General features: G+C 33.0%; 7 protein-coding genes across 9 annotated transcripts in view; 3 read left to right on the top strand and 4 right to left on the bottom strand.

Moving 5' to 3' along the window:
• LOC133308148 (pentatricopeptide repeat-containing protein At2g35130) overlaps nt 1-1,746 on the bottom strand; it is a 6,781-nt gene extending 5,035 nt beyond the window's left edge. For both annotated transcript variants that reach the window (XM_061508750.1, XM_061508751.1), the window contains exons 1-4: nt 1,733-1,746; nt 1,375-1,559; nt 1,036-1,268; nt 1-217 (exon numbers count right to left, since the gene is read on the bottom strand). The exon at nt 1-217 is cut by the window's left edge. In XM_061508750.1, coding sequence (XP_061364734.1) covers nt 1-217; nt 1,036-1,268; nt 1,375-1,559; nt 1,733-1,734 — 637 coding nt within the window. In that variant the 5' untranslated portion in view covers nt 1,735-1,746. The remainder of the gene's footprint in view (nt 218-1,035; nt 1,269-1,374; nt 1,560-1,732) is intronic.
• Nucleotides 1,747-3,873: 2,127 nt separating this feature from the next.
• LOC133308127 (proteasome subunit alpha type-5) lies at nt 3,874-8,573 on the top strand. Its single transcript, XM_061508728.1, has 10 exons — nt 3,874-3,954; nt 4,037-4,079; nt 4,216-4,297; nt 4,487-4,567; nt 5,149-5,262; nt 5,343-5,444; nt 5,859-5,917; nt 6,821-6,923; nt 7,964-8,029; nt 8,133-8,573. Exons 2-10 carry the CDS (start codon nt 4,066-4,068, stop codon nt 8,223-8,225), a joined length of 714 nt encoding a protein of 237 aa, XP_061364712.1. The 5' UTR covers nt 3,874-3,954; nt 4,037-4,065; the 3' UTR covers nt 8,226-8,573.
• A 247-nt stretch (nt 8,574-8,820) lies between these two features.
• Nucleotides 8,821-9,590, bottom strand: LOC133308155 (clavaminate synthase-like protein At3g21360). The gene is made up of 3 exons (XM_061508758.1): nt 9,549-9,590; nt 9,172-9,425; nt 8,821-9,040 (listed from the first exon to the last, which is right to left on the bottom strand). Exons 1-3 carry the CDS (start codon nt 9,588-9,590, stop codon nt 8,821-8,823), a joined length of 516 nt encoding a protein of 171 aa, XP_061364742.1.
• A 5,886-nt stretch (nt 9,591-15,476) lies between these two features.
• LOC133308137 (protein indeterminate-domain 5, chloroplastic-like) lies at nt 15,477-22,318 on the bottom strand. Its single transcript, XM_061508741.1, has 5 exons — nt 22,077-22,318; nt 21,663-21,896; nt 20,909-21,305; nt 17,262-18,497; nt 15,477-15,771 (listed from the first exon to the last, which is right to left on the bottom strand). The coding sequence occupies exons 2-4, from the start codon at nt 21,814-21,816 to the stop codon at nt 17,297-17,299; spliced, it is 1,752 nt and encodes a 583-aa protein (XP_061364725.1). The 5' UTR covers nt 21,817-21,896; nt 22,077-22,318; the 3' UTR covers nt 15,477-15,771; nt 17,262-17,296.
• Nucleotides 22,319-34,829: 12,511 nt separating this feature from the next.
• Nucleotides 34,830-46,722, top strand: LOC133308135 (protein ACCUMULATION AND REPLICATION OF CHLOROPLASTS 3, chloroplastic). 2 transcript variants are annotated; one of them, XM_061508739.1, is made up of 16 exons: nt 34,830-35,303; nt 37,263-37,321; nt 37,585-37,649; nt 38,034-38,168; nt 38,486-38,534; nt 39,581-39,693; nt 39,774-39,845; nt 40,040-40,150; nt 40,425-40,606; nt 42,768-43,043; nt 43,166-43,242; nt 43,349-43,743; nt 44,692-44,796; nt 44,907-45,044; nt 45,558-45,724; nt 46,451-46,722. In XM_061508739.1, exons 1-16 carry the CDS (start codon nt 34,984-34,986, stop codon nt 46,506-46,508), a joined length of 2,322 nt encoding a protein of 773 aa, XP_061364723.1. In that variant the 5' UTR covers nt 34,830-34,983; the 3' UTR covers nt 46,509-46,722. The 2 variants fall into 2 exon arrangements, with proteins under 2 accessions (XP_061364723.1, XP_061364722.1); XM_061508738.1 differs by having other exon boundaries at nt 42,765-43,043.
• A 2,758-nt stretch (nt 46,723-49,480) lies between these two features.
• Nucleotides 49,481-52,942, bottom strand: LOC133308157 (uncharacterized protein At4g15970-like). Its single transcript, XM_061508760.1, has 4 exons — nt 52,682-52,942; nt 50,781-51,146; nt 49,659-50,140; nt 49,481-49,532 (listed from the first exon to the last, which is right to left on the bottom strand). The coding sequence occupies exons 1-4, from the start codon at nt 52,874-52,876 to the stop codon at nt 49,481-49,483; spliced, it is 1,095 nt and encodes a 364-aa protein (XP_061364744.1). The 5' UTR covers nt 52,877-52,942.
• A 13,869-nt stretch (nt 52,943-66,811) lies between these two features.
• LOC133308147 (uncharacterized) lies at nt 66,812-69,038 on the top strand. The gene is made up of 3 exons (XM_061508749.1): nt 66,812-66,865; nt 66,992-67,189; nt 67,643-69,038. The coding sequence occupies exons 1-3, from the start codon at nt 66,812-66,814 to the stop codon at nt 67,766-67,768; spliced, it is 378 nt and encodes a 125-aa protein (XP_061364733.1). The 3' UTR covers nt 67,769-69,038.
• The last annotated feature ends 2,410 nt before the right edge of the window (nt 69,039-71,448 follow it).

Here is a 71,448-nt window from a genome sequence, read left to right as displayed (position 1 = left end):
AGACAGCTTCAGCTTTTTGGAACAGCCCGTACGTGCAATAGGCCTTTATAAGAAGGGCATAAGTATCTTCAGTAGGAATACATCGAGCCTCAAGAAGCTGAAGATATGTGGATTCTGCCTCCTTATACAGAAACTTTTGCCCAAAAGCATCTATGAGTAAATTATAGCATATCACATCTGGCTTGAAGGAGCTCCTTATCAGTATCCATCTACATATCTGAGTTGAAAATATTCAAATGTAAGTGACTTGATTTCTAAATAAATTAAGTGAGTATCATATAAATGCAAAAAGATCCGACCTATAACCTTAAATGTGACTATAGATTTTTTTTTTTATTTTGTTATGAATATCAATTATGTACCAAAAGGTCAATTGTTCGATTTTGGAGAAAAGTATCTGTTCATAGAGGGCATTCAGCAGTATGTGTTTTTCTAAAGAATCAATTCAACCTAAAAACTTAAGTTATTAGGTGATGTTACCTTTGTAAAGAACCTTGGGATACACCACCCCAAAAGCTAGCTCAAAGGGTGGGAGTGTCCAAGACCTTATAAACTCCACATTAGTTGCACATACAACAAATATGAGACTATATATCTCAACACGCCCCCTCACACGAAAGCCCATTGGACTTGAAGAGTGGAAGATGCAACAGGCCCAGCCTACCTGTGTTAAGAAAGTCCACAAGAAAAAGTGAAGGGCGGCGAGACTCTGATACCATGTAAAGAACCTTGAGATCACCACCCCAAGAGCTAGCTGTTGGGGTGGTGTATCCCAAGGTTCTTTACAACCTTAAAGGGTTTTTTATACTTCTCTAACACGCCTTGAAAGGATGGATAATGCACAGGGCCACAGGCTCACCTACGTGTATTAAGGAACCATATAAGACTTATTTATTAACTAAACGGGGGCGGTGAGTATCAAACCCGTAACACCAAGGTTATGATATTATGTAAATAACCAATTCAACCCAAAATCTTAAATTATTAAGTGAGGCTACCTTATGGTTTTTTATACTTCTCTGACAAGTTCCTTACCGAAATGATTGAATCCCACTGTTTCCTCATCCGAAGTTGAACAGCCACAGTGAAAAGATCATCCCATGTGTCAAGAGAGGCAGGAAGCATGTCCAGTAAACCCCAAATACTCTCAGTAGCCACACCCTTTTGAACGTAGTCCAGAATCTGCTGTGCATTGGGACTCAACACCGGGAATATCCCATCAACAAACCCAGAACCGTATTTCCATCCTCGTCCTCTCAAAGAACCACCTGGTCATAGAAAATAACACACTTTTCAAACATGACACACACACGCACATTCCAACTCGTGTTTCATCACACAAGTGAACAAACTTGTGTTACAGCACAGCATTACATCTTTTCCTGGACAATTTCTTGTGATTGAAGTTCCTTAAGTTGCCAGTTTTGTCAATATAAACGCTGTCTCTTTTGAACTTCTCCAAAGCCACTCCACCGGAATCATTTGTTTTTCGTTCAAGTTTATTCATGCAAGTTCTTGGTTCTATAAATATGTGGTTCACTGTGCATACAGAATTTAACCTGCAGATAACAGCATCAGTTTAAGTCTTAGTGTCACTTCAAAATAAAGTTGCAAAATGAACATTCCTAATATCCTATAGGATAAAAATGTAAACGCATTGGGCTATGTCCAAACATGGGTGAGAAAGAATGGAACACAAAATTGGAATGAAGAAAAATGGAATGGAGCTCACATGAAGGCACGTAGGAGAAGGTCCGAATTCTGGATAATGAATGAATGGATTTTATTTTATTATTTTTAGGATATGGTTCGAACAAATGCACTAAGTAGAAAATATCCATGAAAATATCTTTGGAAATGTTCAGAAAGGCCAAGGCCAACAATGTACCGTGATAACATGTTAAGCAAAAATGATTGGTAACTGAGTTTTTATATATATAGAGGTTCATAAACAAGTAATTAAATATGATTTATATTTAATTAATCATTTTCTTTTAAGTTTAATATATTTATGATATTTTCCTGAACTCTACTTTTAATATTAATACTATGTTTGATTGAGAGGAAAAGATACCAAAAGAAAAACAAAATTGATTCAAACCTTTCTTTGAAAGATTTTTAATGACGAAGAAAGGAGAAATAATTTATTTTAAATTAAATAAAGTGAAAGAAGTCTCATTTTTTTTTTCCTTTTCCTCATTTAAATAGTCAATCATGAAGGGGCATTTAAATATTTAATCATGAAAGAAAATAATTCTTCTTCCATCCTCTTGGTTCTTTTCCGTTTTCATTCCTTCTCTCTTAACTCTTTTTTCTCATTTTTTCATTTCTCGACATCTTATTATTGACAAGAACCAAATATTCTAATCATATAATTCAACTACATATATTAAGCACGGTTGTAAAACCTGGCTCATCCGGTCGGGTCAACCCGAAATGAGGCGAATCAGTTATTGGATCGGTTCGGGTTAAATATTGGACCAGTCATGCATCGATCTGGTTAAATTCGATCAAAACTCGGACAAAACCGACCAAACCTGGTCAAAATTGGTGACCCGGTCAGATCATGCATTTTTTTAAAAAAACAAAAAGCAAAAAATCAAAATTGTTTCATCTTTTCAAAAAAAATGTAGAACTCATTTTAAAAACTTTTTTTTAATTTTATTTGTCAGTATACTCTTCTAAATGACCTCAAATTTTAACTTCCAATACTGAAGCAATTTACGGAATAATAAATTAAGAGAATGTGACACATGTCATTTTAATGTAGTTGAATTTAAAAAATATGAGTTCAATGTTATTGAGAAGTATGTTTATAAGGATTCTAAGTTGCTATTTAAATTGAGTAATAACATTTATTTTTATTTATTTATGCTTTATGTTTTTTAGTTTATTTAGTGAACTTTGTTTAATTCATTTTAGATACGGAGAATATAATTGAATTTATATGTTCATATTTATATATATTTTTATATATCTATATATATTCAGATCAACCGATCCGACTAGTGATCCAATACCTCAATCAGATCAATGCCCGGGTCGAATTTAATAATAGTAATATTAAGAATGCTAAAGACCCAACTCGACCTCACAAGTCACAACTAAATGAGATGGGTTTATTTCACCCAAAAAAGGAGGATGAGGCTTGTGTGCAAAAATTAAATGTAGTGAAATTTTAATGTATGATATGTCCACACTTTAATGTTGACTATATCTACCTCGATATTATATAATATTATATTCTTTATAATTTTGTTGAAATACAATTTTTTTAACTTAATTTAATATCTTATACATAAATAATAATATTAATATGTTTAAAAATATTTATTATAAGACTCTCCTAAATATGATTTTAATTTATAAAATTTGAATTCGAATTTAAGATCACTAATTAAACTGAAACAATTATATATGAGTTAATTCACATTTTTAGTAATTTTTTTACTAATCTTTTTTTTTTTTGTATAACTTTTTTACTAATCTTTTAAATTACTGGTTTTTGGTTGAAATTTTTTTATTCGAGTTTATTATAATAGAAATTTAATTCATATGATATCACTTAAACATCCTTTGTAAGAAATAATTAACATTGTATTTTAATTATATTAATAATTTAATATTTATTATTAACATACAATGTTTGTGATAACAATAAATTCAGTTTAAATATATCAGTTAAAATCCGTTTATTTTTCTCCATCGTAATACTAGTTAGATGAAAGAAATAAAAGAAAGAAAGAAAATCCCAATACGTGCCACACGATCTGCAAATTCGCATCTAAGGTGTCGAATCCAACGGCTTAGAAAAAAAAGACCGTGGTCTCAATTTTTTTTTTTTTTTTGGCTTTCACACAACCCCTCGAGCAAGTAAGAAAATAAGCAAAAGTCGACCTATGCTCGTCCCTCAGAGACTACAGTGAGGAAGGAGCAAAACGAAGTGCCTTTTGGGTAACTCGCAATTTCCCTCTTCTCATTCTCTTCTCTTTTGTGCCTTTATTCTAATCTCTTTGGCCTTCGCCATTTTATGCAGTGATTTCATCGAATCGAATCGAATCGAAGATGTTTCTCACAAGGTGACTTCTCCCTCTTTTGTTTGCAAAATCCATTTCAGGGTTTTTTTTTTTTTTTCCATCTTGTTCGATTTAATTGATGAATGGGTTCTCCCGAAATCTAATGTTTGTTTAATTGTCATTTGTGTGAGTGAAATAGGACTGAGTATGACCGAGGAGTCAACACCTTTTCTCCTGAAGGCCGTTTGTTTCAGGTTGAATATGCAATCGAGGCCATCAAGGTATGCTGCTTCCCCCTTATCTCTCCATTTTCTGTTATTTTTATCAGGCAAATCAACATGTAAGGGGAAAAAAAGAAGATAAGAAAAGGGTTTTACAACTACAAGAAAAATTTGTGGACTTGTATGAAAAAAATGTAACTTTTGTGTTGGCATGTTTGTGTTTGTAAATGGGTTTTTATTGGATTGCAGCTGGGATCAACTGCTATTGGGTTGAAGACGAAAGAGGGTGTGGTCCTTGCAGTTGAAAAGCGTATAACTTCGCCGCTGCTGGTCTGGCTTTGTTACATTTTATTTTATTTTGAATTACATTAGTTGAATTTTATCATCTTATTGTGACACTTCAACGCATGAATGTGCTATTAGCCATCATTGTACAATTTGATGTTGTTCAGGTAAGAAAGATGTATATGCAAAATATCGATTGTTGACCCAAATGTGCTCCGCTTAAATTGAATTTCGAGGGGTATCCTGTTGATTTTTGGATCTACTTCTGATTTTTGATAATCGATGTTCATTTTAGATACAATGTGTGCTGTGCATATGACTATATACCATGAAGAATAATGCTGTTTACCTTGATCTTCTTTTCTCCTTCTATTGTTCATATTGTTTCAGGCTAAAAGATATCTATTTTTCTTTGGGGATCAAAGGATTAGATCATTTATTGTTAGATTCTACATGCAATAAGCCTCTTAATCTCTAATTATATTATAACCTAACTCATTGTTCATCTGGATTTTATTTGGCTTAAAGAAATATGATTGTCTTGTAATCATTTTCTCTTTGCATTGTGATTTGTTTGCTTGCATGAAACTTCTAATATTGTTTTATTTTAAAAAATTCTCTTTCAGGAGCCTAGCAGTGTGGAGAAAATTATGGAAATCGATGATCATATAGGTTGTGCAATGAGTGGATTGATTGCTGATGCTCGAACACTTGTTGAGCATGCACGAGTGGAAACTCAGGTATTGTTAATCTCATAGGACGTAGTAGGTAGTTGATTAGCTAATGAGTGTGTAAATATATGTTGGTTTATTGTTCACAGAATCATAGGTTCTCCTATGGTGAACCGATGACTGTAGAGTCAACAACTCAAGCTCTTTGTGATCTAGCCTTGCGTTTTGGTGAAGGAGATGAAGAATCCATGGTAAAGAGCTTCTTAGTTTTGATATTTATGTCTATTTTGTTTTCTTGCTTATCATGCTTTGTTTAGGCCCACCAATTCATGAATATTGCTTGCTGAGTTGCTCCTTATTTACATATCTAGAAATACCGATGCCTTATACATTGCATTTCACGAATGTTAATTGGAGATATAAAGAGTTATTATTACGTTAAAATTTTGGGATGCACCTTATCTATGTATTACATCAATTGTTGAACAAACAACTTTTCTAATTAAGGGTAAAATTCCTCAGGTAATGTTCTTTTGGGATAGACTGTTTCAGTTGCATGTGCCAATAACCTTTTTCTTTTGTACAAAATACTAAATGGTGACAGTCCTGTAGCAGGAGATCAACGGGTATGCATTTTAACATGTGCAATCTTTTCTCTTTTGCAGTCTCGACCATTTGGAGTGTCTCTTCTCATTGCTGGCCATGATGAGAATGGACCTAGTTTGTAAGTATTTGTTCCTTCTGTTAAGTAATGTCTGCATGTGCGTAATGTGATGGAAGTGTTCTTTTGGCACATTTTCTGTTTTTATCCAGTGATTGCTTTAAAGGTTTGTTTGTTTAAATCTATATGAGATTGGTGATCTTTTTTTGAATTGATGTTGTTGTTCCTTGTTTCTTATGCTCTTTTTTTTGGGGGGGGGGGGGGATCAGCGTGAAATTACATAGAAAGGAAATCTTGGCAAAAATATTTCAAGAACAATTACAATTTTACTGGTCAATCATGTTCAAAGAGTGATTTATAAGTAACCACTTATTGACTTGATCAACTACTTGGGTGTTCAACTGTTGCTAAATTTGACAGATTTTTTTCCAATAATTCCTTTTCTGTAATTTCTCTCTTCTTTTTCCGGATCCTGAGAGAATAACTTATGCGCTTCCTTTCTATATTATTTTTCTTCGTCCTTTCTCAAAGGAACTGTGAAGTTCTTGGAAGCTATTTCATAGTCATTTATTACTGCCTCACTTCTTATCATTCTTTTTATCGTTTAAAGAGAATGCCGTTTTAGGTTCTGCAATGTACCTCCTTCTCTTAACTTTGGTTTGCTGTGCAAATACATTGATTATTTTTGGTGTGTGTGGTTCGGCTGTCTACCCTGCAAGTTCAACTCAGAGAGCAAAATATATCGATCTTAGTTTCTCCATTGAAACCAGTTACTGGTTGCAACTTATCACTTTTTTTACCTTAATGTTAAAACAAGAGGGGTGTAGTTGTGTACCTCACCTCCACATAAAGGCTTAAGTCACTAGACGATGCTGTTTAATTTGTTGCTGCTGGTCTGGTCTTGTTCACACCCTTTATCATTTTGGACTTCTTATTCTTACTGCACTGAGATGTTCTGATTTGCAGATATTACACCGATCCATCTGGCACATTTTGGCAATGCAATGCAAAAGCTATTGGTTCAGGGTCGGAAGGTGCAGACAGTTCCCTGCAAGAACAATACAACAAGGTATCCATGTTCTTAGTGTGGGTTGTTTCTCAACCTTCTGTGCTTATAACAGTAAAATTATACTTGGCTGGGATTGGTAAGTGGAAAATGAATGAAAACATATAAAAATGAGGAGACATGAACCCGTAATTCTTGACAGGTCAGGTAGAGAAGAACGAAAACATGCTATACAATGATTACCTTAGTACCGGTATAAATAACATGTCTAAGAGGTAACACTATTCGAACAATGTAGAAATCCCAAAAAAAAAATTTACTTTCAAGATTTACCTTTCATTTAATTCATGAGATCATCAACATCAACAACACTTTTATCCCAATCTTGTTGATGTTGATGTTCTCATGAATTATGAAAATTAGGTAAATCATGAAGTAAAATTTAATTTTTGGGGAATTCTACATTGTTGGAAATTGTTGGAATAGTGTTACCTCTTAGACGTTATTTACTACGGTACTAAGGTAATTCATAAACATAAAATAAAATAAAAAACAATAAATCCATTCCCCATTAAACTCCGACTAGTGAGAGTAGAGTGAGGGCCATCCTTGTCTGACCTTTGCATATTTGCAAAGAGAGTGTTTATCGAATTCGAGCCCATGACCTTTTGCCCTCTTAGGTACTAAAATAATTCATGAGAAGATAAAATAAATCTTATCAATGATGAGCAGAATTGATTTTTTTGAAAGAAGAAAATTCCTGTTGTATCCTATCCCTGTGCTGCCAAGTAAGTATAACCTAGTTAACTGTTTAGTTGACAGTGTTCCTTTTTTGTTTACAACTTCACATTTCTCCAAAGCATAATTATTTTTGTCCAATTTATGTCCGTCTCATGTGTTTTTCGTCTGGAAAATGTTAAACTGGTAAAATGTTTTGATGATGTCAATTGTCAAATTAATGTGACGCCATTTGTGTTCAAATTAACATGCTCCTGAATTGTTTTGGAGTTTCCGTCTTGTTGCTTTGAAGGATTATCTTTCATGGTAGAGGCATTAAGATGACATGAAAAGACAATTTAGTGTTAATTTATTACGTTGTGCAGGACCTAACTCTTCAAGAAGCCGAGACTATTGCTTTATCCATTCTGAAGCAAGTTATGGAAGAGAAGGTAAGGTTAAAATTAAGTGCATGTACTGCCAATTGTGTCCCCCCTTCCCCCAAAATGGAATGGAAAATGAAATATAATTTTTTCTTTTTTATTTTCATCTTAGGTCACCCCCAATAACGTTGACATTGCCAAGGTGGCTCCAACATATCATCTTTATACACCCTCAGAGGTGGAAGCTGTGATAAGTCGCCTATGATTTCCTTTTGCGTAATTTGCTCTCTTCAACATTTGTTTTCTATCATTGCTGCCTGTACGTCTATTAATTAGTTTTGCGCGGAAACTTTTTTTGGTGGATGATGCTACATGTAGTGCTACACTTAATTGTACCTGATGCTTGATTCTCGTGTCAAATTTGCTGCATTCAGTTTAGTTGAATTTGAGGACCGAAAGGTTTCGGTGTTTGGGAAAAACAATACATTGATGCTCTTATTTCGCCTATGATTTCCTTTTGCGTAATTTGCTCTCTTCAACATTTGTTTCCTATCATTGCTGCCTGTACGTCTATTAATTAGTTTTGCGCGGAAACTTTTTTTGGTGGATGATGCTACATAGGGATGGCAAAACGGGCCAACCCGGCCCAACCCGCATTCAACCCGTAAAAAACGGGTCGGGTTAGGATTGACTCGAAAAAATAAACGAGCCAGAAAACTTAACCCAGCTCGACTCGAGCCGGGTTAGGGTTGGCTCGATAATCAGCTCGCGGGTTGGCTCGGAAAAAAGCTCGCGGGTTGGCTCGAAAAAAACTCGCAGATTAACTAGAAATGATGCCAGTGGGTTGGCTCGCGGGTTGGTTAACTCGAAATATTGGCTCGTGGGTTGGCTCGCGGGTTGTACGCAGCCCTAACAGGATCATTTCGTTCATCTTCCCACCCAATGTAAGCTGCCACCATGCTATTAAACCATATCTTGCGTTGTCTTTTCTCATCATACTTTACACCCGAGATTGGACCTATAATTGTTTTCACTCCTCCATCTTCCAACCATTCCAGCTTCATACCCAGTTTAGCAGCCCTGCAAATTATTCCAAGTGAGACCATTGCCAAAGCATGAAGAATAAGAGCTACACATAAACTCACTGATCAAATATGCAACATTTTTTCTTCACATAAAAATAAAGAGGATCCTTTTAAAAAAGCAGAAACCTTTGCTCGGCGATGGCCTTATTGCTGGTCAAGAAGTTTGATTTCCAGCCACGGCCAATTGGGGATGAAGGATTGTCGTCTTTCCCTAAAACCCTAATGTACAACAAACCATGTTCCTCTAATCTGTCCACAAAATCAGGGTACTTGTCCTTCATCCTGTTATACACAACATGGCTAAGAACAATTAGGGTTTCACCCCCACTCCCAGGTTCCACTTCACAGAAGAAAAACAATTTGGAAGGAAATTCACGAACCTGTTCAAAAACCCCAATTCAAAAAAAAAATATTCAACCCGTGAGCTGACCCGTTTGACCCGCGAGCTGACTCGTTTGGATCTGGGTTATATCGGGTCGGGTTGACAGCTCATTTAGGCCAACCCAACCCAGCTCATTTAGGACGGGTTGCCTTGTTTTTGCCATCCCTAATGCTACATGTAGTGCTACACTTAATTGTACCTGATGCTTGATTCTAGTGTCAAATTTGCTGCATTTTAGTTGAATTTGAGGACCGAAAGGTTTCGGTGTTTGGGAAAAACAATACATTGATGCTCTTATCCACAACTAAACACAAACACCCCGCTAGTATATTCTTAACTGTATTTTGAGATATTGAGTGGGGAGATGGAGGCGTGTTTGCCGAGCATTTATGAATAATTCAAGTCATTTAAAAAAAATAAAGGGAAAAAAAAAAAACTAGACTGTGAACTGTATGCATTATATCTACACTATTAAAAGGATCAGTAGTAATTTTTCACCTTTATTTTTTATTCTGAGTCTCAAAAAATATCTCACTTCATTCAAATATAGGATTTTTAAATATATGATGCATTTTGATATTTAAAAATAAAATGTTTTTATGATTATGATATTATAAGTTTTTTTTTATCTTTTAAGAGAGGCACTGAGATTAATTTTTTTTAGCTTTTTAAATAAATTTATTTAATTATTACAAAAGAAATTTAGTCTTTTTTTCATCAAAGAAATCAGAGGGATATGTGCAGATTCAAATAAATTTTTTGTAATATATATGGCAAAATGATTTGTCTTGTGATCAGATTTAAGGTTTGGTGTGGTCAAAAAATTATAACTATATATTATGGGTAGTACATAATTATCATATTAAAGTTGTGTTCTTTATCAAAAAAAAAAAAGTTGTGTTCTTTTCTCTCTTTAGAAATTTAATTATGTACTAAGGTTAATACATAATTATAATATGAAAGTTATTTTTTTCTCTCCTATGTCACTCGACAACTGAAAAGTTATTTAGGAGAGAAAAAGAAAACAGCCTTGATATTATAATTATGTATTATTCGTAATAAATAGTTAGATTATAAAGAGAAAAAGAATACAACTTTAATATTATAACTATGTACTATCTATAATATATAGTTATAATTTTTTGACCGCATCAAACTTCAGATCCGTTAAACCATATATATAGGTAAAATTATTTCTACAACCGCTTTACGTACAGTGACAGGTGTATGGTTATGATTTTTCATATTTATATACGGGAAATTATAACCATATAAGGGTGAAAATAAATATAAAGTATTAAATATGAGGAATCATGATCATACAAAGATGGAAATAAATATAACCGTTAGATTAACATAATCGATCTAATGGTGAAATTGATTGGTAGTAACATTAATTGGTTGTTACAATATCCTTCCCATATATATATATATATATATATATATATATATAGGGTTCGTTTTTTCTGCAATTACTGCAGATAAGTTATCTGCAGTAAGCCCAATACGACGTCGTTTTGGGTGAAAATCATGGTGTTTTTATAATTTTAATTTATTTCAGGGTTATAATAGTCTTTATATTTATAATTTTTTAAGATTTCAATACCAAAACGACATCGTTTTAAAAAAAATGCAGATAATTTATCTGCATTAACTGCAGAAATATTTTTCCCATATATATATATATATAGGGAATGTTATATTTATAAACTTTTTGTTTACAAACTACAAAAAAATTCCAACGAATAGGATACGCGTTCCAGACGGATACGCTTCCGATACCTATTTTGCCATATTGGGTGGGTCAATAGCATTCGATACGGTCAACCAAAATAAATTGGGTTCCCCCAAAAAAAATTCCTAAATTTGTTGCTCGAAGCTCCTGCTCCATCGTCGCATTCTGTAGCGTTCTGAGGCGCTTTGACCGTCGCACTTAGAAATCGTATTCTGAGCTGCTCCACCGTCCTGACCCCAATCGTCGCATTCTGTAGCGTTCTGAGGCGCTTTGACCGTCGCATTCTGAGGTGGTCCACCGTCACATTCTAAGTTGCTCGCCTGCTCCATCGTCCCGTTCTGAGCGTCACGTTCTCTATGCTCTGCCTCTGGTTTGTCTTCAACTCTTCCTTGTTAGCTGTGAGAAAGAGAGAGGAGAGGAAAGAATATTGTGCGTGTGAGAGAAAGAGAAAGAGAGAAAGCATTGTGGCGGCGGATGAGGAGGTGAAGGGCATGGTAGTTAAAATCTTGATTTAAATATACGATTTTACGATTTTTTTTAATCAAAACGATTTCATCAAAATTCCAAACGTTTTTATGATTTTTTACGATTTTTTTTACGTTTTACGATTTTTTATTCTTCTTCCTATTTTAGGTAAAATCTCGATTTTAACTACCATGGTGAAGGGGATGAAAACTTAGGCTTTTAACTTTATATTAACCTAATCTGATTATGGGGCTTTTTTTGGAATGAATTGGGCTTGGGCTAACAAAATTAGACTTGGACTAACCTAATTCATATGGATTGAATTTAAGTTAAAAAACTTATTATTTTAATGAAAACACAACTTTAATAACTATTATTCATTAATATATTTTAATATATTTTTTATCTAATTATAAATAAAAAAAAGTAAAGGGAAAAAGTAATATAAATAATTATATTAAAAATATTATTTACTATTAAGACGTATCGGAACGTATCAAAATATTGGTATTTTTAAGGTAACGTGTCGAGAACGTATCGGAAATGCCGTATCCGAATCGGTGTTTCATAGAGTATGACTAGTCATACTTTAATCAAGAATGTATGACGGGTAATACTTAGTAATTTGTATAAAAAATTTATAAACGAATTCTTCCCATACAGGGGTGTTTTAAACTGTTCCGCTTTCTTTCTTCTTTTCTTACGGGTAAAACACTGTCATCATGTGCACCGCCACGCCACGCCACGCCACGCCACGCGCATCATGGTGAAAGGTCTATTTGAGGATCGATCACCTATGGTGAGGGTATTGTCAAAAACTTGTTCTCTTGCACTTGCTATAGCATTATAATTATCAACAAAGGAAGTTGCACATTGGCAAAGGAGAGAATTATATTTATAAACTTTTTGTTTATAAATTCTTATAAATTATATTATGTATTCTCGAAAATACATTAAGTTATATTATGTATTTTTGAGAATATATAGTATAATTTATAAAAATGTATAAAAAAAATGTAAACAAATCATCCCTCAATAAAGATATATGGCTTCGTGTAAGAAAAAAAAATATATATATGGCTTCTGCATCAAAGTTCAAGTGGTTAGTAATTTACTTTATTAGATAAAAGTTCAAGTGGTTAGTAATTTACGTTTTATAAAAGTTATGTTGTAGGAAAAGTGATTGTGTTATGTTATAGAGATTCGTTTTGCGTGTCAAAGTTTTTTTTTTTTTTTTTTGCTGCGGGCCCCACAAAATATTGTGTGTGTAGGAAACTTTTTGTGGTCATGTTAAATGATAGATGATAAACCCAAAAAGGGAAATATAATCATCATGTTACATGACACAAGTTATATCATGTTGTAGAGATAAAATTGGTAGGATCCATTGTTTAATTTTGTTTTGCCTGAGGCAGAGATGTCTAACCGATGGTTAGATGGTTGATATTGGATTTTGTGCTTTATCTTTAGATACCTATGAACTAAGTATCTTAGGGTCAGCAAATCACTACACACTTTATGACGGCCTCAGCCAATGAGGTGTGTGTGCGCGTTCTGTGATTGCGTAAAATAGGGTTAAAGAGAGATCAGTCATACCTGTGATCTTTAGCTCCTATTTATAGTGCTTACCTTTGGGCTTGTATGATTTGGGCTTCTTGTGAATATGAGCCTTACTCAGGTCCATAACAAATTTTTATTTTATTTTTTATTTAAACAGTGAACCCCACCAACTTTATCTCTACGACATGATATAAGTTATATCATGTAACATGACCAAATATAATCCCATAAAAAAATCCAGCCTATAAGAGGAACAATCCCAAGTTCAACTAACCAAGGGACTTTAGATAAGTTGAGCCATGTGACTCAAAAGACTAGTCCAAGTTATCATAGGTAGTCAATTTTCAGACCTTATACACTATTTGATGGACCCAATAAATGAACCCAGGCCCAATAACCTCCACAAAGTAATCCCATTCAATAGTTAATAACACTGATTAAAAGGAAAAGAAAAATGATCAACCGGACATTTTGACCAAAAAATTAATTAGTAAATCAAATAGGGTGTCCGATTGAACTGGTAAAAACCAGTTTAAATTAGTTTTTTTTCCCATTTCAACATAAACCATTTAGAGGCAAATGAAAGCCCAATTCGATATTACAAATCTATATATACTGGACTCTTGTAAGTCATGAGATCACTTACTCTTCTCTTAGGGTTGGCAGGAGGTGAAAAAAAAAAATTCTAGAAAAATAGGGTGAAAAAGTTATTTGCCTATATTTGGTAGGAGATGAAATAAAAATATAGCTGAGAAATTTTTTTCCCCACCATTTACTTTTTTATGTAAAATAGTTGGGGAAGATTACCATTGAAGAAGTGGAATTGTTATTTTTCCATGTGGTGGGAAAATTACCACACAACATCACTAAATTAACTCAAAATTTTCGAAAAAAATTCGGCCTACCAAATACGTTTTAATAACTTACCCAGTAAAAAAAATTCCCATCATATTCCCATAAATTATTTTTTTCTAATAAAATTTTTTTTCCTCTATCAAACATCTCTTAAGGTTTCACATATGTTGTAGGTTTAGATATTCCACTCACTATTCTACTGACTTGTGACTACAATTTTTTCTTAACTTTTATATACGTTGTATGTTTAGGTGTTTCACTCAATAACAAATGAGATTTATTAATAGGAGACAACTCGTTTCATATCATAGATATAAAATATGTGGTGTCCACTATTTGTTAAAAAAAAGATTAAAGGGACCCTCGTTTTTTTTTTTTTTTTTTTTTTTTTGTATAGGAGAGGGAACATTCTCTCCAAATAACATGAGAAAATATTTTCCCATACCAAATTACAAATCTCTATATTACTAGGGCCATGTATAACTATTAACTAAATCACGAGATGACTTAATGCTCTCTTAAGTTTTCAGATATGTTGTAAGTTTAGATATTCCAACCACTATTCTATATATTAACTTTTATATGTTGTATATATTAATTTCTTTGTTTTATTCCATGGGATATTTGTTAAATGATTATTATTTAATATCTTATTATTAATTTCTTATCTTGCATGAGGCATATAACATTGCTTAATATATATATATGGGAAATACTATTCTCCTTTTATATAAGATAACTTCTTTCTTACTCTCTCATTTCGATTTTCGCACCTCACCTTTTTTCTTGTAATGTGCGACCCATCTATTTTCTCTCTACAACATAAGATAATTATCTTATGTAAAATGAGAATAATAAAACCCTATATATATATAGAGAGAGAAAAACACTTCTCATGTTGCATGAGAAGTGTTTTCTCATGTTGTGATTCTTCGATTTGCGTACAAAGCTTTCTTTCTATTTTTTCTTTTTTTAATAAGTGTGGGACCATCAACAAGTTGAGTCACAACATGAGAATTCAATTCTCATGCAACATGAGAAAATCAAAACTCATATATATATATATATATGTCTTATTTGACATTGATTCAACAATGGTCGAACTAATGTCTTCACCAATTACTACTAGAGGAGGGATATTTTCACTTCCAAAATTTTCCACTACCAATTTACTACATATCTAATCACCGTTAGATTAACATTTTCTCTATCTTTAAAAACTTTTTAATATTCTCTTTGATCCAATGGTGATGTTATGAGTAGTAAGTTAGTAGTGAGAATTTTTAGTAGTTAGAATATTCTTACTCTTACTACTAATCTAGTTTTAAAATCGTTGCTTAAAAGCATATGATATCACGGGACCCATCATGCACAGAAGCTGTCCATTCATATTTATGCATAAAAAGCTAAAGCATGTATATGAATAAAGTCTGAACTGGTAATCGAATTAAAATATAACTAATGCATTGTCCAATAACAAAACCTATTAAGTTAAACCAACGAAAATCTTGGAGCTAGTTTGTTTATAATCCGAATAAAGTTGTAGAAAGGGGGGGGGAGGGGGTTGATAAAAAAGCATAAAGATATAACTGAGTTGAAGAAGCCTAAATTGCTTGCGCCATTAATAAAATCCAGAAACTCCCACATGCTTCCCTAATGCTGCTATCAGAAAACCTTAATTAGATCGATGAGCTAGATAGTCAAGTTTCAATTGAACAAGCTGAAATCCCTGCAAAAGGCCAAACCATAAATTTTGTGATTCTTATTGCCGCTGAAACAAAGAGATAATTCCAAAAGTTTGGTCTTTACTTAGCTAAAGTAGAACATCAACTAATTCGAATTGGCCTATATATAGTGCGACAAATAGAACTAATTAATAACTTATAACAAAGACATAAAGTTTCAAAAAGTAATTCAAAATACAATGCATACAATTAATTGAGAGGTGTCAGGAATTCAAACTTAAGAACAAAGGATAGAATATATTATACTAGAATATAAGCAATCTGCCAAAGTACACGTTCTTTCATTGAATCAAGTCCCTATTAATTGCCTAGAGAGATGCGAATTATATATATATATATATATATATATATATATATATATAGAGAGAGAGAGAGAGAGAGAGAGAGAGAGAGAGAGAGAGAGAGCCTTAAGCAATTTGCTTTTGTATTAAGGAACTAGATAATTAGTTGGGATAAGGAGAAATGAACATGCATTTCTCTCACTATTAGTCAAAACTAACTTTATAATTTAGTGAAATATAGCACGGCTTTAGGGGAAATAAACATTAAAAAATCATTACCAGTAAATTTATTTATTTAACGTTTACTCCTTAAAAAAAATTGCATCCATTTACTATCATACAGCAACTAAACCTTTCATCAAATAAAATTAATAAACAAATATAATACATAAGAAAAATGATCATGATTTAATGACAGTGGGCTAACATTTACCAACACGAACATTTAGTCTAGACTACACGATTAAATATTAAATATTTGGGAAGGATTATATTTATAAACTTTTTGTTTACAAATTATACTGTGTCTGACCAGTTATACACTCTTGATTGAAGTCTGACCAGTCATGCTTAGTATAGTTTGTACGAAATTTTTTTATAAATATAATCTCCCCTAATTATTTTATATAAAAGTTTCTGGAATTTGTCCAGAATCAATTGAAATTTTAAAAAAAATGTTAAAAATACAGCTGCAGGCTTTCAATTTTATACGGAAATTAATCCTCTCATTTAAAAAAATATATGATATTTAAATTAATAATTATGATCAAATAATATGATCACATAATTACTTTTCCACACGAAAACATCCATTATCATTTTATACATGTATGCGTATGATGTGGCAATGACAAGATGATAATAAGAGCAGTCACGCCCCACAAGTTTGGCACTCGTGACTGCCAACCCAAAAATATATCCAAAAATGAAAGAAAGAAAATAAAAACGAGAAGACATGAGAAGAAACAAAGTACTGCAGGACGTCGCTGTCCACCCCATGCAAGACAACGTGTCAGAGCACATACCTTTTTTTTCTGAAGAAATAAAAAAATAGCATCTTTGGAATATTCATGGACCAATAAAAAGTTAACCCCTAGACACATACACATTTGCCAAGGAAATCCTCCTTTAATCCCAATAATTATTTTATAATAATAGGTAACTAATTTTTTTGAGTTGACGATTTGACGTACCTTTTGTACTTTCTTTTCATGTGATGATGATTTTCTCACTGAAAATTCCCTCCTCCTCTAAAAGATTGCCCTGACGGCGCCGTAGCATTTCTTTCGGCCTCCAAAGTGCTCAAGCTGAAACCATGTTGCTGTTGCTGTTCTCTTTGTGAAACCCCACCACTACCACTCATGCTTCTTACTATCTGACCAACACCTAGAAAATCACGGGTGAGCCTATCAGAGCCTCCGATGTTCATTGACTGAAGTTTATTAGGGTCCCTATTTGTGTTGTTGTTATGATCATATGCTTCAAACCCAGTAAGTCCTCCAGAAGACCCAGTTTCGAATATAGAAGAGTTCCCACTAGCAGCAAATGAGTTCATCAAGTCTTGTAGATTGCTCTGTTCGTTTCCTCCGAAAATGTTTCCATAGTTTGCAGCAACCAACGGCCTGTGATCAGATTTGGATCCGCTGCTAGAAGAAGTGCTTCCAAAGCTTTTAAGAAGTGAGGCAGTGCTGTTGCTTGAAGTTGCACCCATTTGAGCAGCTTTCTGAAGCAGTGCAGTTGCTGACATGTGAGATATTGCACTGTTGCTTTGAAGAGAAGTACCGCTGAAGAGAGAAGGAGCACTTGAAGTTGTTGTTGTTTGGTGACCACCACCACCACCTATCATAGTAGTGAAGAAATTTGTCCCTTCATTATTGCCTCCTGTTCCAGTAGTAGTAGTGTTGAAGTGTTCAGAGAAGGAGTTGTTGCTGCTGTTAGTGCTATTACTTGAAAGGAAGGGAATGTTGAAGTGGTTGGCACCATGATTATGATTGTTAAGTACTTCATGATGAGACAATTGCATTAGTCCCTGGAATGGCTTGTTCTGCAACAACCCTTGTTGTTGTTGTTGTGGAGAATTGTTGTGGTAGTTTTGGTTTGATTCAGACATGAAGAATGAAGCTGGAGAATGAACGGTTTGTTGTTGTGAAGGTCTAAAGGGTGATGAACCGAGTGATTGTGGGAGAATGTGGTCGAATTGTCCGGTTCGACCGGCACCACCACCGCCAAGACGCAATAGTTCAGTTGGAGATTGGTTATTTTGGTCTTGCATGTTGGAAATCTGTGGACCCACCTGAGATAAGGCTAAAGCCATGTTGCTACTTCCATATAGGTGGCTCCCAATTGCACCGCTAAGGTTAGGAGGTTGTCTCACACTCTCTTGAGCCAATGCATCACAGAAGGCCCTGTGGGTGATGAAGCTGTCTCGTCTGCAGTGATTATTTAATAATTTCAAATATTAATCCTTTATATTTCTCATGTTACTTACTAGAACTATTCTTCTTTCGTGTGTTACCATTTATGTGACAATATATATGCATGATGATAATTGATCGAGTGAAATAAAATTAAACTATTATGAGGAGAAGAAGAAATTATAAGGAGAAATATTCTGACATACTAGTTGAAACTCATAACTTATCGGTTTCAGGCTTACAGCATCAACTTGCAAACATTAAAAGTAAAATATCACTTTTTTCGTAGTCACCGGAAAAAATATTAATTAAATAGATCAAGAATTTATCACTTCACTAATTATCAAGTTGTCAAAGCTTATTAAGAGAGCATATATATATATATATATATATATATATATATATATATATATATATATATATATATATAAAAAAAAAAATATTTTTACAGCCACTTTAGATAAAGTTATCTACAGCTACCGTTTATAACTATGTTCTCCTGGAAGAATATAGTTATAATATTAAAGTTACTTTTTTCTCTCTCTCAACGTCAGCAAACAAGTTCTGAAAAGTAATTGGAGAGAGAGAAAAAAAAAACAACTTTACAATTATGACTATATCTCTCGGGAGAATATAGTTATAAATGGTAGTTGTAGATAACCTTATCTAAAGTGGCTGTAAAAATGTTTATCCATATATATATATGTGTGTGTGTGGATAAGCTATTCTGCTTACTTTTTTTTTCTGCCTACCACTTTAAAAGACCGTTAGAATAAGAATCTTAATTAACGTTTATTTTTCTCTCTCCTCTTTAAATTCGGATCTAAATGTGTCTTTTAGAGTGATAGACAGAAAAAAAAGTAGCTAGAATAACATATCTCATATATATATATATAGGAGAGCTAATTATTATTATTATTATTATAAGAGAGAGAGATTTGAAGACGGATTTTCTGAGAAGGTTTTTAACCTTAACTTATTTATATATTTTTAAAAAATGTTACATATACAGAAACACTGTAACAATGATATTTAAAGCTGTCACATATCCTGAAATATACATACATTACTAGAAGTAGGACTTGGCTTTTCCAAGTAAAAGACAATAGAAATCTTAACCCCAAAATCCCGTAAAAAAATCTTAACATCTAAATAAAAGAATAAAAATCTTAATTGACCCGAGGACAAATATTTGCGTTCATTTATGAAATGAGTAGTTAGATTAAAAAAGTTACGTGAATATACAACTCTAAAAGTGATTAAGAAGATAGCTGAAAATTCCCTAAAAGACATAATTAAGATAAAGGCTGGTAGGTGGAATAAATTCACCAAAACTTGATAAAAAGATCAATGATCTCAATCAATTAAGAAGTGCAATGTTCAATAAATGGAAGTGAGGAATGTATTCAATGTTGAGAAAATCAATGGATCAATCAAAGAACATTAACGATTCTGGGATCGTGCTCAAACTGGATTGATCAGTTTGACTTCTATGTCATCAAAATTGTCAACGAGATGTTCCCACTTTGTATTCAATAATGAACATTTATTAGGCACTGTACAGATCTGATCTGAATGCAGCAGCATGATCACTCGCTCCACCAAATTAAACTTCTAATCATGTGGAAGAAAAAGAAAAATAGTACACACGAGAGAGAGAGAGGGTGGAGTTGATTGCTTGATCGATTAGGCCCTAACGTTATATCATGAAAAGGAGCACCTCCAAGAGCACAGTACTGAACACTTCTAGCCAACCCAGAAGAAAACAAAGCTGGTAAACAAACACATCACAACACCCCACACACATACACTCTCTCTCTCTCTCTCTCTCCTCTTCATGGCATAGCAACACGTGAATAGTAGAAAAAGAAATGGGCAAAAAACAGCGGTGTTTCCGAGGTAAAATGGGAAAGGTGGAGTTTTTTTTTTTTTTTTTCCATTTTGATTATGCTTTTTTGAGGTTGCCGTTCCTCCGTGTGTTTTATTTATTTATCTGATACCCTTACGACCAAGGCAGTTTCCAGAGATCATTCACGTGGGGGGATGTTTCCTTCCATTTTACTTGCCTATCGTACCAATAGAAATGAAAGATGACAAAGGAAACCAAACGAGAGAGAGAGGACAGAATCTTAATCAATCAACTCGAAGGCAAAACCAAACCAAGCCAAACTCAATAGTCAATACATAAAGAAAGCATCTAAGACCTTTTCCTCACTATAGCCACTTGAAGAATCTAATAAGCCCTAAGCCAACCCAAACTATAGCCAAAACCAAACAAAAACAGTTCTTCCTTCTGCTGTTTATTACCATTTCCGTGTTAGCCTATAGCTAGCTTTGTATATCTAGCCTGTGACTAAAAATTGCATAATAATAATAATAAAAATAACTGTTTGGAAAAAGGGTAACATGTTTAATTGAAGTGTTACCTGGAGAAGAGAGTGCCACAGTCACATCTGTATTCCCTGGTGCCACAAGTCTTAGAATGGGCTTTCCAATCTGATTGAACTGCATACTTCTTTGAGCATTTCTCACACTTCCACTTCTTCTCACCATGCTTGCGAGAATAGTGCTTCTTAATCCCAGTGAGGTCACCCAGAGCCCTTGAAGGGTCATGGTGGACGCATGTGGGCTCAGGACACAGATAAACCTTTCTCCTTGGCTCTTTTGTAGTCTTCTGCTTAAGCTTCCAAGGCAGGTTGTGTCCTCTTCTGTGAAGCTGTAGGTTTTGCTCCCTTTGGAACCCTTTGTTGCACACCTCACATATAAACCTGTTTGTTGCCATTAGGGTCTTGGGAGATAGTGCTATCACCTCCGCATCTGGATCTGTTACCATGGAAAAATGCCAAACAACAAATAATTAAAAAATAATCACAAAGTTAAATTTTTTACAAGGCAACCAAATTGAGAAACTAAGCTTCAAGACAAAGAAGACTTCCAAGACATATATACCCATTTAATTTCAATCCATTAATTTTACTTTTATATATATGCTTTAATTTAAATTAGGGTTCCCTGGGGGAATTCATATCAAATGGATTAAAAAACAAAAAATGGGTAACCATAAAAATAGATAAAATCTATGAAAGGAAAAAAAAAAATAGAAAAAAATGTATCATTGATCATATATAGGAGATGATTTGGAGATTGGATCTTTCCGATAAAAAATTTTAAGATACTTGCTTGGTGTTCCAGGTTGGTTTCTCTTTTTCTTCTGGGGTGGTGCAGCTGGAATTGTTGACGATGATGGTGTCATGGAATGCTGTTGTTGGTTCATCTGGTTCTGATCCTCTTCTCTATATCCAAAGAGCGATGCTGAGGAAGATGATGCCGCCATCTCTTATAGCAAGTCCTATATATATATATGTATATATATATATCGATCTTCTGCTTCAACCTTACAACTCAGCCAGAATTCTGGAAAACCCACATGCAATAATTTGAGTCCTCTTCAATTCACATGCCGAATCTCAGAAAACTCATAATCAATGGAATTCTTGCAGATTAATAGCAAAACAAAAATCTAGAGGAGAAAGAGCAAGCTAAAACAGAGATATCTCATCTAAGTTGAAGAAGAGGAAGGAGTAGAAAATCAACCCCTCCATGGGCACTATTTGATATGATTTTCCACCTCAGTTTGGCTTGTTTTAAATGAGAAAATTGAACTAGTAATATTACTGAGTTTCTTCACTGATTTGGTGTCATGCAGATACACTTACACATATACACACACAGCAATTTGCTTCTTTCTTTCTTTCCCTTTTTTTTTTTCTTTTTTCTTTTTCTTTATTATTCTCTGCCTTATTTTCCTCTTCAAAAGTTTTTCCAGATTTCACTCGCTTCTCTCTTGTCATAAATGAAATTTTACAATATAAAAAAAAATAAAATTTAATGAGAGAGAGAGAGGGTAAGGCCTACGGGTCGGTGGACCCAATCCTTAGCCGCATAACGACATAGGATGTGCGAAAGCAGCATGAAACAGCTACACCACTCTCTCTCTTCTCTCTCCCTCTCTTTCTATCTCTGATTTCGTATCTTCTCCCTCACTTCCAGACAAACTTTCACTCATCACCCAACCCCACTGGACCTCACAGAAAATTCAAAAAGGCTAAAAAAAAGGACCGTGAAACTAAAAGTCTTAAACCATAAAACCAATGCAGAGTAATCAATAAAAAGCATTGGTAAAAGAAATGAAACTAATTAAACTAAGCAGAGGGAAATGAAACAAATAATAAATGCTAATTAAGGATGTTTTGTTTTATTTTTTTGGATTTTTATAATTATTTTTTGTGAAGTGGAGAAACACCTGATGGTTTGATTGGGTGAGTTCTGAAGGACACTGTTTGTCTGAAATTCAGGGGAGGCAGAGTGTACTCTGTATTGTTACCGTTTAAGGTCACTGACATGGAAAGGGCAAAAAAGGATTCTGAAACTCTCTTTGCTGTGTTTGGCTCACTTGGGTTGGGGTACTTCTGTTCTCTTGTTGCATGCAATGCAATGGCTGGCTGGTCCTTCCCCAATGTCACATCACGGAGGGTCACGAGAAAGGGTAGTTTCGTCATTTGATTTTTTTTTTATAAAAAAAAAATGGGGAAAATCACAATCATAAGACCCAAGAAAAGACCAAATCCAACCACTATGGATAAACAAATCACACAGAATTTTTGACAATCAGGGTGCTCTTGCTAACCTCACAGCCTGTCTCTTGCTTTCAGGAGACAGCTGAATTCTAGACCGTGGATCATCTTGGGAAGAAGATCTTTGTCAATTGGATTTTTCCCCGAGATATTACCATGGAATAGAATAAAGTGAAATGTGTGCTTTTTGGGAATTATGATAACTCTTGACAGGGATAGTTATTAATATTTTTCTCTCAGCTTTTTTTTATAATTGTTTTTATGAAGACAGTTTCTTTACATTGCTGTCCTTTCTTTTAATTTTAAATCTTATTTTATTGATAAAGTTTCAACAAACAACCAATGGTTGCGAGTGAAGTTGTCATTCTTTCAAAGAATGACAGCATAACCATAAATAAGTTTTTTGAGATTCATATTAGTAAGAGATAAAGGTCTAATTTTGTGAGTCATAGAAGGGTCAAGTATATCAGTAACTCTATAAGTCTATATAACTTAAGCATGCCCTATAACTACCATACAGCAGCTCTCTGTCTTCTAACCACCATATAGTAACACTGTATTAGTAGCAGAATTGAGCCAATTTGAGAAAGATTATTCCTACATTTGTCAAAAAGGGTTCATTCCATCATATATACTATGGATTTCATGAATTTCGATTTTCTCATATTGTAAACACATCTTATGTGGGGTTCATATTTATTAAAAAACTAAAAAAGTAAAAGAAAATATTGCACAAAAATCGAAGGGTTACTAGTAGAAGAAATAACTCTCCTACGACATGAAAAAATATTTTCTCATAAACTATAGATTGACTATTTATATTTTTGAGTTTTCTCATCTTCCGAACCCAAAAATTAATTCTTTCGAGACGTAAAGGTTTTTGAAGTGAATTTTGTCTCTATTAACAAAATATTTTTCATACACACCGTCAAAAATTGAACCCCTATCAATATATTTAAAGAATTCAACCATCTATTATGCCAGACTTTATTGGTATAAATTGGCTATTTAAGGTCGAATCGGATCTATCCCCTAAAGTTTACACATTAAGGGCTCGTTTGGTGGACAGGACGAGATAAGGGTAGAGATATGATATGGGACTGATAAGGGTAGAATATGATATGGGACTGATAAGCCTATATCATATCTTGTGTTTGATGAGCACCTGATTAGCAATCTGATAAGATTGTGTAGAAGGAAAAAGAAAAAAGAAAAAAGAAAATAGAATGCAATAAATACAAATATATTGGGTAGAGTGAGGATATATTGGGTAACGTGAGGATATATTGGGTATTTAATATTGGTATCATATCCTGTTGAATCCTAACTCAGCTCCCCCCATAGATAAGAAATCATGTATTGGATAGGATAAAATGAGACAATATGATAAGCTAATCATATCCTATTGACCCACCAAACAAGAGATAAAAGTAGGATATGATAAGTTATTCTATCTTATCTTCCTTATCAGGTGCTCCAAACAGGCTCTAAATGACTTCACTCATATAACTTTATGACATAATACTACATGTGCTAATTTTCTTAAAATAAAAAATAAAAAAAATCCATACAACAACATAGAATTAAATAGAAACTCAACAAACTTTACAATCAAACAAATTAACAATAATAAATATTATAGTACTAAGGTGACGTTAAATTTCTAATTCTTAATCTGACCTCCTTTTTTCAATATATACAACCAAGTATGGGAGTTTATTTCTCTTCGAACTTATACTTTTTATATATATATAAAAAAAAAATCTTAAACAGTCAACCTATGACAAACATATAAACATGCCAATTTCTAGGCTTAAAACCTATATGGAAGTTGGTGAAGTTATAGTGTTTAGCTTCTTGCAATTAATCTTAACATTAATCAAGCTGTATTTTATTTTGATTTTTAAGTTGATCAATGAGAAAGGACCCCATAACAAATAAAAAAAATGTTTTTTCTATAATGAAGTCCGAATCATCGTTTTCTTTGTTGGTTTCTATTCTGTTGTCATTCCTTTTGACAAAGATCCAAAGTACAAGAAACCAAATGGAAAATCTTAAAGAATTATGGTCTGTAATATAAAAGGATAAGAGCCTGCATCCATAACTGTACTACTTCATTGTTTAGTCTTAAGATCTCTAGAATATTCAAACATAGGGACACAAAAACAGTCAAACAAAATAACTAATGCTACTTTCTAATCAAAACCTGTCCAACATTTTAACATATCTTTTAGTTTAAAAATAATATTTAATTTACCAAAAAAATAATATTTAGACTCAAACGATAAACGTTTCAATTCCTACTAGACAGGCAAGATAAGTAAAACTAACAGTTACAAAAACATTGAAGAAAGAGAGTAATGTTATTAATGCCAAGTACCAACATATTTACACATATAATTAATGGTTTTAACGTTTCTAAAGTGAATGTAGATAAGTTATCTACATTCGCTACCCAAAACGACGTCGTTTTGGGTTGAAAAATTAAAAAATTATAATGAAAAGACTATTATAACCCTGAAATAAATTATAATTACAAAAATATCATAATTTTCGTCTCAAAACAATGTCGTTTTGGGCTCACCGTAGATAATTAATTGACAAAAGTCACAAAACCGTGTGTGTGGATTGAAACCCATATTTTTCAAACCAAAGCATTTGAAGACAAAGGACTCTGGTGAGACTCTTTTAGACTTTTAGTGACAACTCATAGTTCATGCTGCTACACGAAGACGAAGGTCTCCTTCACAAAGACACACACGCCCCCATATAATTTTCAACGGCGGCGGCATTTCCTCCTTACAAAAACTAGCCTTGTCTTTTCTCATAGTTTCTCCGCTATATCCTGTTACCAACTACAATCCAAACTCATTCCTCACGTACCCAGCCATGTATTCAAAATGGTAAAAAAAAAAAAAAAAAATATTTGGTAGTCAAAAACGTTACAGGAATAAAGATCAAACATTAGTAAATAACTATTGGTTTAAGATGTAAAGAATTTATTTTCTTAATTAAAGGTTTTGAATTAGAATCCTTATGATGAGTTGGACAGTACTCAAATCCAACTACTCTGTGGATATATCTAGAAAGCAAGCATTAACCGGGAGAATAATTTCGTAACTTGTAATCCCTTCGTAGATGAATAAAGGACCTTAATCTATTATACCCCTCCAAAAAAAAAGACCCAATCCCAGAGTTGCTGAGGGTAATAATAGGTTGGGCTTATAGTCAATGGGCTTGTTGATTGAGCTCATCTTCAAAATATAGATACTGAGAACAGTTTAAATGGAAAACATGAAATTGGACTAGTAACTCGCGAATTTGATATAAAAATAGTAGATTGAAAATATTTCATTATTGAAACAAAAAATGTAATATATATATATATATATATATATATATATATATATATATATATATATATATAAACAACTTCGAAGCACAAAGGAATGATGCCGACACGGGAGACAAAAATGGATTCAATAGAAATTATACAAGAATACAAATTTAAGAGAGTTTTTATCATAATATAATTGTTGATAGAATAACCTCACATTTCGGCTAAGTTTAATTATAAAAATATTGTTTTGGATTGATCGCTATTGGCCCAAGGCCATTCGGTCGGCTAGTCAAGACCTACGAAGGGGTCTTATTTCTGCTTCCCCACATTGAACATATGGATCTCAGAACAGAGGATCTTTCACCTCCTATACAACTCACTATATCCACGTAGTAGAACATGTCATCACATATATGGTGAGACATGGGACAAAGATGGTTATGAGTCTTCTTTCTAATTGAAAGAAAATATTTTTCACCTATATATAGTTCTTTTGCAAAAATTAAGGCATTTGTAAATTATCTTTTTTATTAACGGTTACTCAGTCAAGATAAAAAGTTATTGTGCTCATTCACATCCCCACTCTCTTAGTTTAACTTGATATAGTACTTACGTTGTCTTTCTTAGAACTTTGGTTCATATCTCTACTACTTTGAACACTCACATATCAATATACATCACTCATTACGGGATACAGACATAACTCTAACTCCATAATAGCTCAAAAACGAAACAAATTTAACTTAAAAGTTTATCGGATTGATTCGAATTGCAACTAATTCACCTCAACTTGTTAATTCTCCTGTATCTGTGTATTTTATAGATTAAGAATTTTTATTGATGGACCAAATTAAGTAAATTATCAAATATTATTCGAACCAATTTGACTAGTGGTCCATTCAAAAAAATTTAAAATAGTACCAAATTAAAAAGTAAATATCTTATATAAATCATTATAATCCGGGAAAAAACAAACAAACTAATTCTTCAATTAAGATCGACTAGGTAATCGAATTTTCAATTATCTTGACTGTTCTAATAAATCAATCTGATATCACAGTTATATTTGCAATTATATTTGTATGAAACACTAATAACAAGACAATAACACTATAATTTAGTTAAACAAATATAAAATCTAAATCAAATAGGTGAAAATTGATATAACTCAAACAATGCATAAATAAAGCAAATAAACTATTAATGTTTAATTTTCTTACCCACTAAGAACCACACCTCTAAACCCCAACGTGCCTCTTTCAAGCTATCTCGTCAAAGTTGAGCTCATGGTATTTCAACATAACCAAAATATAGATTGAGATTGGTTTTGTGGCATAGATGTTTAACAAGTATGTCAATATTTATAGGAGACATTAAAAAGATTAAAAGAGGGTTTAAAAAGGAAATTAAGTCTTAAAATGCACCTTATTGATATTTTTAGTTTTAAATTATTTAAAGAAATGAAGTCAATTCAGGTAAAATTCTTATATGGCAGGTAACGAAGATGATTAAGTTCTGATGTGGCATGAAAATGACACAATCATTTACATCTCTAATAAAATACAATTTAATTAACATGTTCACTGTTAAAAAAATAACTCATTACCATTTTTGAAAATATGACATATACAACATACCAATTTAGTCAAAATTTGAATAATTCATACATTCAACAAATTTTTTTTTCGTGTCTATAACATTTTTTATTCCAACACTTTCTTTATTTGTTGCAATTGAAAATGCGACTCGCGTGAAAGTAAATTAAATATTTTAAGTATGTTGCAGATTGCTTAAAATTCAATAAAAAAAATGAATGGTGGAAAAACATAAAGGTGAGAGAAATGGAAAAGAGTCACATTAGGCTAAACTTTAGCTTAAATATAACTAATCCGTTTTCAAAACATAAGGCATATTTCCCGACATAAATATTATTTTATGGATTGAACTGTCCTTTTAAAATTTTGACCTCGCCTGAAAGTCCATTTAAAATCTACTATATAATAAAGTTTTAAATTAAGGTAACAAATTTACCCTTAAATAGGCTAACAAGCCTTAGCCTTAAAATGGGCCAATTAGTATAAGAATTTAAGATATTATAATAAAAATCTAATACAGGAATGATAATAAATATATTATCTATATTTTTTTTTGGTAAGCATTATATTATCTATATTTACTTAAGGGTTTTATAATTCTTATGTTAAATGAGAATTGAAATCTTATGTTATAGAGATAAAAAGTATGTGGAATTCATGTGTTAAAAAAAATTATACGTAGAACTCATGTCAGCACGAAAATCGAAGGGTGTGTTGGAAAATTTTAATTTTCATGTTGAATGAGAATTATAAAACCCTTAACTTAAATAGATTAAAAAGAATTTTTAGATAACCTTTTTAACAAACTTTAACTTTACTTGTTTAGTAAATAAATGTAGGTTAGATCAGGCTATAGAATCGTGAGGAGCTGCCTGACCTGTTCTAACACCTAAATGCACCATATCCAATTTGGTGTGTGCCAAATTAATTTTAGGGAGCTAGGCCATTTTAGTTAAATAACTATAAATTAAGAATATAAAGAACACCATTAATAAAGGTTTCAATTTTAATTCTTTTTCTTTTAACTACACATAAATAGGGGCAATATGAGCCCTCTATTGTTGGAGGAAAAAAAAATCTCTAACTGACCCATCAAAAGTTGTGCTGCTTTGTTTTTTTTATATAAAAAATGATAGGTCTCACACTTGTTGTTTATGTAGCATAAGATTACAAGTCTCCTATAACAAGATATTTGTATTTCCCTGTAAAAAAATAGTTAAACAAAAAATTATTTTCGTGGGCTAATCTCTCAGAAACAATCCCATCTCTGCATAGATCAAGTCCCATGTTAGCGAAGGTCTTTAGGAGACGATTGGTACAAGTTTTCCAAATAGATATCCATGTAAATTAAAGTGGTATTTCGACGAGACCTCGTTTGGTACAAGAGTTTAACAATTTTCACCGGCAAAATGGTTTGCCGAGGCATGCTGAATTCTGTCCAAATGTTGAAGCAAATCACTATTGTAAATAACCATTATGAGGGTGGTATTTCACGGTTACCCAGGAAAGAAAAATTTGGGCGCAGCTATAGAGACGAAAATATCCTTGTTGTTATGGGTAGCATCTCTCTCAATTCTTTGTTCAAACCCAAATCACACTGTCATGAACAATACCCAGAAAGAAAGGTGAGTTTTTTTTTTCTTTCTAAACTGAATGAATAGAATCAAAAGAGAAATGATACTAGTATTACCGTGGAGATGGCATTGTTGTTATTGTCCTCTAAAATTCCAAAGGGTCTCATCCTAAGAGAGGACCAATCAACCCTTCTGGGTCGAAGACAGAAGACAGAGAAAAGAAAGAGGAGAATCAAAGTAAAGAAGATTGGAACAGAGAAAATGAAGGCTCTATAGAGCTTGAGTTCCGCTGAAGGATCAGATCTGCTGGAACAACAATACGAGTCTGAAGAAGTATAACCTTCAGACATCACCAAATCCCCGTACACAAACATAGACTTTACAAGTAAAAAAAAAAAACCCTTTTCCGTAATTTACACTCATTATCTTATTAATATTTTACTTCAACCAAACATAAACTTTGTAAATTTCAATTAATTTATCCAGTAATATTTCAGTCTACCAAACAATTTTTTTAAACCTTTCCCATCAAACTTGATTTCATACAATATTATTAGTCATTATGCTTACCCGGTAAAAAAATTACTCCTCTACCAAACGACTCCTTAGTTATTTCACTCATCTTATCATAGCTCAAGCTTTTTTAAGCACAATTATTTGGTTGTGTACGTTAAAGTCAGTTTCCATTTCTTATTCTAGTGGTTGTATACTTGTATTACTTGGTAGGGATATGCACGGGTCGAACCGAACTGATTTTTTTAAAAAACCGAACCGAATTGGTTTAAATGGTTCGGTTCGGTTCAAAACTGATTCGGTTCGAAAGTGACTCGGTTCGGTTGAAAACGGTTCGGTTTGGTTCGGAATCGTTTCGGGTCGACCCTATTTTGAAAATAAAAGAGAAATAAAAAAAAACAAGTTATAAAAATCAATTTGGTTCGGTTTGAAAACGGTGCGGTTCGATTTGGTTCAAAACGGTTCAGTTCGGTTCTTAAACTGGTTCTAAAACCGGTTCAGTTCATGAACCAGTTCTTTAAAAACCGGTTCGGTTCATGAATTGATTTTTTAAAAATCGATTATTTTAAAGACGATTCGGTTCGGTTCGTGATTCGGTTCAATTTTTTAGTTATTTTACACACCCCTGTTACTTGGTGAGCAACTATGGGAAATCTTATATGCTATAGCTCTTATTCTCGTGTGTTGTTTTGATAATAAATAACATCACTTTTTATTTCTTGGAGTTATGTTAAATTATGGCTGTCTCTTCTTTATTTAAAAAAATATATATTTTTCGCTCTTGAAAGATAAAAAGAGTATACTTTAGCTATTTGGAAAAACTATCGGACCTCTTTTCAGCAATAATAAACTAAATATTTTTCGTCTCTTTGTGACTCTCAACGTGACCACAAGTTAATTTGAGTATCTTATTATCAAATTTGGGACTTTAGAAGATGAAATTAAAATTTAAAAAACTTCATTATTGACTTTGGAGATTCACTAAATATTTTCATTTCATATTTTAAAGTCCTAAAATCAACAATATAGGTTTAAAATTAGCCGCCAATGATGTTGACAGTAGTTACAAAGAAGGAAAAACCACACCTAAGAGGTCTGTTCACATTACAATGAATTGGAAGTGTGTAGGACATATTATTCTTTTATTGAAGCAAAGTTTTTTTTTTTTTAAATAAAGGGAGGATAATATAATTTAAACATTTATGAGGAGATAGGAGTGTAATTTACCCTTATTTCAATTACACGGGTCATCATTTTTTTCTCATTTTAATTGGGAATAAAACCTCTGACTAGATTATAAGAAAATTTTGTATCTATCTTTTTTCTTTTTTTCTTTTTTATACCAAAAAAATAAAAAAAATAAGCAGGTCCCTCCTCATGTACAAAAAAGAAGAAAAAAACAGGTCCTTATCAAAATTTATCCAAAGAAATAGATAAATACAAATAATTTTTAGAGTAAATACTCTTTTAGGTCCCTAACAAAAAACACGGTCCCCACTTTAGTCCCTTACAAAAATAAATTAGTCATTTAGTCCCTAACAAATTCAAAGTAGACCCATTTTGGTCCTTTTGAAGGACTAATATGGGTCTTTTTTGAATTTGTGAGGGACCACGATTTCAACTAAATGGGTCCACTTTGAATTCGATACTGGATTATTCATAGCATTACTATACCCTCCCTATTCATTGCGGGTTGGTTATTTGTCAGCACGGGTTTAGCTTACGATGTATTTGGAAGTCCCCGCCCAAATGAGTATTTTACAGAAAGCCGACAAGGAATTCCATTAATAACTGGCCGTTTTGATCCTTTGGAACAACTCGATAATTTTAGTAGATCTTTTTAGGAGGCGCCAATGACCATAGATAGGACCTATCCCATTTTTACAGTACGATGGTTGGCTGTTCACGGACTAGCGGTACCCACCGTTTCTTTTTTGGGATCAATATCAGCAATGCAGTTCATCCAACGATAAACCTAATAAAAATTATAGAGCTATGACACAATCAAACCCAAACGAACAAAATGTTGAATTAAATCGTACCAGTCTCTACTGGGGATTATTACTCATTTTTGTACTTGCTGTTTTATTTTCAAATTACTTCTTCAATTAATAGAAGAAAGGGGAGTTGTAAATATATATTAGGAATTACCTTATCCCATTCGGAAGGATATCATTTTATAATTATCTACGACTGTTTATGTCTCTAGCATGACTACTGGATCAAATGGGGAGGAAAGTGGGATAAATGGCTGATACTACTGGAAGGGTTCCTCTTTGGATAATAGGCACTGTAACAGGTATTACTTTGATCGGTTTAATTGGTATTTTCTTTTATGGTTCATATTCCGGATTGGGCTCATCCCTGTAGTAATCAGATGAATTGAGTTTGCGAAATCAGAGTGTAAGAACTCAACAGGGATCCACTCTTTCTTTGACGAATTCGAGGGGTCCCGTTGAGTTCTTCTTATTATTAATAACTTAAAGAATATTCTTTATTAGTATAAATAACTCAACGGATAGCTTTTTCCGATGTTTCAAAACATTCCATTTCTTTTTTTATGTTTTTGTAAAGTGAACTTCATGAATTGATTCAAAACACCCTTTCCTGGAGATTATCTGTCAATACTTTTTTTGGAAGTTGAAAGAAAAGTAAAAGAAAGAAGGAATCAAAGAAATCACTTGATTTATTTCGTCTGGGCGGCGCAAATTTCACAAAACCCCCTCTATACTAATAGAATCGTACTCTCCCTCTATTTTAGTCTCTCTCGAATAGTATCGAATTATGATTCAAATATTTTTTTTTCTAAACAAGTAAATCCAAGAAGTTGTATTTGGTCAATTAAACCCCACTCTTTTTTGTTTGTCCACTACTCCACTACCTATTCTAGGCAATAAAAAAATATTCTATGTCAAAAAGGTTCTAAGTTGAAGAAAATAGAAACTAAGCTAAGATATTTAATATGATTCTTTCAGGAAGGGGATCCGGAAGTTTTATTCTATGTACAATTTTACAATTTCTATTTACACACATTAGACCATCATCATTCTTAGAGATATTATTCAGATAGCTAGAATTCGTATAACTATAACTAGAAAACAAACTTTCTGGTTCACTTAGAAAAGAATGATGATTGTCAATTTCCAAAATTTTATTTTCAATATCAAAATATATGGAATAACTATTCCTCTTAGTATCCTTAACCAAAAAATGTTTTTCAGATAGGAAATTCCGGATGTCCCGGACGCCGACTGAATAATCAACATTACTGTAACTATAGTTGTTACTTTCATTCCAACTATAAACGCTTTTATCCGTATCCGTAAAAATTCGGTGTTCACTTAGATTGGTATTTTCAATAGGACCAAAACTATCCGCCGATTCACTTAACCCGCACCTGTATTCTAATTTTCTATTAAACAACATAGAATTGAACCACCATTTTTCCATAGAGCTTTTTTCCCATATTTACACCAAAATACAATAGATGAATAGTCATTCGATGAAAAATCAGAATCATATAAGTATTCTATTTTAAATATTATATATCATTTATTTACTATCAAAAAAACCTCATTTATTTTTAGACCCAATTAGTCATTATGAATTTCCTTTTTCCTATTATATATATTTTATTCTACCCCTAATCCATTTTTTTTTTTTTTTATAGATAGAAATCTATTTTTGTGGCTATAGAAAACGACATTGTATGTCAACAATAAAAAAGAAAAAATAAGGTATGAATAGAACAAGAGAACGGAGGGGGATAAAATAGAAAAGAGTTCTCAAAATCTATATACAAGTCACCCACACCGTCTTTTCTTATTTCATTAATTGAATTTCATTTGTTGATTAGGACAAAATTCCATAAAAACACCCGCCCTTTTTGAAATATCCTGAACGGTTCCTGTAGGTTGAGCGCCCTGCTCAAGGAAATATTGAATAACAGGAATATTTAAATAGGTTTGATTATTTATTGGATCATAAAAACCCACTTTCCGAAGATCTCTTCCCCCTCTTCGGGATCGAACATCAATCGCAACGATTCGATAAACGGCTCATTGGGATAGAGATAGATGACCAACAACCCCCCCCCCCTTGAAACGTATAAGAAGTTTTCTCTTCGTACGGCTCGAGAAAATGACAAGTTATGTCTTTGTATCAATCAAATAGATCAATAAAATCATCAAATCAACTAGACTAGGATTTCAGTCTTTTTTATTATTCTTTCTTAAAAAAAAAAACTCCTCGTATTCACAATCTCATAACTCAAATTGGATCATAACTCAAAGGAAAACAAAAGTTTTAGTTATTTTATTTCACTTATTGAGCGGTCTCTACCCCCTTTCTTTTCTTGCCTTTATTTCTTTAGAATCTTCTTTTTTCACTTTAATGGAATTGTTATTCTAATTGAATTTTTGAGACAGTTTGAAAATGGTATTTACTTGTTCCAGGATCTTTTAGCTTTTCCTTGAATCGTTGGGTTTAGACATTATTAATTTGATTAAATTAGTCATACCATGGATTGTAACTTGTACGTTAGTAAATTAAACATTTTTGTCTCTTTTTTATCTGTCAGTTTTTATTTTTATTTTTTATTCACAAGTAAATTAAAAAAAAAAGTCCCCAAACAAATCCCAAAGTAAGCAAAATGGAAATTCAGAGGCCTTCATTTCGCCACCAACACTTGTGATTTTGTCATGCGTCTTTGAAGTTCAACGGATATACAAAAGCGCATTCTAATGTATATATATCCACATAGCAGAAGTGAGAAGCATGACATAGCTTAGTTCTATTCACTAGATGGAAGCCTTATCTGTTGTACCAAGCGTGCCTCTACTATAAATGGAGCTTTCTGCATTCCCGAGCTTCAAAGCAGTTTCTAATGCTTCTTTTTTCCCATTTTCTTCGAATCAAGTTTGGTGCCGATGCTCTCTTCGTCTTCCTCGCCGCGATCATGGCTTTCGTTGGATTCGCAAATCAAAACCGTTTGTTCGGATCAGGATGTGCTCGGAGAAAGGTTCGTCGGGGAACGGTTATGGCGGAATCGAGAGCGGAGAAACGAAATCTGATTTCGTCGAAGTGATTGGCATTGGCAGTAGGAAGGACGCGGTTCTAGATTTCTGCTTGAACTCGCCATTTCAGTTATCGTCGCTGCGGTTTTGGTAATCGTCTAGTTTCCAGTCATCGATTTTGCGATTTTCTTATTGCTGACTTTAGTGAATTGGAAATTTGGAGCTGTTGTGATTTGTGATAATCTGTTTTTTTTTTTTTTTTGAAAGCATTGGAGTATCTGATGCTTTTGGTTTAATTTTTGAAGAGGATCCTTGAGTGGATGGAATGGAACCTTAACAAGTCTTATGTACAATGTGATTATGTGAGGGCTTGTTTGGCAAAACACAAAATCATGGAGAATAATTGTTTTTGGTACAAATTATTTGTAGATGATTAGGTTTCTATACGGGAAAAGAATTATAAATCAGTGTGGTCTTGTGACTGTCTTGTCATATAAGTTCATAATGATTTTCTAGCGGGCAACCGTGTAGTGAAAAGTTGTCTGATAATTTGTTATTGTTCTATTCGGTGTTTTTACTACTTTTGAGAGTTGAAACTGTTCTTCATATGGATGAAAAGCCTTAGTGCTACTGATTGTGAAAGCATGCTGATAGTTTTAGTGGTAGCTACTAGCCAGCTGAATTATTAGCCCTCCTTTTTGTAGTTTCTAAATTTTTGTTGATTTTTTGCTCTTGGTGGCATGAACAGACAAGGCAGGTAATACTATCCCAGGAAATTTTAAGAAATTTCGTATTTAAAGTGCAACATATGATAGGCTTCTTATAATATATTAAGGAAAGGCATATATTGCACATTTCAAAATAATTTCAAAGCTTAAGTTAGTATGCATTGTTTTCTTTTGGATATATCAAAAAAAAATTCTAAGGTTAGGGCGTGTCACATGTCTTAGGAAGGGCTTATAGTGGTACTCACAAATGACCTACTAATGAAGGACCACTAGCAGAAATCGAATCCAAGACTTTTTTGTCGACGAAGTTTAACTCTACCATTTGAGGCAACCCTCATTGGCAGGGGCGGTACATAGTGTAAGCTGAGGGAGGCTTTGGCCCCCTCTCCCCCCAATGTTTTCTTGAGGAGTTTACTTTTTTTTTTAATTAAATTTTCTTAACATAGGCATGTTAACTATAATTGGAGTCTGGGTAGGTGTCAACATGAGCTGGATTTGTAATTATCTTGTGCTTTAGTATCACAGTAAAAATATTAGCCTCTTTCTTGTTACAAAGTAAACTGTTAGCTTGCCTGAAAATAGACTTGTGGAGAGTATAATAAGTAGTTATCTATAATTATACATAATACAATAGTAAACTATTTCTCAAATACTACAAAATGTATCAGTTATCAATCATCATTTTCAAAAGGATGCAAATAGAATAACGTGAAACTTTCCAAAAACAGTTGGCACAACTAGTAAGGGTGGATCACGTCAACTAAGTTCAATAGGGTTTGAATCCTGCAGGGTTTGTTGTTTTCGGGTTATTTGTAAGTACCCTGTAAGTACTCGATGAACCTAGGGGCCTTCCCTGACTATGGGATTGGGCAGCCATCCATGACCCTAAATTTTTTTTAGAAAACAAGAATGACATGAAAATTATTATAGAAAGAAAGAATTTTAGTCAAGAGTTCTGTGTCTTATTTAACACTGATTACAATGTTTTTTGTGTATATGTTTATGAATAAATATAGAGAACAGCCGTCTCCAATATGTAGAGAGATTGGGCAACCTTGTTTCATTTATTATTTTATCCATTTTCTTTTGTCTTTTTGTTTGAAATGTTTGTAGTATACGTTATCATCCTTTGTTGTACCTTTTTTTTCTCTTTAATAAATTTGTTTTTCTATTAAAAAGAGTAAGAATGGACAAGCACTGTTGATGGTTTCTTTGTGCCAGATATTAAATAGGACATCATTTCAGAGTGTAGCAGAAATGGCTGCTGGTTTTAGTTTGTTAAATTATTTCTTCCATTCCAGATAAAATGGTTTAATTTCTTCTGGAATTGATTTTGAATTTTGCATTTTGAATTTGCCTTAAGATATCAATCTTTCTGCAGGAATATCCTTATGAAAGAATCACAAGAGGTGCAATTACAACAAAGGTCAATTGAAGAAGGTTTTCCTTTGATTTAATATTACCTTGATTATTTTTATCCTATAATTCTTATATGTCTAGTTCAGTACAGAAACATGTATTGGCATAACTTTTTTTGTGATGTCTAATTTGATAAAAAGAAGAAGTTAAATTGCAATTACGTTCTTCTTGATTTATTCTTTATTATAGTATGCATTTCACTACCAAAAATGAACCTCAGACGAGAAGACAGATTTATTATGCTATTCATACTCATCCCACATTGTTCTCTTCTGTTATTGCAGAACCTCATCCAAGAATTGTCAAAGCTCCAGTATTTATGAAGTCATGCTCAAAGACTATTGTCCTTGTTTGTACATTCCTTACCATAAAACTCTTGCAGTAAAACCTTTGTTTCAATAGTGGTAGTTTTCATCCATTAAGTGACCATGAGTATCCAAGTGAACTATTTTGCGTTATCCCTTTCAGATGGTGATTCTATTAAATACATATAAGTCAATCTGAGCTACTTATATTTGTTATTCATCACCATAGAATAAATATTTTTTTATTCAAATGAAATTCTAAGTCCATATTTGTTGCAATAGATATGGTAAAGCTGGCAGACATGACTTAACGTTGCATTCCTAACATACATATTTTATGCAAAATCAAATCATAAGATGTATTATTCCAGCCAAAATTTGTGAGTGGTCTAATGTAAGAGATTTTTTCCCCCATTTTTCTTCTTAAGGTGGCTAGCGCTGGATACGGATTGGACCACACTGTTGCAGTTGATATTTTTGACACTGTAAGGTCCTTAAATGGATTAACAGTTGCTATAGTTTTGAAGCCTTTTAGCTTTGAAGGTTTAAGACGACAAGATGAGGTATCATCAGACGCTTTAATAATATACTTCGTTCTGGGATGACTTAAGAAATCACAACTACAAAGCATTCTTTATCATGGTTTTTTTAAACATTTCTGCCTGCACTATGATGAATATGTCTGTGGGCTCAACATATTGTCAATTATGATTACTTAGGAAAATGCCACTGAAGGTTATTAGACATTCTATATGTTTTTTGCTTTATGATTGCCTGAGATTCCTTGATTAATCATTAATGTTTTGTAGTTCATTCATTCATTTTTTGTTTTAGATCATTTAGTCTGTATGGTATATTTATTTGTGTCATAAATTGTCAGGTGAAAGCTTTGGCGGGAAAACTTAAGGAGAACACAAATTTACTTATTGGTGAGCTATGCTTCATATGATTGCTTGTTAAAATTTGATTCTGTATACTTTTTTCTGTTTCGTTGCTTTTTGCCATTTGGAATTTAGTACTCAAAGGAAAGACTTTTTTTCCTGAAAAGAACATTTAATTATGATAATGTCTAAAAAACTTAATTAAAAGATCAGCTTTTCTGGCTGTGCTAAGCCTGAAGGTGAAGCTTGGTTATGTACTCTATATGACCGTTGAGGCACATGTCACAAGCTGGCCCGGTGTTTTAGTAAGAAAATATGTGAAAGTGACAACACTGGCCAATCTGATATACCAAAGGTGACAGTTGGGTTTGTTAGTCTCATGGTCATGGGTCTGGAGTGACTTAAAGTAGTAATCAGTGCAGACAAGAGGAGGCTATGTGCTTTTACAAGATTTACTTTACCCATCACCTTGAAATCAGAAAAGGTATAATCTGTATTTGACTGGCCAAAACAATAAACATAGGACAGATTTGGAAGGCCTTCCTATGTCTGACATCAAGGAACCAATTGTTAGAAAAAAAAAAGCTTTTAGAAGAGATAATCTAGGAGTACCTTTTGATATATCTCCTGCATGCCCCACATGTGAAAGATCTATGATCTACATTGCCTGAACATACTCATACTTAGCTACAATTATGAAAATATTTATTCCAAACCATCCAAGCTTCCTGTAACGTGAAAACAAGGCATAATGATAATATACAGAGTTTCTCAAGTGTAATGGACATTGGGTGACAAAAATTGGAAAAGTATGATAACTGGGATGGATTTATATTGTGAATTGTAATCAAAATTTAAAATATTGATTTATAAACAGGTGTAGTTGACTCCCTATTAGTGGAATTAAGGCTTGAAGTTGTTTTGAACTGCCTGTCAATGACATTGTGGTTGTCTTTGTCTTTTTTCGAATTGATGAAACTATGATTTTAGAGTGTGATAACGAGAGAAAAAAAGTATAATTCACTTTGAATCAGATCCCGAGAGGCCTATAAAAATTATGAAATGTAGCTCACTTTTGTTGATTTGTGACACAGAAATTGATATTGATGCACTGCTCAAAAAAGACTTGTTGACTCTAGATGAGGCTGTGAAGACTGCAAATGATGCAGTTTTGCTAGCTATTAAGGCCATATCTGTTCTAAACTCTGTAAGTTATATTTTTTAGTGTATTTCTGGCTATTAGTTTGTATAAAACTATCTTATGGTTACAGATGGAAAGCTTTGCAGGAGACGCACAGAAAATTTATAGATAGAATGCATGATGGCATGAACGAAGCCAGCACTTTAGAAATTAATAAAGTAAGTTTCTAAGATTTTCACCTTGGTAGTGTCAGACTTTTTTCCATTAGAAGTCATCTGATAGCCTTGTTTATATTTTTGTTGGAACAGGACCAAACTTAAATATCAACCTGTTCTCTTTTTCTAATCCAATTTTCACGTTTCCATTTCTTTTAACCCCATTCCTTTTTTAAAATTAATGTTTACGTGTGCAGATATTGGAATGCTATAAAGAAGCAGGAATTGGATTTGGAGCTGCATATAACATCAAAACTTCAATTTTGCAGTCTATATTTGATTGTCCTTTCCTGGGAGTTCGTTTGAAGGTATCATCATTTTCTGTATACATGCATAATGGGTATTTTCTTTGTTAATGGATCACAAAATTGTTAAAATGCTTTAATTTTCTAGTAAATGTCTTTGTTACTGGTAGATCCTTTTTCAGAATGATTTACCCCTCTGCCATTTGTTCAGTATAGAACCTTCTTTGTTTTAATATTTTATTTAAACTTTGGATAGTTTAGCTATCACTCTACTGGTTGCATTTTGGTGCCTTTTCCTCTACTATATAAACTTATTATAATCACTATTTTTGCTCAGGATCCAAATAGCGTAGTTATATGCATTCTCGCTGGTTCAATACCGATCAATAATAGCAATATAGAAGCCTTTCTGCATACTTTCCGTCAAACAACAGAATACGCAAGGGATATTATAATATCAACAGTACATGAGCCTGATGTTGAGCCCAACCTACTGATAACAACAGTCCTTGCACTTGGGTAAGTATCTTACTTGAATATATGAATGCTTATTGGTATGCTTTTTACAGTGTTTGCATAGGAAAACATAATTAGTGTTTCTTTGTTTGAGGATATGTCTATTGCTTTCACAATCTCGACCCATATATGGTGAAGGCAAATGGTTACCACAAGGTGCTTTTCCAATCATTGAGAAGTGTTTATCAGGACATTGAGGCTCCTTTTAATTCGATGGCGTTATTTCCCTTATTAATGTTGTTACTGGATTGAGATTGAGCATGATTTAATTACATGTGACTCTAATATTAAACCAGTAGATTTTATTGTATTTTCTTTAGTTCTTTGTAGCCGTATAAGAGTTTTCTTTCTAGTTTCCTATCCAATAATATAGAATAGAATGTGAAAAAGAAAAATATTCTATAGAATACAAATAAAATAAAAATATAGAATTATATTAAAAAAATAGAATGTATAGAGTATAATAATATTAATAAAGAATATAAAAAAGAATATATATATATAGGGGCAAGATATTCTTACACCGGTGTAAGAGTTAGAAGTCTTACACTCAATCTTGACCATTGATCCACTTGTATCCAATGGCTCACATTACTAAAAAATTTGAGCCGTTAGATATAAATGGAATTAACGGATAAGATTGAGAGTGTAACTTACACTGGTGTAAAATGATCCTGACTCATATATATATATATATATATATATTGAATAGAATACACTATTAAATAAGGGATAGGATATTATGACAACCAAATAATGTTACTACCAATGTTACTACCACATCTTAACCGTTGATTTCCGTCAATCAACGGTTATCATTTATTGCGAATTAATAATTAATTAATGAGTTTGATTTGAAAAATGATAACCGTTGATTGGCAAAAATCAACGATTAAGATGTGGTAGTAACATTGGTAGTAACATTATTTGGTTGCCACAATATCCTATCCCATTAAATAAATAGATTTTAAATATTGAAAATCTTGATAAAGAATATTAAAAATACAAAATTGAATAATGAAAAAATTCTATGAAATTAATTCACAATATAATTAAATAGAAGAATATTAATAATAATATAATTAAATACAAATATACTCCTTTTGAAAAAACTAATTTTTTGAAATGTTTTCCTAAAGTAATGCTAAACTGGCATTAATTGGGTGCATTGCTTTTTTTGCGTGTTTTATTGTTAAGCATGAGCTTCAAGCTTCTTTCTCATGTATGTGGACTGTAATGAAGTTTAGACTTACTTTTTTCTGGTTGGGCACATGTTAGATATGAATCAATAGGGGAGGGGTGAGGGTATTGTCTGTTTTCTAATCTTTATTTTCTATCTCAATGAAACTTCATATCAAAAAACTAAAGAAGAAAATAACGGGGTTCATTATTTCAAGTGGAAGATTGACTTCTGAATTGAATTGAAAATAATGGGTATTCAATAACAAGAGAGTTACTAGATTTTGGAAATCAGGTTTCTGAAAATGCTGCAGAACTAAAGGTGGTAATATTGCCAGCTATAATAAGTGACTGGTAATATACTTGGATCTTATCATTGGTTTAACATAAGAGATTTTTCTAGTGTAGCTAGGATGAACAAAGGAATTTCGAGAGACTGTTCTGTGTTTGTGAACAGTTCTTGTAAGAATGAAGTTGTGTGAGGAAGAGAACAATTGCAGGTTTTCAAAACATTTTGTTGTTGACCATCCGTTGGAAATAAAACTATGGCTTCATTTGATGAATGGCCAAGAGTTGGAAACATGAGGATGATGATAACTCACAAATTAACTAATTTGGTAGTCCAAAAAAAAAACACCCAGGACACCTACAGTCTCTTTAGTATTGGAAAATTCATAAACATCGTTTGTCAAACTATCCTGTGCATGGATTATCTGAAATCAGAGTCAAGTATTGACATAAAAGACTTATTAGCTTACATAATTCTAAAGTGCATATGATACTGAACTATTAATGGTTTCCTTAATATTTTTACTTATTCACTAGACCATTTCTCCATGCTCTATACTAGGATGGCATGCATAATTTTGATGGTAACGATGAATCAGATGTAATAAATTAGACAATATTGTTCTTTATTTTTAAATACTCGGGGTTCGTGCTTCCAAGAATTTCTGATAGGTTTCCCTTTTCATATAATTAGCAGTTCAAATGTAAAACAGTCTTCCCAGAATGGCGGTATACTGTCCAGACTGGCCCTGCATTTTCCTCTTGTTTTTAGCTTTTGGGGAAGACATGTTCAGCAACAAGGTGGCCCTGGGAAAGAGAATGCAGAATCTCCTCGTGAAGTGATGGGTTCTTATGACATTGATGTGGGGGCAAATAGAATTACTCCAGATGTCATAGATGACAATTTCAACAAGAACTATGTAGAGTTGGAGCCAGCAGTGAGCAACAACAGCTCAAAGTTTTCTGCTTCAAGGTTTTCTCTCTATCTTACTTTCTCCCTTGTTCTTTCCTTTTTATTTTTATTTTTGCTTTTTTAACAAATTTTATCACGCTGTTTCATTTTTTTCTGATTTTGGCTTCTGAACTATATAATAGGGATTCTGAAAAAAAAGATGATTTATTTGACACCGTAGGCAATTATTCTATCCTTTATGACTCCATTACTCGAGGAGGTAATTTTGAGACACAGAAAATTGCATTACTTTGTGCCAGGGCACTTACCAATTTTTGAATAATTTCTTTCTCTGTTGTTCTATTGATCAATTTCAAATCAAGTAGGATTAGGCGACTCTGCTTTTCAAAGGGAGCAACTTGAAAACTGGAATCTTGGCCCCGGGTTTGAGGTGGCAAAGGAGTGGGCCCAAGAAAGGGCAGCTGATACTACACCCATGGTTGAGGATAACCTAAGCATCTTCCACCTTCCGGTTGGTGTGAGGCCTTCAGAAGAGTTGAAAGACTGTTTAGAAATCTCATTTATGACAAAACAGCATGAGCCAGAAACTGATAATAATGTGAAAGTACCAGCATTAAATGGAGGCATGCCTCCTTGGAGTGCAGTTACTGATGCAGGTTTGGAAGCAGTGATGGAATTTGCATCTTCACTTTTGAAGGGAAAGTATGCTAACAAACCAAAGAAGGATGGAGTTCTATCTGTTCGTGCTGCATCTATGCTGGTAATAATGACTCTGAAATTTGTTGATGATATATGTTCATGCATATATTACTGAAGGAGAACTTGGGGAATATTCTGTCACTCGTGATATTTTCTGAAATTATGTCAAAGTAATGTATAAATTCAATTTTGACTACTTAACAAGATTGATTTCTCCAAAATTGGACGTGTATTGTGCATGTTGCCATTTTCTACCCTCTAGTTGCTCTCTGTGTACCTTTTTGGAGAGCTCTTTTATTTTGTCGTTGTTGTTTAGGTTTTATTTTCACTTGCTGGTTCGTTTGAGGAGCATATTGTATCCTTCATCATTGAGTCCTTCCAGTAAAGTTTTTCATTACATTGAGAAATAATAGAAAATAAAGGGGGCCAAAAAAGTTGTAGGGCCAGTAGCTCAAATTCAACTTCCCCCCCCCCCCCCCCCCCCCCTCCCTCTCTCTCTCTCTCTCTCCCATTTCAATGTTTGAATTCAGGGTTCGAATTTGAGCTCTGCTTTCGATTTGTAGAAGTGCTTCATTTGACTGTATTTCCAACTTTACTTAAATAGACAAATGCCATGACTCTTGGCTTTAGTGCAAAGGTAGAGTTCATATTTTATAGATGTTTTCATATGTCATGAATGTAGATTCTTCAGTTCAAACTCCTACTGATTGTAGGTCGTAGAAGAGAATTTCCTATTTTGCACTACAACATAGCTTTCCAAAGAAATAACCCTCAAACTACCTCTGGTGTTCATCCAGCGCATGTAAAAGTATTTATTAAGGAATAACTGAAATGTAGATTTTACAGTGAGATTTGTGAAGGTCTATTTATGATAGTAATAGGTATAAACTATGTAACTATAATTACTTCATTAGTTTTAATTTTTTATTCTACTGTTGTAAACTTTAAACAGTTTATTGCAATTCCAAGGGATAAGGATTTTAGGTGTGACTTTATATTTTTCCCACAGGAGGCAGAACGTGATTTGTCAAAAAAGTGGAGTCCTGTTGTGGAAATGCAATATAGGGGAGGAAGATACAAGGGACGATGCCAAGGTGGTCTACCTGAAGGGAAGGTAAATTCTTACAAATCTATAATAGCAAGCAGACTCAGGAAGTCTTTTTTTTTCCTTTGGCCTGCATGCTGAGAGAACAGCTATGTTGAATGAAAATCTTCTACAACCAGGGGCGTCTTGTTCTTGGAAATGGAAGTATATATGATGGTTTATGGCGCTATGGTAAGAGATCAGGTCCAGGAACATTCTATTTCAAAAACGGAGATATGTTTCAAGGATCATGGAGGGATGATGTCATGCACGGCAAGGTTTGTACCCTTTTGAAGTTGACTCTTTAGTGATGATTGTCGAAGCTAAAGACAAGCAGAAAGTAATTTTGTTTGTAATCATTGTACTGTTCATATGTATATATATATATATATATATATATTCTAATTTCTTTGGGATGTGATTCTTCGAGCAACTATTACTGTATGAGGTTTTCTTTACCAAAATGTCTCATTTGTGCGTGTCAGTGTATTTATGTATGTATATATAGGTTAGGTTTGGATCCGTTAACGCCAGTTAACTTTCAGCAATAGCTATACCATGATTTAACTTAAAGAAAGTTATTTTGATGAATTACCTATCCAATTCTTAATAATTGTCCAGTTTATCTTGTACACCAATTTTAGAAATTTTAAACAGCTATAAGCATGTAGTTATATGGTGGATATTTATTTTAATTTGGAAAGTGTATCATACACAACGATCTTTGATGGAGTACTAGATGAAGTTGTATTCGTGAATTGGATGTTAAATGCTGCTGATTGATTATGCAGGGTTGGTTTTATTTTCACACTGGTGATCGGTGGTTTGCAAACTTTTGGAAGGGAAAGGCTAATGGTGAGGGGCGATTCTATACAAAGTCTGGCGATGCCTTCTTTGGCAATTTCAAAGATGGATGGCGGCATGGCCAGTTTCTTTGCATTAATGCTAATGGGACAAGGTATAAGCTCAGTCTAGTCTTTTTTGTTTTGATATAAAAGCTCAGTTAGTTTTATTACTGTATTGTCTTTTACATATGTTTTTTTAATTAATTTTATCGGTATACTGATAATGTTTCCTCCCCAAAAACATATCAGACCATCGAGTAGGTTTGCTTACTGTTAGATATGATGTTGACATTTGAGAGGAATAACTGAAATGTAGATTTTACAATGACATTTGAGAGGAAAAAAACTGTTGTAGTCAACTTTAATTTGATAACCAATTAAGGATCGCAGCTTTAATAAAAATTATTTTAAAGATTTGTCAATTTTAAAAAATTAAAGTCACATATACCGTGTGTTTTTATTTTTTTTTGTAACCATATACCGTGTGTTTTTGTTCATGTTATAAATTATTTTTATATATTAAGTATATTTGTCCTTTTAATCTTTATATTGAGAAAAATATATTTTAATATACTTGAGGTCCTTTTTTTTTGGGTGAAATAATTGAGGTCCTTATTTAGTAACAATAAAAGCAATCCCATTATTAATTTATTATAAAGGTTCAAGCTCTTTAGTAATACTTCACTTACTTTTAAGAGGTAAAATTCTTGTCATGCATCCTGTTAATTACAAACTTGTCTTAATGTCAAAATTTCAACTCTTCCACCTTTTGCTCATTCCATGTCAGTATGATAATCTGTCATGTAATAGACTCATGTGTGCAACTGCCATATGAACAGGTACATTGAAATTTGGGAACAGGGTGTTCTTTTAGACAGCAAGCATTTAGACAGTTGACCGAGCAGGATAAATATGGTATTCAAAATTTTGTGATTACTGTGAATTCTAGAGCCTTGTCTCGTTTTTTTCTTACTTCTCTTTCTGTGTTGTATAATAGCTGTTTATTGTCGGCAATCGGCATGTTTTGTGTATTTCGTTTTGCCATGAAGCCAATTTCGCTTGTAGTTTTTTTTTTCCAATTCTTTTCCCCTATATAATTTTCTACAATCCATATTTGCAAGCGTTTGGTAATGGTAAATAGAGTTTACAATTTTTAAAATATTTGGGAATCCCATTATAACATATTTGAGTAGATGTCTGAAAAAAAATCAATTAATTTTTATGTTAATTTTAACACATCAAGCATGAGATTTTGAATTTTTAATATATCATAAGCACAGATATCTTGTATGTTTCTTATCAAATGCCTTACCTGACCTGCATGTATCTGTTACTTCACATCTTGTTAAATTAAAATACTCATGGTCATGGGACCGGTATGAGCTTCGGAATTATATTTGTGAATTGTGGAAGATGAAAATTAGTAAAGATCATACCAACATAACAATAAATGAATCTAATTGTCCTCACTCCTCACCAAAAAAAATAAAAAATGAATCTAATTGTAAATATACACAAACAATCTTGCATATTGGAAAATAAGATCTACTTCAAATTCGATGCATGTGTAAAAAAATATAATTGTATTGTTAATTAATCCTTTATTGTCCCTAATTAAATATTTGAATTTGAATCTAACTAATTAAAATATGTTTAATAATTTTTCTACCCAATTATTTTGATGTCCCACAAGGTCTCCTCACATAATTAAGTTGTGAAACTAATTATCACCCGGACATCTATTGGCGTCTGATTTTCGGTAAGGTGTTTTTAGTAAGATTCAAAGGCATGTACTGTAAGAAAATTTTACGCATTTCGTGGCTCATCTGTTATATTGAGTGGGTGTTGAAAATTTAGTCAAATAGAATTTTAAAAAAATTCATATTTTTCTATTTGAGGATGAATTTATTGTTCCGGAATACAAATTAACAAAAATAAGAAATAATTTTTTTTTTACTTATTTATTTCTTGACACACTATTAAATATAGACATCCTAAATTGTATTATCAGCTTTAATTACATTCTATTTTGGATATAAAAATAATTTGTGCTATCAAATATAATTTTTTAGAAAGCTTTAAATATAACATATTTTTATATTTTTTGAATTTATTGCCTTCTTCAAAAAAAAAAAAAAAAATTTGCATTAATAAACTTTACAAACTCATAAAAATTATATATTTTTATTAGTAAATATGTAAGTTTAAAAAATATGACGGTAAGTAGCAAGTGAACTCCTAATTTTATTTGAAGGATGAAATTATAAAAAGTCCAAATTTTTAGTAATTGTTCCTTTTTAACTTTTAATTAAAGTGTCTACTTCGGTATTTCTCAAAAAAAATATCGTACTATCTTTTTTTAAATAACTTTATATCAATGTTTAAAGTAAGTAATTAAAAAAAAAGAAAAGGTCGTATTATCTTTTTGAAATATCTTTATGCCAATTACAGAGTAAGTAATAAAATAGACCTATAAAAGTTTCAGACTTTTATTACTTACTCAGAAATATTTTATTACTAATTATGTAATTTCACGAAGGAAATACGAAATCCCTAATTAAATCATCATAGAAATTTTTTCATTTTTAATATTATTAATATAAAATGCATTACATATCTCTAAATTCCGGAGAACTATAACTCTTCATACCTAAACTTTTCTGAATATGTACCATTACTCAAATTAAAAAATAAACTGGCATGACTCAAGTTATATTCATAGCAATATATAGATGTATAATTACATTACATAACGTAAATTCCATGTTTTACTATATGAATTCCTATACAAATGTTGAAATAATCATTAAAAAAATCAAGTGCATTCATCAAATATCGACAACAATGAAGAATGAATAACTAGTTAGTTACACATACCTTCCATAAGTATTTTAAGGAAAATTTTATACAAAAAAAAAGTATTTTAAGGAAAATTAACTATAATATATTTTAAACATTATTAATATTTTGTTTCTCTTATCCATATATTAAAAATGTAATGAGCACTCGAAGAAAACTATTTTTAAATTTTGAATATATACTTTTTTACCAAATTTCATTTATTATATGTAGGATTTATATTAAAACAAGATATAAACAGGATTAACAAATTTAATAAAAAAGAACCATAACAACTATCTAAAATTCATAAGTGGAGGGAGGTAGAAGCAAAAGTTAGTCATATTACCAAACAAGTGTTTCAACTTCCTACCTAAAATACGAACTTTATCCATACCTTAGTCACAATATCCTCTCCGCAGAACAAAACTTTAGCTGGTTGGTTCCCTTGCCTACATACATGTTTACATACCATCCCTCGGACAAGCGACAGGAAAGCCGAGTCAATTTGGCCAAAACTATGGACAGGTAGGAGTCATTAACGGAGAGATTATTACTTGTGTTACAAAGCAAAGAAACACAAGCAGGGGAAAGGCAGAAAGTAGGCAAGTAGCACGTGAATCAGTCATCAACATCGTTTTCAAGTATTCCCTTCCACCTCATTATCCTCAATTTCTAATTAATGAGACACCGTTTGGATTTCTCTGTTCTGTAATTAATTGAGGGAAGAGTGGAAGATCGGTGGGCGTTGACCATCGGGAAATAGTTCAGCAAGAATACAATATAATGTTGCACAAAATTGTGCAAATCACGGAAAATTTGGACTGGGAAACACTTCAAATCAATTAATTGAACAGCATGTTACATCTTTCACATTGCCCAAGTGTGCTTTTTTGTGGAAGGATATTTCCTTCAAATGTTGGTTTAGCGAAACTGATTTTCTATTCAAACCTTCGTCTAACCTTTCATACTAGAGCACCCATGAACTTCCGCATTTATGTAAGAGAAATGTAGCACAAGCAATGAAAACTTTAATCTTCTACACTCTTCTCTGGTGAACCATGGTGACTGAGAGAATCAAGACTGAGGAGAAATTTCACTCCAGTAAGAACACATTAAAGAATGAAAAGTAATAAAGAGTAGTTCCAGAATTCGTAAACAAAAAACACGGTTAAATTATGAATAGGAAGGCTTGAGTATATGGCCAACCTGCATTTCTGAGGAACCCTCCAGGAAACAACCGACAATTTCTTCAAACTTGGAGGCAATGACAAAAAATGTTTCCAATCCTGAAGCATAATTCTAAGATCGTGAAGCTTGCTATCCATACCAAAGCAACAATTTGCATGCATCGTACATACTTGATTTAAATCCCTACTTGGTTCACAAAGCCCACCAAAATTAGCTGTATCCAAGAATCTCATCTTCAGTCCAATATCAGTAATGAAAGGGTGAACCTTGATGAAATTTAGGACATCTTGATCGTGGTATCCAGGATAGGTTTCTCGTGAAGAGTACCAGAATTTATAAAACTCTATTGACCTATTATTGGACTTTACAAAATTGAACCCTCCATTGGGTCTGTTCTGTACATCATCAAAGGTACCAGTGAAATAATCACACGCTATCTGGAAATCCGCATCAAGGTGAAACAATGGAAATGGGTCCCTAAACCACATGACATCGGCATCCTGGAAGAGGAACACCACCAAAGTAAGTATCTGATCAAGACACCTTAGAAATATGTCTAGCTTCTCACATAGATATTTTGAAAGCTTCTTCTCCTTTTGGAAAAAAAATAAAAAATGTATGAAGATACGATAATAACAGCAACAATAAAATGCATGGCCATAAACTAAGCTGCAATGAAGCTATGCGTACTGATATGGAGTAATAACTAAGGAACAATATTATTTTCAACATAATTGATAAGGAAAAAGAGCTGCCACTTTGTTCATAATCTCCACTACAAAATTTGACATTTCCATATCTAATTAAATCAAAAACAAAATAAAATTAAAACGCAACATACTCCACGCATTAGCCAAAAAGATAAATCCATCAATATGCATTTATATTGCTACAATCAATACATTATTTAGCTCATTAAGAGGATATAGAGTCAACTCATAAGTAACCCATTCCTTCAGTAATATAACAGATAAATTTCCCCATTAAGCACTGTTATCAAGGAAATCAATGACAAAAGCAATGAACATCGCAACTTATGAGAATGTTTCCAAGGCTGATAAAATTAAAAACAACCTTAAGCCTTACACAATTTAGTCCTTGTGAGCTTGAAGAAGATAGTGATGGAAACAAAAAACTTACAGTGAACACAAAATTGTACCCCATCTCAAGAATAGAACGTAGGAAATCAATCCTTCTCCACATCATCAATAAGTAGCGAGGAGTCATAAAGTAAGCTTCTTTTTGAAAGTCAGCTTCTTCACTAACAAGAGAAAAACAATGGGTATGCAAAACCTGACAGCGTGTAAATGCCTTGCGGTCCAATGCAATGATTACCAAATGGTTCAAAAGCCTACGGGTACGATCTCCTATTCTAAAGCTCTCAAGGAAAAGATCGATGACTGAATTTGGAGCTGCCCATGCTTCATTTAAGGTGGTCAAGATAACAGTTCTGTCTTCCATGGCAGCCTCATTCAGGATTTTTTCAAGTGGATATTCATTGCTAGTCTGCAAAAGAGTCAATTCAAAAAAAAGTGGGGCGGCTGGCTGATCAGCATCAAGATACTCTCATGGTAAAATGGATATAATTTCAAGCAGGTAATGGTTATGCCTAAGAAACTAATTTAAACAGTAACAGATTTTTAGTGTTTGCAAATATTCAAGGTTGGATTCACTTTATTCATAAGACCAAAGAATGGCATAAGTATGAAAACACCACTGCTAGCAGAGGACAATCTATCCATATTTTGCAATACTGACCAACAATTCATATCAACAAAGGCTACAAAAATTTAATACAGGGAAATTACCAGTTCATAGAAATGTGTGTAACTAAATAACTAGTTAAAATATGCCCAGTTTTCCTCAGTTTTTCAATAAAGAAATTAATCGCTTCAATCTCCATTTATTGATAAATACCAATGCCGCATATATGCGGAAGTGTGAGCAACACTTGCAAGTACGCAAAATAAGGCTAGGCGAACATGAACAAATCAGATTATCCATTTGCCTTGTCATGCACATCTCACGAAATTTCAAATATTGTCCTTAAGTAAGCTCGTCTTCCTCCTTAGACTATTACACGTCCAACTATTCATCATGCAGAAATTCCAAAAAGATGTATAAGGAAAAAAATAAATCAAGATCTCATCCTCTTCCATTTCTCATTAATTTTATGTCAATTTATCCAATTTTACTATCATAAGTCTTCACTAGCACTACTACGGAACTTGCGAAGATATTGTTCTGGATAGCCCACTCACATGGGCCCAACCGTTAGGCCCAGCCTAAGGAGCCCTCTTCTAGAAGGCATCATAGGATGCCCCCTCTTCCCCATGCACACCAGCTGCCCCTGCACAAAGGCAGGGGTTCAGCATGCCTAGCCTGAAAAGGCTAGACTGGCTAGGTTGACTAGAGCTCTTGCTCTAAATACCCCCCTCTCACATTGAGGAGGGGATCCTCTTCTTCTCCATTCAGCTTCATGCGCTGCCACTAGGAGAACAACCCTAGCCATACACACACACTCCCCCCTTTAGCACATACATAGGAAGTTCCACTAGTGCCTTGGTCTCTACCATGGTTACTATGAACACCCCTATATCAATATACTTCACCCTCACGGGAGACATCTATGTACCACTTTGAGTACAAATATCAACTACGGAAATCATCGTAATTGGTTCTTTACTATTAATTTCGCAAATTTCTGCCGTCTCTCGATTCTATGCATTATACTTTCTAAAAATGTCCAGAATATTCAAATTCTCAAAAGAAATTAGAACTTAAATTGCATTTCAATCGGTAAGATAATGCAGTAAGCAAAACGACAATGGTATAAAGACTTACGAGCTAGCACAACTACATTCAAATACGTACTCAAAAGTAATTAGAGTTTCAAATTGCTTTCCAATCGATAAGACAATGCAGTAAGAATACGAAAACAGTGATGCAAAACGAGCTAACTCAATTCGCAGTAACAGCAACAGGAAATAAATTTGATGTATAACGCGAGAGAAAAGCACGAAGCAAGCAACGGAACTCACCGCAGCGGGATCGTTGGACGCCAAAGGAAAAATGCTAGGAAAACCAGACAAAGGATAAGAGGAAGGTAAGCTGGATAAGAATCGATAGGAATCAACATCTCTGAAGAGGACTAAGCAAGAGAGAGCAACGGTGGCGAAGAAGAGCGCCGCAGCGAGGGCGCGCCGTCGATGGAGGACTTTGGCCTCCGGCAACATCTCGGCGGCAGAATCACCGTCGGCAAAGCTGTGCGCCGTGGTCGGTGAGAATGTTCTCCGGCGGCGCGTGAGGTTGTGTCGGAGAGGTCATGTTATAGTTCAGCGGTGTGAGGAGACCGTGAGAGAGAGAGAGAGAGAAATGAGAATTTCAATTTTCAAGAGTTAAGAAAATGGAAGTGAAGTGAAGAAGTGGTTGTGTTAGAAAGCTCGAGATTCGAGGCAAATCCGTTACGAACGCGGAACGCATTCTCATGACTTTACTGGCGTGAGGTGTGCCCCTTGAACGGGGTGGTTTCGTGCTTTCATTTGGTTAGGAATTTTAACTGTCTACCGACCCGGAGTTCGCGTTTTAACTTTTAAGAACAAAACTAGTTAGAGAGAAAAATTAAAAAATTACAATTTAAATTAAAAAAAAATACGAATATAAAGTTATTGGTAAAATATCTACAAAATTAATCAGTTGCCTACCATTCTAGACGCAATTGGTTGTGCATTATTTTGAGCCTCACGTGATTAGTTCCGTTGAGTTGCATCCAAACTCATATATAACTAAGGAAAATATTACTCTCGTTTTATACGAGATAGTTATCTCATTTTCTTTCACTTTAAAAATTGCACTCCTTTTTTTTTTCTTTTTCTTTTTTGCTTTTTAATGGTGAGTCTCACTTGAATTCTCTCTATAGCATGAGAAAACTACTCCCATGTAACATGAGACTAATATTCCCCTATAACTAATTATACATTAATTTGTACGTAACTCATTTGTCACGTGACGTTAAGGGAACTTTTATATAATACATAGACAACCTTTAGTGCCATGTAATAAGTTATGGTGAATTGCACCAAATCGATATACAACTAGTTACACGGCGCAATTTAATAAAACTTGCCACGTGGCTAGTTGCTCCTCTAATGGTGCGCAATGATTGCATTAATTTCCTACATACTTTGCAACTTGTTTTAAATTTGTACTTTTTATTTAAATTGTAATTCTTTTAAAAACAATTTCCAAACTAGTTATTCTATCTTGAATAGATGGCTTTTTGACCCTTATAACCCTTTATTATTAATTAATTATTGATTTGACCTTGATTATAAATTATTTCAAAAATTTAACCCTCTCAAAAAACATAACACCAATCTGCCCCTGTTTGACCGTTGACCACCAAGCCTACCCGGGTACACCCCTCTCTACCCGGGTATTTTTTGAAAAATTGTGTGTACCCGAGTAGGGAGGAGTGTACCCGGGTATTGTTCTTCGCACCTGAGAAATTGCTTGAATTATTTACCCGGATAGAGATGGGTGTACCCGGGTAAATCTTCGTTGGCTTTCTCCACTTTCTTCCTTGGTGACTATGCTTCCTTCACTGTTAGAGTTACGATTGAGTGATTGTAAACTTAACAACATCAGCCCATCTCTTGAGTATGTGAATTTTACTTCACTTGTAACTCTTGATCTTTCTGACAACAATTTCAACTATGAATTACCATACTGGTTGTTTAATCTCAGTAGTGGCATCTCTCATCTTGAACTTCAGGACAGTAATTTACATGGTGAAATACCTTCCAGCTCATTAAGCCTAAGAAATTTAAAAACCTTGATCTATCTTTGAACGACCTCACAGGATCAATTCCAAATTGGTTTGGCCAATTAGAACATCTGCAGCACCTTGATCTATCCAACAACTTGTTTTCTGGTTCCCTTCCCTCAACGCTTGGAAATCTCTCATCCTTAGTTTCCTTAAGAATTGGCTCTAATTCCTTCTCTGGTGCAATATCTGAAACATCTTTTTCCAAACTCTCAAATTTAGAATATCTGGACTCGAGCAATTCCATGCATTCCATTTCAATCCTGAATGGATTCCTCCTTTTCAGCTCCATAGCCTTTTTTTGTCAAATACAAAAACAGGTCCCAACTTTCCACCATGGATATATACACAAAAGTCACTAAGATATTTATATATATCGAGCTCAGGAATTTCATCCGTAGATGGAGATAAGTTTAGGAGCTTAATAGCAGGAAACTATTGGCCAAATGGGTGGTCGAAGATTACCCGGGTACACCCCTGTCTACCCGGGTAAATAATTCAAGCAATTTTTCAGGTGTGAAGAACAATATCCGGGTACACTCTTCCCTACCCGGGTAGACAAAAATTTTCAAAAAATACCCGGGTAGAGAGGGGAGTACCCGGGTAGGCTTGTGGTCAACGGTCAAACAGGGGCAGATTGGTGTTATGTTTTTTGAGGGGGTTAAATTTTTGAAATAGTTTATAATCAAGGTCAAATTGGTAATTAATTAATAATAAAAGGTTACAAGGGTCAAAAAGCCTGAATAGATAAATTGTTTAAAATTTGTATGTTGCGAATTTTTTTTGATATAATCAGTATATGCTTGAATTAATTTATTTTGTTTAAAAAAAACTATAGCTAAAATAATTTAAATATAATACTTAGTTAAAAATATTAAAGGGCGGTATATTCTTACAATGATATAAGAATAAGAAGTCTTATACTAAACATTGTTTATTAATTTACTTGCATCTAACGACTCAAATATGTGATAAATCAGAACAGTTAGATATAAAAGAATTAAGGATCAAGATTAAGAATGTGACTTACACCGGTGTAAACTCTTCTTTACCCAAATATTAAATATACCTCACATTAAATATAATAAAGAAAATTAAATTCAAAAATTAATACTTATAAGATATTATTTTATTTTATTTACTGTAGCAATATTTACATCACTTTTTAATTTTATATAAACATTTTAAAGGAGTATTGTTTCTCATGTTGTAGGAAATAAAAAAAATTCGACAACATGAGAAACATTAATCCCATAATTTAAGCATGTTGTAGGAGATAAAATTATCTCTTACAACATGATGAATATTAATCCCATAATCTAAGCGACACAAAATGATGTAATTTTGAATTTTAAGAAAAAATATAGGGTATTTTAATATCTTAATCCCATAATCTAAACGTCTGCCACTGCTGAACATGGCTTTGCACACACGACCATGCCCTCTAGAATAGCACCCACGATCATCACCTACGTAGTAACCGCTCTACCGGCACTACTCACAACTATAACTGCTCTTAAGGGATATATATATATATATATATATATATATATATATATATATATAGAGAGAGAGAGTCAGAATCATTTTACACTAGTGTAAGTTACACTCTCAATGTTGACCATTGATCCCACTTATATCTAAGGGCTCTAACCACTTATATCTAAGGGCACACACTGATCCATTGGATACAAGTGGATCATTGTGTGTGTGTGTGATCCATTGGATACAAGTGGATCAGTGTGTGTGCGTGCGTGCGTGCGTGTGTGTGTGACACACCTTTGTAGTGTTTCTCTCGGACCTTGGCTTGAGGTATTGGACTTTTCATTTCTAGTTATCTCTTCTATTAGCTTCGTAAATACAATTATTAACTTCCACGCTAAACAATGATAAATAAAAATAAAATATTTGAAAGGTTAGAATATATGTCATATATATATATATATATATATATATAAGATCTATTAATCTCATGTTACATAAGATAATTATCTCATGCAACAGAGATAAGATAGTGGGGTCCACCATTTGTAAAAAATAAAATAATGTGAACCTCACTACTTTATCTCTGTTGCATGAGATAATCATTTATATATATATATATATATATATATATATATATATATATATATATAGTTTTGGGATATTTTTACTACTAGAAAAATTTACTACCAACCCACTACCTCCATATTCACCGTTGGATCTATATTTTCTTTCTCTTCAAAAACTTTTCATCATTCTCTCTCTTTGATCTAATGGTAATTCTGGAGGTAATGAGTTGGTAGTGGATATTTTTAGTAGTTAGAATATCTCCCCTCATATATATATATATATATATATAATTTGTCATTTTAAAGAACAAAACTTTGTGTCATTTTGATGTTGCTTTGGTATATTTGGCCATTTTTTAATTTTTACATTATCTCTTCTCCGTAATACTATGAAGAGATAGAAATTGGAGGAAAGAGAAGGTAAAAAATGGTCAATTATACATTAAAACAATGTCATTTCATCTAACATGACATAACATTATATGACAAATATATATATATATATATATAGAGAGAGAGAGAGAGAGAGAGAGAGAGTTATATTTACAACCTGAATAGTTTACAAACTCTTACAATCATATCTTAACAGTTGATTTCCGCAAATCAACGGTTGTCATTTATTGTGAATTAATAATTAATTAATAAATTTGATTTGCGAAAATCTTAACCTTTGATTGACGAAAATCAAAGGTTAAGATATGGTTGTAAGAAGTTGTAAACGAAAATAGATTGTAAATATAATCTTTCCTATATATATATATATACATATAGTTAAAAACTAACAAAAAAATATTTATATAATAAATTCTTTTAAAAAAGTTGCCATGTTACAATAATAATGAAATAAGATTAATATAGATATATAGATTAATCTAAGCTGTGACCTTTCCTTAAAAAAAAAAAATCTTCCCTCTCAGATCTCAATATTCTGATTGGTAGAGAAGTTGATGATACAGTGGATAGCGGGGCCTAGACTCCAAAACTCCAAACATTCAATTAACATACTTTTGAAATATTTTTCTTAAATTTTTTAAGAAAAATAAAAAACATATAATTTAATGTTTTGCTCAGCTTATAAATTGATCAAAATTACCTAAAACTTTCAACTCTTTTTTATATAAAAAAAACCATTAAAATATAGAAAAATTGGAATTTTTTACCAAAAGAAAGTAAAATTTTCAATTTATTTTATATGTCAAATTTAGCTCGGGCATGAGTTAGGTGAGGTCTTAACTTCATTTGTAGATATTCAAACCACTCACGTCTGTTCGAATTAATTCTCTAGTGAGATAAATAAGAACTATTAATCCTTACAGGGTAGGTCGGGTTGAGACTCCATTTGTCTCACTCCAGTGTTTGGCAACATTCCAATATATATCTCCTTCAACCTCAACGTAAATCTCATTTCAGTTAACTTCAACTTTTCAAATTCTCATCATTGGATTCGTGATATGTTTGCTGTTCTCTGCACCGAGGAGAAATTTTTTTATCCGAGAATCACGATTTTCAGAAAGATGATGAGAAAATGAGTTTTTTTGAGAATGTTACCAAAAAGTTATTTGGTAGACTAACATATTCCCAGGAGTATTGGGTTAATTTTGTTGATTCTGTGTTTAGTTGTATTAAATTTTCCCTTGCCATAGAAATCTTAAAATAACACTTTCTGGATGATATTCCTGGATGGTTTTTTCAAAAAAAATTACACACAAAAGAAAATCCTGGGAAAATCAAATTTCCGAAAATTTTTAAAAAATCCTATACCAAATGATGCATTCTTATTTATCCAACCAAGAAATCCCAAGAAAACAAAAAAAATCCTGCTACCAAACGTGCCCTTAACGTAAGGGCTGAGGAATAAGTCAAGTCAGAAATGTCCATGGTGATGATTTCTTTTTCTTTTTCTTTTCCTTGCATTCTCTTCGCAGAGCTCTCTAATTCTTCATGTTGATTTATTTTTTCAATTTGCCTGTTCCATGATTTTCGAACACAGCACAATGTTTTCGAGGTTATATGTCCATGTCTTACGAGTCAGAGAACGGTGAAAACGAGAAGAATTTCAGTGATTCGGACCACCATTTACTTAGTGATCCAGATAAATTAAAATCATATAATTAATGAGGAGAGAGAAAAAATAAAAAATAACTTTTTGTCCAAATGCCACTCCTTGAATGAAAAGACTACATAAGATCTAGAGAACCAAAAAAAATTCGAGTGAGAAGGTATTATTTCAGAATTTTTCAAAGTGAAAAAACTCGTTCACAAAGTGACTAACAATGGTGGAAGTGTTTTATTCCAAGAATTTTCAAAGTGAAAAAAAAAAAAAAAATCCATTCACAATGTATGAAGCAAGTTATAAAGTTATAGCTTGAGTATTAAAGTTTACATTTCAAAAAAAAATTCAATAACTTGAGTTTAGTCTAAACACAATGGGTTTGCTGGGTCCTGAATTTCCTATATTCGATAATACAATAAGTCGTAGGGGATCTCTTGTTTCAAAGTATTATTCCAAAAATTTTAAAAGTGAAAAAAAAACTATTTCACAATGTATGAGGCAAGTTATAATGTTATAACATGAGTATTAAAGTTTACATTTCAAAAAAAAAATTCAAAAACTGTAGTTAATTCTAAACACATTGTTTTCGACGATATATGCCTATGTCTTATTGATCAGACAACTGTGAAAAGATATTATTCCAAAAAATTTCAAAGTGAAAAAACTCGTTCATAAAATCTGACTAGTAAGTTTTATTCCAAAAATTTTCAAAGTGAAAAAAAAATCCTCTTTCACAATGTATGAAGCAAGTTATAAAGTTATGGCTTGAGTATTAAACTTTACATTTCAAAAAAAAATTCAACTACTTGAGTGAAGGGTTTGCTGGGTCCTGAATTTTCTATATTCAATAATACAGTAAGTCGTAGGGACCTAGTCGTGCAAAGTATTATTCAGAAAAAATATGGTTTATTTTATTTTTCACTATTAATATTTTGGAATTTGTAATTTTTTTCATTAAAAATAGCATTTTTTAAGAAATACTTATTTTTTTAATAACATTAAGTAGTAGGTCTTTTGTAACATATTTTTATTATTGTGACACTGTGACATTGGAATGAAATAATTCCCTCATTTTATACCATTCTTCCCCAAAAAATCAAAATTTAAACATGAATATGCTGTAAAAAAAAATATGAGTACTGTAATAGCTCAAAAAATTTAAATTTAACTTTAATTTATCAAACTAATTAAATTCAGTTTTTGCATAAAAAATTATGAAATGAAATTTTAGAAACATTTAAAAAAATAAAAATTAACTTTTTTTTAGATATCTCACAAATTTAATTTTTGTTCTGGAGTTAACTTTAATTAATACTTAACATTAATTTCGTTTTAAATATTCAATAAATTTGATTTAAATTATTAAAAAAATTAAAATATATTTACTTACACTATAAATAAACTATATATATATATATATATATGTTTGAAAAATAGTTAAAGCTTTTCTTGAAAAAAAAATTTGGTTACTACAACGCTTAATTTACCATATTTTTGTTTCTTATAGTAAAAAAATGTTATATCAATAATTATTACATTTCATAAACAAGTAATTTTGAAATATTTTTATAAAAGGGATAGAATAGACTTTTTGCAAAAGAATACAAGGGGTAATTGATTAAATGAGAAAGAATAGAAGGAAAATTGATAAAAAAAATAAAACATAGAAAATAATTGATTCAGAATAAAGTACAGAGGATAATTGATAAAAATAAAATATAGGGGTTTTTTTGATTGGGCTTTACTTATCTTACGTAGTATGAGAGAAAGTTATCTTACGTTGTGAGATAAGTAAATAAAGTCCATCAATTTATTTATTTAAAAAAAAAAAAAGACACGAATTTTTATGTGAGTGTAACATAAGAGATGAATCTCGTATAAATAACATACGAGTATAATTTCCATGTGAAACCATACGCGGCTTTGAGCTTTTCTCTTCCATTTATTTAAGAGTAATTATGAGTTTATATTATTGTTGTTTTGAGAGATAAAATGTAGTGTAAAATTGTGGGAAAGAAAAGAAAATTCTTTTAATTCCAAAGAATTTCCTTTTATTACAAACCATTCACTTTTTGTTTCCTCTCTTTTTCCTTCTCCCGTAATCTGTGAAGCACGGATACGCGAAAAATAAAAATTTCTACGTATCGGACACACGTCCGATACGGATACGGATACGTTGGGATACTCTGTTTTTGCGTATCAAATGAGTCAATGGTATTTCAGTAATTTTTTTTAAAAATAAACCGTGTTTTTTTTGTGTGGCAAAAAGCATAGACACCGTCATTCTGAATCTCAGACGCCCTAAAGTTCTACTCACCTGGTCCTGACCTCCATAGACAACGTCATTCTTGTTCCTTATCCGTCGTTGGTTCGCCGTCGCTGTTCCTCCTCCGCCGTTGTTCGCCGTCGGCCGTCGTTTTTCCTCCTCTGCTCCTCCACGGTTTCGTTCTGCTCCTTGGCTGTCGATCGCTGCTCCTTGGCTTTCGTTCTGCTCCTTTTTGTCGGTCACTGCTCCTTGGCTGTCGGTCGCTGCTCTTCGTCAATCCTCACGCACGGAGTCAAGTCACGGTAGGTAAGTGAAGGATTAGGATCCTCCTTTTCTTTTGTTTATATTTTTATATTATATTTGTATATTCTATTTACATAAAATTTATATTGTTATATTCTGTATATTTGTATATTATTATATTATTATATATGCATACTTATATTATTATATTTGTATATTACATAAAATGATACTTTTGTTTTTTATATTATTATATTTGTATATTCTGTTTTTAATTTTTCTTTTTAACATGATTTTGTATTTTGTATTTTTAAATATGATTTTGTTTTGTTAACATAATAGAATGAAGTCGAACATAAAGTAATAGTTCAATACAATCCAATGCACGAAACGTGGAAATTGAAGTTGAAAACTTGAGCAGACCATTGTGGAATTATGTTACTATTTGTGCTTATGATTTTATTATATTTTGTTAATGTGAAGTACACTATATTAAAAATATTATTTAATACTAAGACGTATCGGAACGTATCGAAATAGTAGTATTTTTGAAGTAAAGTATCGGACACACGTATTGGAAACGTATCGAAAATGTCGTATCGGTATCGGTGCTTCATAGCCCGTAATACGCTTCTCCTCTCTTCTATATCCTCTTATTCATTTTCAAGACCAGACTCTCCTTTCTCTTGTTGACCGTGGGTTGATCCAAGGGGAGGGCTTTTGATCCTCTCAACTTCTCTTCTTCACTCATCTTATGTCTCTTTGCTAAAGTAAGAATTATCTCTCTTTTCTTTTGATTCCTTAAGTTTTCAAGGTTTGTTTATTTGTTAAAGTTTTGGATTTTGATGAGGAAATGATGTTTATGGTTGCTTTTGAGGGGGGAAACATGTGGGTTTGTATATATGATGGGTACATTGTGTTTTGGAATGAAGAAACCTTCCAATTTCAAGTTTTGCAAAAATCTAGGTTTTCAAATTTGGTGATTTTCGAAAAATGATGGTATATGGTTAAATTGATCTTGAGGTGATGTTGTATAAGTTGTTAATGGATGAAGAAATGAGATTGAACTCATTTCCTTTTGGAGAAAGAAAGAGGGATTGAACAAATTCCTCTCTTTGCTGATGTTTTAGCTTCTTTAATGGAGGAAATCTAGTTTTATTTTATGTAAATTGATAGTTTAATGAAAACTGTAACAGCCCGTTACGTACCGGTATTGTTAACATTAATTATGATATTAAGCGCAGTTACAATCACGGCAGTTCATTTATAAAACGCGAATAAATTTTTTCCGATTATTACGCGAGCATTTAAAACATAAAAAGACGTAATAATTAAAAGCTGTGACAGTAATCGTAAACTCTTGCGGAAGACTTATTTAAACTATTTTTATCACTTACGTTACTTATTATAAGTTACTAAGGAGTTCCCATAAACTCACTTAGCCAATTTCCAACTTTACGTTTTTTACCAATTCGAACATGTTTCACTCTAAGTTTTTCTGCGACCAAACCGATCGCAACCAACCCTTCTTCTCAGATTATATTTTTGTATTACTTAATTCCCTTTCTAACAAGCTATCATACGCTCAATACGGAGCTCATTTGCTCCGGTTATCGCCGTTTGAAGTTGGATAATCAATTAGCCCAAACAACCCCAAAAACAGCTCCAAACCACTCACATTGCTCGAATTACTGCACTCAATCGACTCAACCATTTGCTCTCAAATTTTTATCCTACAAACTAGACATCTCAAACTTCATTTTGATATATCACACGCTTAATTTGGCGGAGAAACGAAGCGGGAATTAATTTCCTAAATCCGGTCTAGAATCTGCCTCAGGTGCAGGGGCACATGGGCAGTCATGTTTCTCTATTTTTTTCAGGCCGAAGATCAACCCAGAATTTCCTCAAATTTTGACACAAGGTAGAGGACATCTCAACCTTCAAAATGGCGTATGGCACATCCCTAGGGGACCTCTATGGAGGAAGATATGCTCTCCCGAAGTTCGCCTAAAATCTGCCAATTCTACCGAAAATTCGCCAGAGTTTCCTTTGTTTTTCCAATAATCCCAAATTTGTAAAAGATCATTTAAACCTCAAATGTACCTAATAAACACATGATAATACAGTAATAATCCAATGGGTGGCACACACAAGGACCAACAACGCCTTGGGGCACTTACAACTCAATCCAGTTTATAGTTATTAAACATAGAGTCCATATTAATCATTCCTAAGTAGTTGCAATCACTAACACATTTTTCATGCATATTTCCATCATACATATTATCATAACCTAAAATAGGCCTAAGTCCCTTCCATCATAAATAGACATGCATCAATACTATTACAATATGGCTTTACAAATCACAACTTGAAACTAAAACTTCAAATTACATTCTTCTAAAATTACATCTTAAATTTAAAAGACAACATAACCAAATACATCACTACTAGACTTAGGCAAAATGGCATGAACAAGATGCTAATGAAGCTACTAATAAATACAAATGACATGTTCATGCCCTAAGTCTAGCCTAGGCCACACGGCCAACAAAATGCAAAATATGAAGCGCTCCAGCGCTCACTCTGCGGGCCTCTTGCCCGAGGCTCCTGCTCCACTGCTACCTCCTGAAATAAATGCCCCGAGACGGGGTGAGATATACGAATATATCTCAGTAACCAAGAGGTTCTGGAGAAAACTCCACCCAATGGTTCACTTCGATGCATATCAATAGAATACAACAACCACTTTGAAAACGGGATATAGCAAGGGATTTAGAGAATGGGGAATATAAAGAAAACAAAATACGACGATACGGGATGGTAACCCCAATTCCACGTACGCCCTCGGCATATATAAGCCTATGGGTATCATCCAAGGTGTGTTCACAGAAACCACAACCATGATGCCCAAACCAACCAAAATGCCAAAGACATTCCTAGTGTGCTCCTACCCGGATCACAAACCATGACACGCAGTCAACTGGAACTCCCTCCTGGAGACCTATCCAGCGGAAGTCCGAAAATGCCCGAAGGCTAATAAAACTGTCTACTGGCCAGAGACTCGGTACTGCAGTACCCATAGCAATAATGCATGCATGCTCATGTGTTCTATACTATTCATACACACTTCCTACCGTTGCCATCAACTGGCAAGGTGGAACAGAAAAGGGGAACAAGCCCCAGTACCAAGAGGTTACCTGAAATATTGTTTCCACAAGCTCCACAGCAGCTTATCCCTCAACTTGGTACACAGCAGAATGCCTACACAGAGGACATTCCTAATCACTCACAATTCAAACAATACATGCTACTTTACAATTACACATGCATTGAACCAATTACTTACCTCAATCCACTTGGTCCAAGACCAATGGCAACTCACTGAATCAAGATTCAGGATTCAAGTCAACGTACGGCAACCTATACAATTTCGTACATCCATCAGTACGCGTCAAATAGCATCAAAATGCAAAATCACAAAAATCCTCCCCATCCTCCCTTGATGGTTCGACCAATGAAGTGTAAATTTGAGATTTATTTTTCTAAATTTTCTTTCTCATTTTGTTACGTCTCATTAGGTTGTCAATAGGCCAATTCAAGTGCCGGTTCGTCATTTTCGCGTCGGATTACATCAGAACGCGAAAACCGCAAAATCCCCCCTTGGAGGTTCGGCCATATAGGTGTTAATTGGGGATTTATTTTTCTAAATTTTCTTTCTCATTTTAGTACCCATCCTTGGGTTGCCATAAGGCCATTTCAACTGTCGTTTCGCCGTTTTACGTCTTTTAAGCATCGTTTCGCTAAATATTTCGCTCTAGGTTCATTTATGCCAACTAAACCACTTATTATTTTTCCATTGATTCTAACACTTGCCAATCACAACACAACTCATCTAAGCACTATATAACTACACAAATCATCATCCAAATCATTTTTCATCATCAATTTACTCATTTTTCCTCAAAGGTTCGAATCTTGCCCTATGACATTCCAAAGAATTTCCATTCAATTTTAATCACTCCAACCTTCACACAACCTATCATACCATCATGCCACAATTCATCAAACAAGTCTCAACACCAAAATTCACAAGTCCAAAATCATGATCATCAAATTTTTCTAAGTTAAATTCATCAATTTTCACCAATAAATTTCATCGCATTTTTAGCTTTAATACATCATTCTAACACATTATCATCTAATACACATTTTCAAATTGAGCTCTCTAACATCACTATTCATCATATCAAAGTTTAGGTTTTCAAAATCAAATCATCACCATCAACCATTTAAAATGCAAGAACACTCACCCAAATGGAAGGTACAAGGCTCCTCCTAACTATACTCCACCATTGGAGCACTTGGAAGCTCCAAGAACACAAAAATTCCTCCCAAAACCGTGACTGAAATTGGCCAAGATCTCCTCACACACGCGATTTCAAGGTTCAAGAGTGGTACCAATGTGTTTAGGAGGTGTTTTCCAACAAGTTTCAAGACAAAAATCGTTGGATTTGGTTGAGATTTGAGTGAGTTATGATCCAAAGAAAAATTTGCACAAAGAGGAAGGGGGAAGGGGCTGCTGTCGCGGGAAGAAGAGAGGGAGGAGAGAGAAAGTGTGAAAAAAAAGGTGAGTTTGACTCACTTAAGTCACAGGCGGGTCCCACACGCGTTTTAACTTTAATCAATCACCTAATTTCAACCACAAATTCATGACCTACGTATTTTTCTTGTTCATGTCATATTTTTGTTTCCCAAAAATACTGATAAAATTTTCACGCTTATCGGTACAATTACACTGCAGTATTTTTACACCGGAAATCACTATTCATCAATTTTTCTCAAAATGACTCAATTCCATCAAATTTCATCAAATCATATTTCCTAACTCAACAAACCATTTATAACTCATATTTGAAACCTAGAACTCAAAATTCAACTGGCACGTTTTACGGTGCAATCGTACCGCGGTATTTTTACCCGCGAAAAACACTATTCACTGATTTTTCTGAACCAATTTCCAGGGTTATTTTTACCATCTGAGACCTTCTACTCAATTTTTATCTTCCTAGGGTTGCGTGTTGGCTAATTACCGTTTTGCCCTTTCTTTGTATTTTGGCCTAATTTTTATGATTTTCACTAATCCATCACTTGATTGCTCACTTAATATTTTAATTACTTGATTTAAAATTGTGAGGTGTTATAAAAACACTATGTGTTGGAACTAAAGTTAAGATAGAATAAAAGTTATTTTGGTTGTTGGTGAAGTTTTAAGCTTTGTTAAAACGCTAGCCCCTCGCATTTTGGATTAATCAAAGGAATAATGAATTCTTTGGACGTTGTAGGTTCACCTAAACCTTTACATTTAATCTCGGAGTAGATGTTCTGCTTTATAATTTGGTCTGTTATATATGGTCTTTATTGGGTGAGGGTTTATGGTGTTCTTATGCCTTAATTTCTTTAATGCTACGAATCTACATTAATTGGAGATATGGTCTTGTGCCCTCGGTGTCTGAAATTACAAGAATCTTAATCTATCTTTAATCTTTCATTGTTTAACATAAACAAGCTCAAACTGGCTCAATGGACAGTGTAGTTGACTCTCTAAATAATGCCTATTCTTGTACCTTAATTTCTTAAGTCTTGATTGCCCTCAGTATCTGAAATTACAAGAATCTTAATCTATCTTAATCTTTTGTTGTTTAACATAAACAGGCTCAAACTGGCTCAATGGACAGCGTAGTTGACTCTCTAAATAATGCTTATCAAGATTTTATTGCTGCTGCGCAAATGTGCTAGAATGCAAAGAAAATGCTGGTGCCCAAGATTTTATTGCTGCAGCACCAAATGTGCCAGAGTGCAAAGGAAATGCTGGTGCCCTTAAAACAACATCAACCGATACTGCTCTAGGCAAATGTGCTAGAGTGCAAAAGAAATGTTGGTGCCCTTAAAACAACAACAACAGATACTGCTCTAGAAAAGTTCAAGCAGAAGTGGGAAGTGTTATCCCACAAACAAACAACTAACGTTTCTCGATATTATCAATGTCAACGTCTCAAAATAGTAAAGGGATACAAATTGATGCCTCGATTGTGTCGTGCAAGCATGGTAAGAAGTAGATTGTTGCCGGTCTTTTTATACTGTGTTCTTTTAGGACTGCTAACATATGTGACCTGGATCAATTTCTTGAGCACTATAATTGACTTATTAGAATAGATCCTTAACAACTCGTTTACTAACTATCTTTATGCATTGAGTACTGTGGTGTATCATATTAAATCTTCTTTATGAATGATTGATTGATTGATGCTGTTTCTATAAGCATTGAAGTTCATATTGTCTGAGAAATTGATTGATGCTGTATTTCTAATTTCTTTTTTGGTTCATTAGATACATCCATTGGTAGAATTAGAAGTTTCACCTTGAAAAGGTAAAACCAAATGCAAAGTAAGATCATACTGTAAACAAACAGCCTTACTTACACAATGAATACCTTCAGCTAAATCTGGCATTGTATGTTAAATCAACTTTTTACTGACTCTTATAAGATTGATTTGGCAGATGACCACGACAATAGCAAGTGAAGATGTTCATAGGGAGGAGGTGAAGCTATTAAAAGCTCTGTCTGGCCGTAAGCATCGCATCAAATTCCATGATGCTTGTGAGGATGCCAATAAGGTGACGTAGTTGTGGTGTTTGCTTGCACATCTGAGGATATAAATAACCTTGCCCATGCTAATGGATTCTGTCATGGATGGAACAACTAAAGCTTCGTGTCGTATTGCTAAAGATAATACTCATTTTGTGATGGATATTGCTAAAGATAATACTCATTTTGTGATGGATGGAACAACTAAAGCTTTATGTCGCGTTGCTAAAGATAATACTCATATCGCGATGGTTTCTCGCACTCATGGGCAATTGGTGCATTGGTTGAGGATATAAGAATCAACTTTGAAGTTAAGTGACAATTAATTTGTTCTTTTAACTTTGAACTCGTGCTGTGTGAAAGATGGTAGACAAATACTTTTTTCTTGCAATTTATTAGCATTATTGTACTTGCACTTTATTAGTTGCTAGATTTTCATTGAATTTTGCAATTTTTTTGCACTATTCTCCGGTTAGCTTCACTAACAAATTTGGGAAAGGAAATGAGATATTTTCTGTGAGATTAAGCAGATAATGGAAGACACTATCTCAGGTTGAGGTATTGGGGAAATTTGATGCTGCAGCAAGCATGTGCATTGTAATTTCCAATTGCACATCAAATTTCCCCAATATCTCAACCTGAGATAGTGTCTTCCATTCTCTGCTTAATATCACAACAAATATCCTATTTTCTTTCCCAAATTCGTTAGTGAAGCTGACCGGAGAATAGTGCAGAAAAATTGCAAAGTTCAATGAAAATCTAACAACTAATAAAATGCAAGTAGAATAATGCTAATGAATTGCAAGAAAAAAGGATTTGTCTACCATCTTTCACACAGCAGGAGTTCGAAAGTTAAAAAAACAAATTGTTTGTCACTTAACTTCAAAGTTGATTATTATATACTCAACCAATGCACAAATTGTACATGAGTGCGAGAAAGCATCACGATATGAGTATTATCTTTAGCAATGCGACACAAAGCTTTAGTTGTTTCATCCATGACAGAATGAGTATTATCTTTAGCATATAAACAAACCTTGAAAACTTAAGGAAAAGAGAGATGATTCTTACTTTAGCAAAGAGATATAAGATGAGAGAAGTTGAAAGGATCAAAAGTCCTCCCCCTTGGATGAACTCACGGTCAACAAGGAGAGTTTGGTCTTGAAAATGAAAAAGAGAGATAGAGAAGTGTTTTACGGGAGAAGGAAAAGTGATTGGTTTGTAATAAAAGGCACTTCTTTGGAATTAAAAGAATTTTCTTTCCCACAATTTTACAATACATTTTATCTCTCAAAACAACAATAATTAAACTCATAATTACTCTTAAATAAATTCAAGAGAAAAGTTCAAAGATTCCCTTGTAATTTCACTTAGAATCAAAAACTCTTTTATGCTTTATTTTTTATCAGTTACCCTCTGTAACACTGAATCAATTTCTCCCGATGTTTTATTTCTTATTAATTATTCCTTGTGCTTTCTCATTTAATCAGTTACCCCCCGCTCATTTGCAAAAAGTTTATTCTATCCTTTTTATAAAAATATTTTAAAATTACTTTTTTATAACCAATTTTATTTTTTTCAAGAAAAGCTTTAACTACTTTTCAAAAATATATATATATATATATATATATATATATATATATATATATAGTGTAAGTAAATATATTTTAAATTTATTGAATACCTAAAACGAAATTAATGTTAAGTTTTAATTAAACTTCTCCAGAACAAAAATTAAATTTGTGAAATATTTAAAAAAAAAAGCTAAGTTTTATTTTTTTTTAAATGTTTCTAAAATTTCATTTCATAATTATTGATGCAAAAACTGAATTTAATTATTTTGATAAATTAAAATTTAATTTAATTTTATTGAGCTATTATTGTACTCATATTTTTTTTTACAGCAAATTCGTGTTTAAATTTTGATTTTTTGGGAGAAAATGGTATAAAATGAAGGAATTGTTTCGTTCCATGTCACAACAATATTATTAAACCCGGATCAACCCCTTTGGATGGGTCATGCATTCAACACGCTGCGACTCGTTTGACCTGCCCAATTGATATTGTTGATCAGCCATGTCTGATTAAAAAAAATAAAGAGAAAATATACTCTTACGTGGTAGGAGAGTATTTTTTTTACACGTACATCGATTTTTGTGTTGTCTTTTTTTCTTTTTCTATAAATAAGTGGGTTTCACACATGATTATCTCTATAACATAAGAGAATTTCTCTCCATATTACATGAGATTAATAATGCCCAAAAACAAATCACACACGGCATTATTACAAAAGAGTGAGAGACAAGAACTGAAAAAGCACGATTTAGGAGCAAATGCTAAATCCCTAAATAGATACAGTGGCAGTTTTTTTGACTTCGAGTGTTCTTCGATTCTTCTGCATTGCCGTTGCAGACGTTCTTCGCCGCCGTTGGTGGTCGTGAACTAAACTCTATTTTGTTTTGACATTCATAGTGTTGAGAATGTTTAATATATATATATATATATATATATTCGGATCAACTGATCCGACCAGTGACTCATTACCCGACCTAATCATGTGTTGGTCGATTTTAATAACATTGGATTACATTAAAAAAATGTTACAGAAGACCTATTACTTAATTTTATTAAAAAATTAAGTATTTTTTTTAAAAAAAATCTATTTTTAATGAAAAATCAAATAAACCATACTTTTTTTTACTTTGAAATTTTTTGGAATAATACTTTGAACTAGGTCCCCTACGACTTACTGTATTATTGAATATAGGAAATTCACGACCCTGCAAACCCGTTGTGTTTAGACTTAAATCAAGTCGTTGAAACTTTTTTTGAAATGTAAACTTTAATACTCAAACTATAACTTTATAACTTGCTTCATACAATGTGAAAGGGTTTTTTTTTTTTTTTTTTTTCACTTTGAAAATCTTTGGAATAAAACTTTTCCACCGTTCTCTTTCGAGTCAGGCTTTGTGAAAGCATTTTTTCACTTTGAAAAATTCTGGAATAATATATTTTCACTGTTGTCTTATGTTTAGACTTAACTAAAGTTGTTGAATTTTTTTTTTGAAATGTAAACTTTGATCCTCATGCTATAACTTTATAACTTTCATCTTACATTGGGAAAGAGTTATTTTATTTTTTCACTTCGAATTTTTTTGGAATAAACTTTGAACTAATGTTATGAAAATTGAATCGACTGGCCGGGTTGACCCGAAAATCGATCATGTAACCAGTCTGATTTTCATATTGAACTGACCATGTTATAGACCCGGTGCGACTAGGCTAATTTTTATAAAAACCTGTGACCGAGTCGGTTCAACAGGTGACCCGGTCAGTTCATAAAAAAAACTGGTTTGTTCTCGTCAATTGATGCCTTTTTTTCACTCTCACACACAAATGATTTGTTTTCTTTTGAAATATTTGAGAGATCTGTAGCTTATTAACTTATATAGATTATGTATCTACAACATCAATATTATCTTGGTTATACAACACTAAATTGTAACAGGTGTCAAAGAACAGGAACATCGCAAGGAAACATGAAATGTCGTTGGCTCCTATAATGGAGATTGAGCTCTTTGATGTATGAAGATTGGATTTCATGAGACCTTTTCCACCATCCTCTTGCAGCAAATATATACTTATAGTCATTGACTACGTCTCTAAGTGGGTAGAAGTCATCGCATCGCTCCCCCAACAAGTGATGTTAGTGGTGGCC

Source organism: Gastrolobium bilobum, unplaced genomic scaffold (assembly GCF_033153095.1).
Source record: "Gastrolobium bilobum isolate Gb01-03AN ecotype WA unplaced genomic scaffold, APGP_CSIRO_Gbil_v1 utg7653, whole genome shotgun sequence".
Lineage (NCBI taxonomy): Eukaryota > Viridiplantae > Streptophyta > Magnoliopsida > Fabales > Fabaceae > Gastrolobium > Gastrolobium bilobum.
This window is presented reverse-complemented; position numbering and strand designations above follow the sequence as displayed.

Coding starts and splice junctions, on each gene's coding strand:
- LOC133308127 (XM_061508728.1), top strand. Junction 4,298..4,486: donor ATGCAATCGAGGCCATCAAG/GTATGCTGCTTC, acceptor ATTGGATTGCAG/CTGGGATCAACTGCTATTGG. Junction 4,568..5,148: donor GTATAACTTCGCCGCTGCTG/GTCTGGCTTTGT, acceptor ATTCTCTTTCAG/GAGCCTAGCAGTGTGGAGAA.
- LOC133308157 (XM_061508760.1), bottom strand. CDS start 52,876: ATGTTGCCGGAGGCCAAAGTCCTCCATCGACGGCGCGCCCTCGCTGCG. Junction 51,147..52,681: donor CGTCCAACGATCCCGCTGCG/GTGAGTTCCGTT, acceptor ACTCTTTTGCAG/ACTAGCAATGAATATCCACT. Junction 50,141..50,780: donor GGTACAATTTTGTGTTCACT/GTAAGTTTTTTG, acceptor TTCCTCTTCCAG/GATGCCGATGTCATGTGGTT.
- LOC133308155 (XM_061508758.1), bottom strand. CDS start 9,590: ATGGCAAAAACAAGGCAACCCGTCCTAAATGAGCTGGGTTGG. Junction 9,426..9,548: donor TCCTAAATGAGCTGGGTTGG/GTTGGCCTAAAT, acceptor GTTTTTGAACAG/GTTCGTGAATTTCCTTCCAA. Junction 9,041..9,171: donor AAGGCCATCGCCGAGCAAAG/GTTTCTGCTTTT, acceptor AATAATTTGCAG/GGCTGCTAAACTGGGTATGA.
- LOC133308137 (XM_061508741.1), bottom strand. CDS start 21,816: ATGGCGGCATCATCTTCCTCAGCATCGCTCTTTGGATATAGAGAAGAG. Junction 21,306..21,662: donor AAACCAACCTGGAACACCAA/GCAAGTATCTTA, acceptor CCATGGTAACAG/ATCCAGATGCGGAGGTGATA. Junction 18,498..20,908: donor TGTGGCACTCTCTTCTCCAG/GTAACACTTCAA, acceptor TAATCACTGCAG/ACGAGACAGCTTCATCACCC.
- LOC133308147 (XM_061508749.1), top strand. CDS start 66,812: ATGGACAGCGTAGTTGACTCTCTAAATAATGCTTATCAAGATTTTATT. Junction 66,866..66,991: donor ATCAAGATTTTATTGCTGCT/GCGCAAATGTGC, acceptor ATACTGCTCTAG/GCAAATGTGCTAGAGTGCAA. Junction 67,190..67,642: donor GATTGTGTCGTGCAAGCATG/GTAAGAAGTAGA, acceptor TTGATTTGGCAG/ATGACCACGACAATAGCAAG.
- LOC133308135 (XM_061508738.1), top strand. CDS start 34,984: ATGGAGCTTTCTGCATTCCCGAGCTTCAAAGCAGTTTCTAATGCTTCT. Junction 39,694..39,773: donor CCATATCTGTTCTAAACTCT/GTAAGTTATATT, acceptor AAAGCTTTGCAG/GAGACGCACAGAAAATTTAT. Junction 39,846..40,039: donor GCACTTTAGAAATTAATAAA/GTAAGTTTCTAA, acceptor TTACGTGTGCAG/ATATTGGAATGCTATAAAGA.